The sequence below is a fragment of the Lethenteron reissneri genome, chromosome 60, assembly GCF_015708825.2.
Source record: "Lethenteron reissneri isolate LAM-NWPU_2019-01 chromosome 60, ASM1570882v1, whole genome shotgun sequence".
Classification (NCBI taxonomy): Eukaryota; Metazoa; Chordata; class Hyperoartia; order Petromyzontiformes; family Petromyzontidae; genus Lethenteron; species Lethenteron reissneri.
In genome coordinates this window covers 6046346-6116890 of record NC_083838.1, presented here as the reverse complement: position 1 = coordinate 6116890, position 70545 = coordinate 6046346, and the positions used below count along the sequence as shown (strand labels likewise).

The 70545-nt window shown below is 52.1% G+C and overlaps 2 protein-coding genes across 2 annotated transcripts; one reads left to right on the top strand and one right to left on the bottom strand.

The window, feature by feature from the left end:
• The first annotated feature begins 2463 nt into the window (after positions 1-2463).
• SUPT16H (SPT16 homolog, facilitates chromatin remodeling subunit) lies at positions 2464-31142 on the top strand. The gene is made up of 26 exons (XM_061576041.1): positions 2464-2623; positions 5908-6000; positions 6586-6756; positions 7241-7390; positions 8438-8584; positions 9276-9427; positions 10251-10423; positions 11560-11650; positions 12320-12393; positions 13109-13221; positions 13553-13618; positions 14494-14592; positions 18578-18693; positions 20550-20703; positions 21250-21377; positions 22035-22170; positions 22326-22452; positions 24322-24440; positions 25265-25390; positions 25527-25639; positions 25825-25900; positions 26554-26723; positions 26904-27033; positions 28115-28250; positions 28833-28907; positions 29373-31142. Exons 1-26 carry the CDS (start codon positions 2558-2560, stop codon positions 29489-29491), a joined length of 3120 nt encoding a protein of 1039 aa, XP_061432025.1. The 5' UTR covers positions 2464-2557; the 3' UTR covers positions 29492-31142.
• A 10105-nt stretch (positions 31143-41247) lies between these two features.
• On the bottom strand, positions 41248-69748 carry LOC133357936 (NEDD8-activating enzyme E1 regulatory subunit-like). The gene is made up of 18 exons (XM_061576128.1): positions 69643-69748; positions 69356-69417; positions 69210-69240; positions 66335-66406; positions 64958-65037; positions 62501-62720; positions 60919-60981; positions 60387-60450; positions 57089-57180; positions 55718-55777; positions 51319-51455; positions 50274-50349; positions 50102-50141; positions 48891-48977; positions 47649-47741; positions 46805-46919; positions 46161-46210; positions 41248-44746 (listed from the first exon to the last, which is right to left on the bottom strand). The coding sequence occupies exons 2-18, from the start codon at positions 69391-69393 to the stop codon at positions 44637-44639; spliced, it is 1428 nt and encodes a 475-aa protein (XP_061432112.1). The 5' UTR covers positions 69394-69417; positions 69643-69748; the 3' UTR covers positions 41248-44636.
• Positions 69749-70545: the final 797 nt, after the last annotated feature.

Below are 70545 nucleotides of genomic sequence, written 5' to 3'. Positions count from 1 at the left end.
TAGCTTGGAAAAAAACTGGAACATTTTTAAAATATATTTTGTGTGAGATTTTGAATTGACACCCAGGCAAGTTTTAAATTCGTGGAGATTGGGTGGGAAAACGATCTCGAATAAGCTGTACTTCCACGTGCCCCCCATAGACTCCCACTAACCAACAGCAGTTGAAACCGGTGGGCCTGCAAGTGTGAGGCTTGGGACCGTTCGCATGCCAAGGCCAAGTCTGGTGGAAACGATCGTGGGGCAGAGATGAAGGGAGAGTAAGCGCACATCCACACAAATTCACTACCTCGCCTGGTAAGTTGTGGGTTTGACCCTGACTCCTGCTGTATATTGGGAGTTTGCATGACTTTTCGTGGTCGCACGGATTTTTCACTGGGTGCTCTGGTTTTTAAATCCTTTATATTAAGTTTGCTTGCTTGCGTGCTTGCTTGCTTACGACCGTGCAAATCTTTCGGTCGTTTTTTTAACACACTTCCCGTGATCCAATCGAGCTGACGTTTTCCACACAGACTCGTTGTGCGCGACAATTAATTTTCGTAATTTTTTTCCAAAAATTTTACACTGTTTAGGGAAATTTTTTAAAATATTGAATTTCCAATTGCTTAATGCTGGCAGACAATCATCTGACCCATAGGTGGCAGCCATCTCAAGCCAGAGGACGAGAGGACTCTCGCCGCCACGCATATAAAGGATTTAGAGTGAAAAACTTTGTTTTTACGGGTTTATTTTTTCCCCCTCCACATTTAGGAAACGTGCTTTGAGAGAGAACCTATTAGGCTGCTATAGATGTCCACGTGATACGCAACTTCGTTGACCTGCCAGTTTGTGGCCAACCCGTTTCTGAAAACGAATGTCGTGAGAATTATTTTATTATGTTTATTTTAATTTTATTATTTACATTCTACGTGACTTTACCGAAAGAACCAAGTGAAATAAAAAGTTATTTGAATTTCACGATTCAAATCCAGTGGCCACAACTGCAGGAGGTTATAGCCATGATAATTATACAACCCACCCGTGGCGTCATCCTCGAGTGGGCAATTAATTTGTCGGCATCTGGGTCCACATTTTTCAAAGTTCGAAAATCACACCGCACAAATTGCTCAATTGGGATGATGGACAAAGCAGCAATCATCGCCCACTCATACTGGCAGATTGATTCATATTCTTAGGTTTTTTCGGTAAAGTCACGGAAAAAACCTAAGAATATGAATCATTGCAGTCACGAAAGCTTCAAATCTGGCAGATTGATGTCCCAGATCATTCTTGCAAATGCGACTCCGTATCCTGTTGTCTTGAGTTCTCATCTACTTCGCACTGAAAGTTGCTCGGTGCTGTGCCCGACGACCCCTGCCTGACCACAGCAAAGCGTTTGAACCCTGGGCATGAGTAACCATGGTAACCAGGTTGGCTCAACGTTGAGTAACCATGGTAACCAGGTTGGCTCACGTTGAGTAACCATGGTGACCAGGTTGGCTCACGTTATGAGTAACCATGGTGACCAGGTTGGCTCACGTTATGAGTAACCATGGTAACCAGGTTGGCTCACGTTGAGTAACCAAGGTAACCAGGTTGGCTCACGTTATGAGTAACCATGGTAACCAGATTGGCCCACGTCATGAGTAACCAAGGTAACTACGGCTTTGTAGCCCTCTAGTGACGTCATCCCGCCGGTCGACAGGTTTGCAGTGTGACGTCACAGCGTTGGGCGCGAACCCTCCAATCCGCTGTCGGTGTTGATTTCCTGCCAGCTCGCGTTCCCGCCAATCCAATTGGATGATGTCATCTCGACAGTTTGCCTGCTCGCTCGTGACGCCTTCACGCAGGTAACATTTCCCCCAGTCATGTCGTGACGTCATCGCGCCGGTCGCCAACACCAATCCGTTCTCGTGACGTCATCGCGCCGATCGCGAGTATTTAAATCACCGCCAGTGACGTCATAGCGCGGGAAGCGGGCTCCTTACCAGTCCTTTTTGCGTGACGTCGCCGCTCCGGTCGGGAGAGCCTTACAAAAAAGTATGTGACGTCATCGCATCGGAAGCGCGCGCGCACTTCTCGCCGTGTTCCACTTTTGCGTGACGTCATCACACCGCTCGCGAGCCTTCATCATCGCCCCGCCCCCCGGCGCGGTGACGTCACCTCGCCCCCGGCGGTGACGTCACCTCGCACCCGGCGTGGTGACGTCACTCCGTTCCCGGCGTGGTGACGTCACTCCGTTCCCGGCGTGGTGACGTCACCCCGCCCCCCGGCGTGGTGACGTCACCCTGCCCCCCGGCGTGATGACGCCCCTCCGTTCCCGGCGTGATGACGTGTCCCCGCCCCCCGGCGTGATGACGTCACCCCGTCCTTGGCGTGATGACGTCACCCCGCCCCCCCCGGCGTGGTGACGTCACCCCGCCCCCCCCCACCGTCAGCGCGAATTCTCCCGCCAACCACCTTCCGAGTTGCACTTGGATTTTGGCGCGCGCCGTAGTGACATCACGTCCGCCATTAAAAGTGGCGCCATTTCGTCGTTGCACGCACACACACACGGGGGTGGTGGTGGTGCCTCTACGCCATGGCCGTGCAGCTGGACAAGGAGGCCTACTACCGTCGCGTCAAGCGACTCTACAACACATGGCGGGCGAGTAAACGCCGCCGACTAAACCACCACCACCGCCGCTTTCAAGCGTCAGGGAGAAGGGGTGGTGGTGGGGAGGGCGAGAGGCGCGCCCCGGGGCCTGCTCGCCTCACCGCCCGCACTCGTGTGTGGGGCCGAGCCGGGCACGCAAGCCCTCAGGCTCCTTCTTCCTTCCCTCCCTCGCTCGCTCCCTTCCTTCCTCGCGGGCTCGCGGGGGGCTGCACAACGCTGAGGGGCCTCGGGAGTGGTGGTGTGGGTGGGGGGGCTGGGAAGTCCACACGGCTAACTTAGGCCGCACTCGTGGTGGTCGTGGTGGTGGTGACAGTGGTAGGGTTAGTGGTGGTGGTGGTGGGGGCAGTGGTAGGGTTAGTGGTGGTGGTGGGGGCAGTGGTAGGGTTAGTGGTGGTGGTGGGGGCAGTGGTAGGGTTAGTGGTGGTGGTGTTGGTGGTATCGTGCTTGTATTTGTGTTGGTAATGAGGCTAAGTGATGGGCCCGTGGTGGTGGGGGCAGTGGTAGGGTTAGTGGTGGTGGTGGTGGTGACAGTGGTAGGGTTAGTGGTGGTGGTGTTGGTGGTATCGTGCTCGTATTTGTGTTGGTAATGAGGCTAAGTGATGGGCCCGTGGTGGTGGTGGTGGGGGCAGTGGTAGGGTTAGTGGTGGTGGTGGCAGTGGTAGGGTTAGTGGTGGGGGCAGTGGTAGGGTTAGTGGTGGTGGTGGTGGTGACAGTGGTAGGGTTAGTGGTGGGGGCAGTGGTAGGGTTAGTGGTGGTGGTGGTGGTGACAGTGGTAGGGTTAGTGGTGGTGGTGGTGGTGACAGTGGTAGGGTTAGTGGTGGTGGTGTTGGTATCGTGCTCGTATTTGTGTTGGTAATGAGGCTAAGTGATGGGCCCGTGGTGGTGGTGGTGGTGGGGGCAGTGGTAGGGTTAGTGGTGGTGGGGGCAGTGGTAGGGTTAGTGGTGGTGGTGTTGGTGGTATCGTGCTTGTATTTGTGTTGGTAATGAGGCTAAGTGATGGGCCCGTGGTGGTGGGGGCAGTGGTAGGGTTAGTGGTGGTGGTGGTGGTGACAGTGGTAGGGTTAGTGGTGGTGGTGTTGGTGGTATCGTGCTCGTATTTGTGTTGGTAATGAGGCTAAGTGATGGGCCCGTGGTGGTGGTGGTGGTGGTGAGGAGAATGACGGACTGAAGGGTTGACGGTGCTGATGGGGGGTGTGAGATGAAGCGATAGTGAGGATCGATAGTGCAGCGGTTAACGCGCTACGAACCCAGCTAACACAGTTCGATTCCCTCTTCACGACCACCAGCAGAGATGATTATCTGAACCGGTCCTAGGCCTCTCCTAGGACGACTCGGCCTCAAATGAGTTCCTGGTACGGCGTGTTCAACATCGCCACCGCGGAGACAAAGGCGGCCACCCACCCACCCCCTCGTGTGTCGCTGCGGCCTTGATAGAGGCGCTCGCAAACATCGCTTGCCCCCTACAATCTGCTCTGTTTATACTTGGGAAGGGGGCGACACGAAGGAATTTACGAGACGTTACCATCCCTCTTGTTTACAGAATGCCGCAATCGCGCACGCAATTGCAGATCGTTGCGTCTCGATGGTGAATGTAATCTTTCGGTGTGTTCCCTCCTTGAGCTGCTACTCCCTCATTAGTCTCTGATGCCTTCGAGGGACGGCACCCTCACAACAGGCCACTCCTTTCAGTGAAGATGTGTCAACCTGCCCGACAAATCGTCTCCTCTCCACGTGTTCGTCTTCCCGTCCCGGTGTAATTCTAAGTAATCCCACCGCTCCCACCGCTTCATTTCTCAACGTCCAATATTTTAGGTTGCATTTGGTTAAAGCTGCTAATACGTTAAATTAAAAAAAAATCGTGTATGGTGAGAACGAGTGTGATATTAATGCATTCATCCTTACGCCCCTGGTGGAGAGAGGGAGAGAGAGATCCGCTCCAAATGATTTCGGAATCATTAACAAAGCCACAGTATTCTTGGTTCTTTCGGTAAAGTGACGTAGACGGGAAATAATGAAATAAAAAAATATACAACACTAAACAATGACTTTATATTGTTTGATATTTTTATTATTTCATTATTTCCCTTCTACGTGACTTTACCGAAAGAACCAAGAATATGAATCCCTGCAGTCATGAAAGCTTTAAATCAAAATTTAAATGTGCCGTGCCAATGGAAAGTGTAAGCTTATTGTCTGGATCTTTGTCAATCCACTGCTAGATTCAGGACCCCCCACTCCCCTCGTGACCTGGTGGGGAATAATTGCCATTGTCTATACTTTTGAGGCATAAGCTATTAGAAAATAACACTACCCAAAAACAACAATCGTGTTAAGTGTAATTATTATAAGCCCTTGCCAGGAATCAAACTTGGGTGTCTGTAAGTGTGTTGTAGTGAACGGTCGTGCCGCACTTCGAATCCGGCGACCCAAGTTCGATTCTCGCTCACGGCCAACCGGTGACGATTATCTGAACCGGTACTGGGCCTCCTCTAGGTCGACTCAGCCTCCAACGAGTATCTGGTGCGGTGTGTAAACCTCACCACTGGGGAGACAAAGGCGGTCGGGCGTGATGTTGGCTATTCACCCCCTCGTGTGCCGTTCCGGCCTTCATAGGTGCTCGCTAACAGCACTTGCCCCTCCAGTCTGTTAAGGCTATACGGGGGATTTTTTTGTAGTAAGAAAAGCACGATCTCTTAACTCTGCCCCGTACCACTTGAATAAAAAAACAATTGTGCACGATTTTGTTCAACATAAAAATCTTTCTTAATCGACCCATCATCGTGAGGTCAATTATAGTAATCGTAATTTACATATATATCCATGCATTGGGTTTCAGTTTTAACATGTTATCGGGCGAGCTTAATGAGTGCGCTACATATGGGAGGAAACCGGAGCACCCAGAGGATGCTCCCACGTGCGCAGATGGCGACTGGTCCGTTCGCTGTACAGCCGTCTACTGACGAGCGAGCCACGGTATGGGCTCCTTGATGCCCGCTGTAAAGGCGTTTAAGAAGGTTTGTGTTAGAATAAGCCCATAGTAACGGAGCATCTACAAGTTAGCAGGGTTTTGTGGGAATTGTATTACCCTGCGTACATTTCGTGGTTTTCCAGAAAAAGCATCTTTGGCCCAATTTCAGGCTTTCCCGGGCGCTTTACTTGAGGCTGTGTGGAGCCGCTGAGGAGAGGCTGACTTGGAGCAGTGGATCTATCGTCGCTGTGATTTAACGGCGCTTTGATGTGACCATTCCTCTCTTGTGTCACGCTTCTCTCCACAGAAAGGGGAGGATGAGTTTGGCAAGGTGGACGCCATCGTGGTGTCAGTCGGGGTTGACGAGGAGACGGTCTACTCTAAGTCCACCGCGTTACAGGTACCTGTCCTCTGCGTCGGGGCTGTGCGTGTCTCTTGCAAGTCGAAGCCGCGCTGTTCTCAACACAAGCGTGAAGGATCCTCGGGAAGATGCAGCTCGGTGGCTAAACAACCTCGGTTTGAACATCTAATTGTTGGTAAAAATCATCAGTATGGAAGAAGTGTCTCTCCAGTTCAGTGTGGCAGTGTATCATTACACTTCTAACAATCCCTGCAACATGCTATGTGTGCGTGCGTGTCTGTGTGAGTGTGCTTGTCTGTGCTCTTGTTTGTGAGCCGATGCAATGTGGGGAGAGCGGTATTGTGGTTAGCGTGCTGCGCTTCGAACCCAGCAACCTGAGTTTTGTTTAGCGCTCACGGCCAACACCGCTGATGGTCATCTAAACCAGTCCTGGGCTTCCCCTAGATTGACTCACCCTTAAATGAGTACCTGGTGGAATGTGTAAATATCGCCACTTGGGAGTCAAAAGGCAGCCAAACGTGTTGTGCTGGCCATACATCCCCTTGGGTGCCGTGCCGGCTTTCATAGGTGCTTACGAAGAGCACTTTTAATTCGATACGGCGGATCTTTGTCTTTGTTACCCAGACATGGCTGTTTGGCTACGAGCTGACGGACACAGTCATGGTGCTGTGCGACGAGAAGATTGTGCTGATGGCGAGCAAGAAGAAGGTGGACTTCTTGCGCCAGCTCGCCAGCGGCAAAGGCAGCGAGAACTCGAGCGGTGCGCCACCCGTCACGCTGCTCGTGCGGGACAAGGTGGGTGGTGGCACCATCGCGGCCCTGGCAGCCACGGTTATCGCGCTTGAGAGTTGAGACTGAAATGTTCGCTTGGTGAGGTCACCGAGTGGCTCGCAAGTGTGAGGACATTGAGCCTGCACCACTGAGAAACCCGGGTTTCAGCCAGCTGGGAATTTTGACCGAGTTCTCAAGCGCAGTGAGTTAATGGTCTCTGCCTGGTCTCCATTAAATACACAACAACCATCGTGTTAAATTTCCTTTTTTTTACTTAATTGATTAAATTCCTGCTTTATAAAATGTGCTTTGCATTGACAAGCCACGGGCAATTGTTGCAGGCCATTGTAAAGGTGTGTCACCAGTGTAAATAGAAGAGCCTGCTCTCTGTGAGAGTGCAGTTAAAATGTCTCCACCTCGTGAGATGACATGATGCCAAAATATATATTTATTTTTAAACAATTGTAACGATTGTGACGATTTTGACCATGATGGTCATGCTTTCCAGAGTGAGAACAAGGAGAACTTTGACAAGCTGCTGGAGGAGATCAGGTCCAGCAAGGAGGGCAAGACGATCGGCGTGTTCTCCAAGGACGGCTACCCCGGCAGCTTCATGACAAGCTGGCACGACTCGCTCTCCAAGGGCGGCTTCGACAAGGTGCGTGCGTGTGGCGCGATGGCTCGGCTCGCTTCGTGCACAGCGACGCTGTCGGGCCCGCGTGGCACAGCGCGTCATCGTGAATCCCGGCGTCGCAAACCCACTGCGTCAGCGTTGCGACTGGCGGCCTTCTCGGTCTCGAGATGCCCGCGGGGAGCGCCGACCCAGCACCAGTCGTAACCGTTGATGTGAACTGTTCAGAATTGGGGGTTGTTTCTGGAAAAAAGTTGATAACCCCATTGTATATGTACATATATGAAGGTTAAACCCTGCCAGCTTAATTGGACTTATTCGCAATCGACTTTTGATCGTGTCATCTCCACGCTTATGACCGCAAAATTAACCTAATCCCTGTTTTCATCCACTGAATCCACCTCCAAGCAACCTTTTTATGCACGGCGAGAGATGAAATTGTAGCGTGTCAAAACTTTCCAGGACACCCCTAAAATGTTAATTAACCACGGTCCTAGTTGATGGGGCTATTCCACTTTCTATCGTGTTGAATTTTTATACTCGATGGGAGATCGGATGAAGATGTTTTTAGGTGTGTAACAATTCCTTAGTTTGATTAACTGTCACAATCAGTTTCCACGATTATTGATGGAATTCTTCTGTGGATTCAATCCATCTCTGTAACATGGGAATAATTTCCGTTAAAGTCCTTTGTAAATTAAATGTTTAATATGCAGTTGTGTTACTCTATGTATGTTGAACTTATTTCGCACCCTACGCAACCAACAATGATAGACTTAATCAGTAGAATACATGCATAATCGATCAAAGGGCTACCAAAAAAAAACAGTATTGGAACTCGATAAAGCTATTCAGCCAAGGCGATGACATCACACACCATGCCCTACACCTCGCCTCCCTAGGACGTCGCGCGCCGTGTGACGTCGCGCGCCATGTGACGTCGCCTCCTCGTGCGGCATGGAAGATGACATGATTACCGCCAATTAAACACTTCTGAGGACAAAAACATGTTGGAAAGAGCCGTTCATTAAAGAATCCGCACACGTGCGTGATTGTTCTCCGTTGTCGTTACAGGTGGACGTGAGCAGCGTGGTGGCGCTGATGATCGCCGTGAAGGAGGAGGGGGAGCTCGCTCTGATCAAGAAAGCGGCGCTGATCACTTCGGAGGTTTACAGCAAGTACCTCAAGGAGAAGGTGATGGAGGTGGTGGACATGGACCAGGTACGGGCAGCATGCGTGTTAACACAGACGAGCATGTATGAACAAAGACGTGCGCGCGTGAGAACACGCGGTTGTGGGCGCACTCGTGAACACGGACATGCTTCACAGCACTGGCGTGAATTGGCGAAGCTAGGGGTTGATCATGAGAGACGGTGACCGCTTGGGGGAGGTCCTCGTTCAAAAGTTTATAGGTCATTGATAATTATCACAATCATTGCGAGGGTTGTCCGGGAAAGCACCAGCAGCAGAGAGCCACTTTTTATAAAAACACACAAAGATGTCCATTGCACGTACAAAACCTCTCGGCTTTACGCATTCTGCGAAACCACCGGTTCAGAAGAACTGCATTTTTATCGTTTTGGCTTAGCCCACTCTCAATACATTGATATAATGTGGACAACTGACAGGCAATGGTGAGACAAATACACACTCTAGACCGGCTTCACCCTTATTATGACTAGGTGCAGTGGTCATCAGCCTCATATGGATAGGGTTTTATGTTGTGGGGGACCTCATTGGCGCTTGCGTAGTGGCAACTATAATAAAGTTCTTGAAATTATGTGAAAAACCCATCACAAGAGACGTCCACGTGTCTGCTCGTTATCGTGGTGCCGCATTCTCAATCCGTGCTGGCTTGCGGCATGTGTGTGCGTGTGTGCGTGCGCCCGTGCCTTGCGTCACTGGCGAGCAGAAGGTGCGTCACAGCAAGCTGGCGGAGGGCGTGGAGAAAGCCATCGAAGACAAGAAGTACCTGGCGGGAGCTGACCCCTCCTCCGTGGAGATGTGCTACCCGCCTATCATCCAGAGCGGCGCCAGCTGCAACTTCAAGTACAGCGCCGTCAGGTGAGGGCCATGCCTGGCTGGGAGCGCCACCGACAGCAGTGGCTGTACCCTCCTCCCCACCCCAAATCCCCGTGATCCAGTGGCTCGCACAAGGGATAGAGAGCCCGTCGTGTATACGAGGAGGCACCAGAGAGTCACCGAGGTCATGCGTGTAGTCGGGAGCTTCCGTGAAATAATTATTAATCCCATGCGCCAGTGTGTGCGGTGTGGCTGTGTGTGCATGGTGGTGGGACTGTGCATGTATGTGTGTGGCACTTATGTGGCTATGTATTTGCGTGGCTGGATGTGGTGGCGTGGCTGTGTTCGCAGTGGTAGGACTGTGTTTGGGTGTGTGCACTTCTGTGTGTGGCCATAAACCCGGTGACCCAAGTTCGATTCCTGCTCATGGCCAACACTGGTGACAAATTATCTGAACCAGTCCTAGTTAGACTCGGCCTCAAATGAGTACCTGGTGTAGTGTGCGAGTATCGCCACTGGGGAGACAGGCGGTGGGGCGTGGTGCTGGCCACCCACCTCGTGTGCCGTGCCGGCCTTCATAGGTGCCCGCTCACAGCACTTGCCCCAACAGTCTGCTAAGGCTATATGGGGGATCCTTTGTCTTTGTGGCACCTGTTAATGGCTTCTTGTGTGTGGCACTGTGTGTGTGCGCGTGGTAGCATCGGCCGTGGGTTTGTCCGCTCACCCATGACCCCTTCGTCCCTGTGACCTCCCCGATCTGCCCCATACTCGACACCTGTGAAAAAAGAGCTTCACAGCCCATCGGATTCCTCCAGTCTAAACAAACATTACCGATTCTAACCCCCCCCTCCTTGCCCCTCCGCAGCGACAAGAACCACATGCACTTTGGCGCCATCGTGTGCGCGCTGGGCGTGCGCTACAAGTCGTACTGCGCCAACGTGGTGCGCACCCTCATGGTGGACCCCACGCAGGCCATGCAGGACACCTACACCTTCCTGCTCGGCGTGCAGGAGCACATGCTGGCGCAACTCAAGCAAGGTGCGTGCAGCTGGGGGTGGGGACAGCGGCGACGGTGCGCTTGTCATCCGTGCGTGTCTGGGTTTGTTGTGGTGTGGTGGGATTTGTGGTGGAGGTATGTGTTGGGGTATGGGCGTGTGGTGGTGTGTTGTGTGTGTGGGGGGGTTTGTTGTGGTGTAGCTGTGTAGGGTGGTGGAATTGTGGTGTAGGTGTGTGTTGGGGTATGGTCGTGTGGTGGTGTGTTGTGTGTGTGTGTGTGGGGGTTTGTTGTGGTGTGTAGCTGTGTACCGTGTAGGGTGGTGGGATTGTGGTGTAGGTGTGTGTTGGGGTATGGGCGTGTGGTGGTGTGTTGTGTGTGTGGGGGTTTGTTGTGGTGTAGCTGTGTGCCATGTAGGGTGGTGGGATTGTGGTTATGAGCGTGTGTTGTGTGGTGGTGTGTTGTGTGGGTGTGTTCTGGCCGTGTAGCAGAGTGTTGGGGTGTGGTATGTGTGAGTGTGTGTTGCGGTGTGTGGGTGTTGTGCGGAGCTTTGGTGCAGTGGTGAACGCACTGTGGTGCAAACCCGTTGACCCAAGTTCGGTTCTCGCTCGCAGCCAGCACCAGTGACGATTATCCGAACCAATCCTGGTTCTCCCTTAGTTAGACTCGTACCGAACTAAGGGAGAATCGGGGAAACAAAAGGCGATCGGGTGTGGTTTTGGCCACCCACCCTCTTGTGTGCCGTACTGGCCTTCATAGGTGGCTACTCGCTAACAGCACTTGTCTGGACAGTCTGTTTAGGCTATGTGGGGGATTTCGATTTAAAGCTTTCGTGACTGCAGGGATTCATCTTCTTGGTTCTTTCGGTAAAGTCACGTAGAAGGGAAGTAATAAAATAATAAAAATAAAACACAAAATAATTCTCACGACGTTTCGGCTACAACGCAAGCAGCCGTCTTAAGGTGAAGAATGAGACACTGCCAAGCTAGGAGCTTATATATAAGCTGAGTTGGAGGTGGAAGAAGAGCACCTTAACAAAATAATGTGCATATCAAGAGGAATTTAGCATATTCATTGTATTTTATTTTTATTATGTTATTACTTCCCTTCTACGTGACTTTACCGAAAGAACCAAGAAGATATGTGGGGATCTTTGTCTTTTTTATTTGGGCGGGAGCAGGTGCGGCACTGTGCGAAGTCTACCAGGCCACGCTGGACTACGTCAAGAAGGAGCGCTCCGACCTGACCAACGCCTTTTCCAAAAACCTCGGGTGAGTGTGACCTTGGGGAGGGGCCCTGGGTGTTGCATACAGCTGAACCCACTGAACCCACAGCGTCTCCACGAGCCTGAGCTTTGAGGTCTCTGTGTGCAGAAGAGAGGAGATTATTTTGTTTGGATGTAACTTTTAAACAGTCAGGTTTATTTGGCTTAACCAGGTGAGGACTCAAGACACCAGGATGTGAATTTCATCTGCTAAGAGTTACCTTGGGTTACCAAAATGGCAGAAACAAACATAAATAAAAATAAATTACAGCAATAAAGCAAATAGGAATCGGAGCAAAAAACTGCTTGTGTGACATTAGGTGTCATTGAAATTAGCTTAGACGTGGTGTCATTGGAGATGCTTTTGAGTGTGTGTGGATGTTGTTGGCACACTAGGGGGGCACAGGTGGTGCATCTGCTAGTCATCTCAGTCCAACCCATGCCACCTGGGTCCGTCCTGTGACCTGCCAGCGGCCGTTCGACACTTCACGTTGCCTTAAAGTGCACCTAGCCTGGCACAAGTGCCGTGGTGACGTCACCACCACCACCACTTAGTGGCGAATGGCGGTTGTTGTTGTTGGAGTGATGCAAGCAATGTGGGTTTCAAAAAGGTGTCTGTGGGCACGTCACGTGTTCTGCGAGTGATCTGCTGTTTGCGTCCGTGCGTGCCCCGCAGGTTCGGCATGGGGATAGAGTTCCGGGAGGGGTCTCTGGTCATCAACGGCAAGAACCAGACGAAACTCAGAAAAGGTTCGTGACCGATGTGCTCTGCTCGCCGAGCGGTTACGAGCAAACGCTGCTCTCACCCCTGGCGAACTTCGCCCAGCGGAGCGGACGCTTTACCCATTGTGACCCTCGCTCACCTCGCTCACGACCGGCTCCCCCCTGCTCGGTCACAATCGTCGGCGCGATGCAACTAACCCTGTTGCACCTCGCAGTGATAGTGTCAAATGTGTTCTGTACACGTGTAAGCCTTTTGTCAATGCACCGCTGGATGAGGGCCTTCCGACCGCCGCTTGTGTTTCCGGGGTGCTGTTTGACCATGTTTCACCATGCTGGGTCAGTGCAGGCTGGTGACGGCGGGTAGCATAGTTGATGAACGTTTTTAAAAAATGCACAGATCCGTGAGGATTGGGAGGCATGGGAAAGCCTAGACAGGGGAGGAAGGCAGCCTGAACCGGTGGCAACAATCGCCCAAGCTTTAACCCCAGAAGCTTATAGACATTTGCCGTAGAAGCTTAAAAGCATGAGGGCTATGGAGATGCCACTGGTGCAGGGCAGGAGTCGAGGTTGAGCGGTATAGAAGCATGCAGAGAATGAAAATCCGAGCAGCCGACCTCGTGCAATAGGAAAATGTGACTTTTCATGTAGCCTGCCTGCCCCGTCGTTTGTTCACCGGCGGCGGTGGTGGAGGCGAGCGTGGCCGTGCCGGTGATTGAGCTGTGCCGCCCGTGTCGTCGTGCAGGGATGGTGTTTAACATCAACCTGGGCTTGTGCAACGTGCCCAACAAGGAGACCAAATCGGACAGGGACAAGGCCTACTCGCTGTTCATCGCCGACACCGTGCAGATCAACGAGGTGGGCGCGGCGCATGCCACGCGGCCCCCCGGCCCATGCTGCAGTTTCGTCGCAATCGCGTGGCGAGCGTCCTCGGCCTGATGGGGGTCTCGGTCGAACGGCGCGTCTTCGCTATGACGCGGGCGTGGGGGATGGCATGTTTTGCGGTGGAACGGGCCCGCCTGGAACGTTCGCCGAATGTTCGCTTGCCCCTATGGTGCTCGTGCGGCGTCCCGAGGTTGCTCATCCCCCGATGTAAGACGTTTGTCGCGTGTGTCGCCGTTTATTGCCGTCTGTCTCAACCTAACGCTTTGCTCCCTGCTCCTCCTCACCTCCACTTGACGGCACGCAGGAGGGCCCGGCCACGGTGCTAACGCCCGTGAAGAAGAAGGTGAAGAACGTGGGCGTCTTCCTTAAGGTGAGGTTCTTCCGGCCGCCCACACGAGCGGCCGAGTGACCGAGCGAACGCTCCCTCAGGTTTCCGGCCAACAACCTTGGCTGCCATGCTATCGACAGCGATTCATTTTTGACATTTTTGGACCATCTTATCTGACAGGCACTATTTTACTTTACCGAGTGTTAACATCCCTAGCGTTTAACAGTATTCTCTTTATTGTCAGCCAACACTGGTATAAACATGGGCATTTTCGTTCCTTTTCTATTATGTACATCCAGAGTGACTTGCGCACAAACACGTCCACGAGTACCCCGTCCCTCTTTTAGCCCCGCCCCCCCCTCCCGATACGTTCCGTTCATTGGCTACCACATTCTGATAAGCCGCTCCCCCCCTCCCCTCCCCCCTTAACTGGTACTTAAGAGCTTGCATCTTGAATCCCTCCCTCACTTGATGCAGCAAATCTGGCTGTGATGGTCCCACCTGATGACGAAGACTTGTGTTGCCTCCAAAACGTCGTGATTTTATTGTTTTATTTTTATTAATTTTAATTTCATTTTTTTACCTACGTGACTTTACCGAAAGAACTAAGAGTATAATGCGCCCTCCTTTACGCCGGCGAGTCTCGTAGCAGTTACACGCGACAAATGACTTGCAACATATTTGAAAGGCCATCCCCACCCACAGTGGCAGCTGTCTCTTCGGCAGTTGGCCAAATTGAACACTTTGCCAGCCAGTAGCTGGAGGGGCGTTGGGGGTGGGGGGCACGATGATTGCTACGTGTAATCCCGATTGAGAAGATGACGGTGATGACGCCGCTGATGACAATGATGTTGACCGATGACGCTGCTTCTGATGATGACCCGAGCGTGTGACCATGTGTTTGTGGGTCACTCCAGAATGAGGACGAGGTGGATGACGACGATGATAAGAACGAGGCCAAGGACCTGCTGGGGCGAGGCGTGCGGACTTCAAATCTTCTGCAGGAGCGCACGCGGGTACAGGCGTCATCACCATCACACTTGTACACACACCACGCGGGTACAGGCGTCATCGCCATCACGCCTGTACACACACCACGCGGGTACAGGCGTCATCGCCATCACGCCTGTACACACACCACGTGGGTACAGGCGTCATCGCCATCACGCCTGTACACACACCACGCGGGTACAGGCGTCATCGCCATCACGCCTGTACACACACCACGCGGGTACAGGCGTCATCGCCATCACGCCTGTACACACACCACGCGGGTAACAGGCGTCATCGCCATCACACCTGTACACACACCACGTGGGTACAGGCGTCATCGCCATCACGCCTGTACACACACCACGCGGGTACAGGCGTCATCGCCATCACGCCTGTACACACACCACGCGGGTACAGGCGTCATCGCCATCACGCCTGTACACACACCACGCGGGTAACAGGCGTCATCGCCATCACACCTGTACACACACCACGTGGGTACAGGCGTCATCACCATCACACCTGTACACACACCACGCGGGTACAGGCGTCATCACCATCACACCTGTACACACACCACGCGGGTACAGGCGTCATCGCCATCACACCTGTACACACACCACGCGGGTACAGGCGTCATCGCCATCACACCTGTACACACACCACGCGGGTACAGGCGTCATCACCATCACACCTGTACACACACCACGCGGGTACAGGCGTCATCGCCATCACACCTGTACACACACCACGCGGGTACAGGCGTCATCGCCATCACACCTGTACACACACCATGCGGGTACAGGCGTCATCGCCATCACACCTGCACACACACCACGCGGGTACAGGCGTCATCGCCATCACACCTGTACACACACCACCCGGGTACAGGCGTCATCGCCATCACACCTGTACACACACCACGCGGGTACAGGCGTCATCGCCATCACGCCTGTACACACACCACGCGGGTACAGGCGTCATCGCCATCACACCTGTACACACACCACGCGGGTACAGGCGTCATCGCCATCACACCTGTACACACACCACCCGGGTACAGGCGTCATCGCCATCACACCTGTACACACACCACGCGGGTACAGGCGTCATCGCCATCACGCCTGTACACACACCACGCGGGTACAGGCGTCATCGCCATCACGCCTGTACACATACCACGCTGGTACAGGCGTCATCGCCATCACGCCTGTACACATACCACGCTGGTACAGGCGTCATCGCCATCACACCTGTACACACACCACGCGGGTACAGGCGTCATCGCCATCACGCCTGTACACACACCACGCGGGTACAGGCGTCATCGCCATCACACCTGTACACACACCACGCGGGTACAGGCGTCATCGCCATCACACTTGTACACACACCACGCGGGTACAGGCGTCATCGCCATCACGCCTGTACACACACCACGCGGGTACAGGCGTCATCGCCATCACACTTGTACACACACCACGCGGGTACAGGCGTCATCGCCATCACGCCTGTACACACACCACGCGGGTACAGGCGTCATCGCCATCACACTTGTACACACACCACGCGGGTACAGGCGTCATCGCCATCACACTTGTACACACACCATGCGGGTACAGGCGTCATCGCCATCACACCTGTACACACACCACGCGGGTACAGGCGTCATCGCCATCACACTTGTACACACACCACGCGGGTACAGGCGTCATCGCCATCACACCTGTACACACACCACGCGGGTACAGGCGTCATCGCCATCACACTTGTACACACACCACGCGGGTACAGGCGTCATCGCCATCACACTTGTACACACACCACGCGGGTACAGGCGTCATCGCCATCACACCTGTACACACACCACGCGGGTACAGGCGTCATCGCCATCACACCTGCACACACACCACGCGGGTACAGGCGTCATCGCTATCACACCTGCACACACACCACGCGGGCACAGGCGTCATCGCCATCACACCTGCACGCACACCACGCGGGTACAGGCGTCATCGCCATCACACTTGTACACACACCACGCGGGTACAGGCGTCATCGCCATCACGCCTGCACACACACCATGCGGGTACAGGCGTCATCGCCATCACACCTGCACACACACCACGCGGGCACAGGCGTCATCGCCATCACACCTGTACACACACCACGCGGGTACAGGCGTCATCGCCATCACACCTGTACACACACCACGCGGGCACAGGCGTCATCGCCATCACACCTGTACACACACCACGCGGGTACAGGCGTCATCGCCATCACACCTGTACACACACCACGCGGGCACAGGCGTCATCGCCATCACACCTGTACACACACCACGCGGGTACAGGCGTCATCGCCATCACACCTGTACACACGCCACGCGGGTACAGGCGTCATCGCCATCACGCCTGTACACACACCACGCGGGTACAGGTGTCATCGCCATCACGCCTGTACACACACCACGCGGGTACAGGCGTCATGGCCATCACACCTGTACACACACCACGCGGGTACAGGCGTCATCGCCATCACGCCTGTACACACACCACGCGGGTACAGGCGTCATCGCCATCACGCCTGTACACACACCACGCGGGTACAGGCGTCATCGCCATCACGCCTGTACACACACCACGCGGGTACAGGCGTCATCGCCATCACACCTCTACACACACCACGCGGGTACAGGCGTCATCGCCATCACACCTGTACACACACCACGCGGGTACAGGCGTCATCGCCATCACACCTGCACGCACACCACGCGGGTACAGGCGTCATCGCCATCACACTTGTACACACACCACGCGGGTACAGGCGTCATCGCCATCACACCTGTACACACACCACGCGGGTACAGGCGTCATCGCCATCACACCTGCACGCACACCACGCGGGTACAGGCGTCATCGCCATCACACCTGTACACACACCACGCGGGTACAGGCGTCATCGCCATCACGCCTGTACACACACCACGCGGGTACAGGTGTCATCGCCATCACACCTGTACACACACCACGCGGGTACAGGCGTCATCGCCATCACACCTCTACACACACCACGCGGGTACAGGCGTCATCGCCATCACACCTGTACACACACCACGCGGGTACAGGCGTCATCGCCATCACACCTCTACACACACCACGCGGGTACAGGCGTCATCGCCATCACACCTCTACACACACCACGCGGGTACAGGCGTCATCGCCATCACGCCTGTACACACACCACGCGGGTACAGGCGTCATCGCCATCACGCCTGTACACACACCACCCGCACCTGTACACATCTTGATCTCTACAAATGCGCACACCTGTATATACCACACCCGCACCTGTACGCATCCGTACCTGTCACGACCTCGGTGGTTAAAACCGACTGAGCAAAGTAAATTGCAACTACGCTCAAAATAAAGTGCAACCTTGTTGAAGGCTAAAAGGGGGAGCTCCGCTGTTGAGACTGCGTGGGTGCTGCCGGCACGGAGTGAAGTGTCTTTCCTATAGCCGTGGTGAATAGTGGTGATGTTAACTACCTTGCCTAATATACAGGAGGTCGTGGGTTCGATCCTGACCCTGACACCTGCTGTATATTTGTAGTTTGTGCGTCTCTCTCTCTCATTATCATCACGATGCCTAGGAGATGTTAACTACCTCGCCTGGTGTACAGGAGGTCGTGGGTTCGATCCCGAACCTGACGCCTGCTGCTGTATATTTGGAGTTTGTGTGTGTCTCCCTCCACATTTAGAATTAACATCACGCGTTTCTAGCATTTGGCTGCTCCACATTTCTGCACGATGATAAGCCACTTCGTTGCGCTATCGTTTGTGGCCAGGTTGCATCTGAAAAAGAGCTACATAGCTCAGTGGGCCTTACCTGGGAAAAGAAAAAATACTTTACAGTTTAGAATGTTGACGCTGTCTCTGATTAGTGTGCACGTGTGTGTGTCTTTGTGCACGTGTGTGTGTGTGTGCGCGCGCACGTGTGTGTGTACAGAATGAGATGACGGCTGAGGAGAAGCGGCGAGCCCACCAGAAGGAGCTGGCAGCGCAGGTCAACGAGGAGGCGAAACGCCGGCTCACGGAACAGAAGGGTGGCACGCACACTCAGAAGTGAGTACACACGCACACGCAGAAGTGAGTACACACGCACACTCAGAAGTGAGTACACACACGCACACTCAGAAGTGAGTACACACGCACACTCAGAAGTGAGTACACACACGCACACTCAGAAGTGAGTACACACGCACACTCAGAAGTGAGTACACACGCACACTCAGAAGTGAGTACACACGCACACTCAGAAGTGAGTACACGCGCACACGCAGAAGTGAGTACACGCGCACAATCAGAAGTGAGTACACACGCACACTCAGAAGTGAGTACACACGCACACTCAGAAGTGAGTACACACGCACACTCAGAAGTGAGTACACACGCACACTCAGAAGTGAGTACACACGCACACTCAGAAGTGAGTACACACGCACACTCAGAAGTGAGTACACGCGCACACTCAGAAGTGAGTACACGCGCACACTCAGAAGTGAGTACACGCGCACACGCAGAAGTGAGTACACGCGCACACTCAGACGTGAGTACACGCGCACACTCAGAAGTGAGTACACGCGCACACTCAGAAGTGAGTACACGCGCACACTCAGAAGTGAGTACACACGCACACTCAGAAGTGAGTACACACGCACACGCAGAAGTGAGTATACACGCACACTCAGACGTGAGTACACGCGCACACTCAGAAGTGAGTACACACGCACACTCAGAAGTGAGTACACGCGCACACGCAGAAGTGAGTACACACACGCACTCAGAAGTCAGTACACACACTCACAAGTGAGTTCACGAACACACTCAGAAGTGAGAACACGCGCAGAAGTGAGTACACGCGCAAACTCAGAAGTGAGCACACGCGCACACTCAGAAGTCAGTACACCCACGCACACGCAGAAGTCAGTACACGCGCACATGTATGTGTGGTACGCACGCGTTCACCGAGTGTGTGGGGGCACGCGTTGCGCTAACAAAAACTATATTGTGAATAGTGAAAAGGGCCTGTAATGACTTTTTTTTCAGTGTGCCTGTATTTTTTCTCAAATTTACTGATTGATAGATTGTTTATTCCCGGCTGTGCAATCGTTGTCACTCGCCAAATAATCTCTGCACAACTCAGGCAGAGCAGGACACCGTCAAACTCGATGGTCCTTTATTGTCATCGCTTTAATGAACCGTAGAGCTCGTCGGGAGTGATAGATTGCCGTATCGTTCGCCTTCAACAGACGTGAAAATGACGTCGCAACGCAGTTTATGCGAGATCCGGGGGCTTTTATGGCACCCCGGGGGCCCGCCATAAGGTTCGAATATCGATCTCAAACTAAACTATAAAGTAATCAATTTTCTTTTACCAGGAAATGTCCACTGAGCTGTGTATAGCTTTTGTTCAGAAGCGACCTGTCAATCGCACATGATAGTTCAAAGATGTGGCTCCAAATATACAGCAGGCGTCAGGATTGAGCCCACGACCTCCTGCATACCAGGTGAGGTAGTTAACATCTCCTAGCCACCGTGATGATGATGATGAGAGACACACAAACTCCAAATATACAGCAGGCGTCAGGATTGAACCCACGACTTCCTGCATACCAGGCGAGGTAGTTAACATCTCCTAGCTACTGTGATGATGATGATGAGAGACACGCAAACTCCAAATATACAGGCGTCGGGATTGAACCCACGACCTCCTGCATACCAGGCGAGGTAGTTAACATCTTTTAGCCACCATGGTGATGATGATGAGAGACACGCAAACTCGAAATATACAGCAGGCGTCAGGATTGAACCCACGACCTCCTGCATACCAGGCGAGGTAGTTAACATCTCCTAGCCAGCGTGGCGACCTCTCCCTGAATGTCCCGCCGAGCCTGGTACGCACACTCCGCTTCCCGCAGGGCTCGCAAGTCGAACGTGTCGTACAAGAACGCGTCCCTGGTGCCCAAGGAGCCCGAGATCCGGGAAAACAAAATCTACATCGACAAGAAGTACGAGACGGTCATCCTGCCGGTGTTCGGCATCGCGACGCCCTTCCACATCTCTACCGTCAAGGTGCGGGGCTACGGGGCGCGGCCCTACACTCGCGCACGCGCCTGCGCGGCTAGGTGGTGCAGTGGTAACACTTGTGCCTCGCGGCAATGACAGCCTGGCTTCGATCCCCGATTCGAAAGCACTAACACACACACGCACGGCTGCCATGCTGTTCGCGTGCGCTTGTTAAGGCTGGTATGGCACACGAGTGTGTGGTGAAAACACCATGTCCGGCTGCATTTGTCTCCCGAGTGCTGATGTTTACACACCACACTCGGTATTCCTTTAATTACGAGCCGACCTATGGGGGGGGAGGCCCAGGACTGGTTCAGATATTCGCGACGGTTCTTGGCTGTGAGTGGGGGTTGCACTCGGGTTGACAAGTTTGTTGGGCAGCACGCTAACCACTGCCTTACCGTTACCCCGTCCCCCCCACCCCCCACTGCTCACACGCACCCCTCTCGCCAACATTATTTACAAACGCAACTCGACAACACTGCTCACCCACACTACCCACACAAACACACATCGCCCGCCCCGCTTGCGCACACCGCACGCCACCAACAGAACATCAGCACATCGGTGGAGGGCGACTACACCTACCTGAGGATCAACTTCTTCTGCCCGGGCAGCGCCCTGGGTCGCAACGAGGGCAGCGTCTTCCTGAACCCCGACGCCACCTTCCTCAAGGAGATGTGAGAGAGCGAGCGAGGGACTTGAGTGTGCGAACGACGGGCGCCTTACCCCTGCAGGGCTGCTACAGCTGCGTAGCATTCGCGCACCGCGTGTGGTGTGTTGACGTCGGGGTTATGCGTGTGGTTTGTTAGCCACGGGGATTCTGTTTGTGGTTTGTTGGCGTGCTGTCTGTTGTGTGTTAGCGTGTATGCATAGTACAACTTGCCCTTAATGCAATGTGTTGTTCGCTTGCATGCACAGAGCAACGCTTTTGTGTAACGCGTCAACTTGCACGCATGGTGTGCTCTGTAATGTGTTAGTGTGTAATGCTTTGGCTTGTACACGCGGCATCACGCGGGCGTGTGTGTGCGTTCCTGGGAGCGGTAGCGTAGCGGTTAGCGTGCCGTGCTACAAGCCCAGCGACCCGAGTTCGATTCACGCTCACGGCCAACACCAGTGACGATTATCTGTATTGGTCCTAGGCCTCCCCTAGATCGACTCGGCCTCAAATGAGTACTTGGTGCGGTGTGTTAACATCGCCACCGGGGAGACAAAGGCGGCCGGGCGTGATGCCGGCCACCCACCCCTTCGTGTGCCGTTCTGGCCTCCGTAGGTGCTCGCTAACAGCACTTGCCCCAACAGTCCAAGGCTACATGGGAGGTCTTTGTTCCTGGCAGCACGTATCGGGCGTCAAACCTGAAGAACCCCGGCGAGGTGGTGGTGCCCGCTATGAACCTGCAGAACGCCTTCCGCATCATCAAGGAGGTCCAGAAGCGCTACAAGACTCGCGAGGCCGAGGAGAAGGAGATGGAGGTAGGGTGTCGCTGTCGGGGCGGCGTCGCGTTGCACATTGCGTCACAGCGCGTCGCTTAGTTTGCGTCGTCGTGTGCCTCGTGCGATCGTGACCCCCTGACCCCGTGCGCGCCCGTTGTGCTTGTTGCGGCTGCCCCTGCCTTCGTGGTCACCAGGGCATAGTGAAGCAAGACACGCTGGTCATCAACCCCAACCGCAGCAACCCCAAGCTCAAGGACCTCTACATCCGGCCCAACATCGCGCAGAAACGCATGCAGGGATTCCTGGAGGCGCACGTCAACGGTGAGAGGGGGTGGGAGTTGGTGAGGGTATGGATGTTATCTCTCTCACGTGGTATGCAGGGGGTCGTGGGTCCGATCCCGACCCTGACGCCTGTATATTTGGAGTTTGCATGTGTCTCCCTCCCCATGGTCGCTTGGATTTTTCTCCGAGTCCTCTGGTTTTTCCCTCCACATTTAGAAACGTACTTTTAGAGTATTTGGCTGCGAAACATCTCCAAGCAATAAGCCGCTTCATTGAGCCATCATATTTAACCAGGTTGCTTCTGAAAAAGACCTGTACAGGCAGTCCCCGGGTTACGGAAGACCTCACTTAGGGAAATACCACTTTAAATGCCCCATAAATCATGTAAAAAAAAAAATCTATACAGTACCGTACACGTAAATGTTTGCGTCAGTTACGTAAACGCAAGTAATGCAGCGTGGCGAGGTTGCGGATGAATACAGCGGAGCGAGGCGTAAAGCGGGAGCCGCATATTCCTCAAGGCAGTGGTGTCCTGCATAGCAGAGTCACACTGCTGCATTGTTACCATGAGTATACTCTAATCGCCACATCGTCTCTTTCTTTTGTAGCATGATGTAATTGTCTATTTTCTATGCTTCGCTGTACAGTAAAACTTTGGATTGCGAGTAACTTGGTCTGTGAGTGTTTTGCAAGATGAGCAAAATTTTTAAATAAATATTAATTTGATAAACGAGCGAGGTCTTGCAATACGAGTGGTACGTGCATACGCTTTGTCTGCCGAGCGTCACGTGATCACAACTGATATACGAGTGCTTTGGATTATAAACACGTTTCCTGAACGAATTTAGCTCGCAATCCAAGGTTTTATTGTATTTATAAACAATTGTACAGTACAGTATATGTTCCATTAGTTTAATTATGGGTAGCGTTAGGGTAGATATTCGATCAAATTAAAGAATCGGAGCAAGTGCAGAGCGTATGCACAGCGACACGGTACAGGAAGCGATAAAAAAACGGATGAAAGCGCGATACAGTACTGAGAGAAAATGGTAGGGGAGTCACAACTATGATCCGATGGTATTTTATCGTTGATTTTGTGGGGGAAATTGTTCAGTTTCCGACATACGGAAAATGAGGGTTACGGATATTTCTCAGGAACCTAACCCATCCATAAACCCTGGACTGCCTCTATAGCTCAGTGGGCCTTACCTTGTAAGATGAAAAAAAATACTTCCCATCATGCGGTGCGAGATGGGAAATATGTCTCTCTTAATCTCTTTGTTTTCTCTCATTGTGCCGCGAGCCGGCGTGTGTTACTTTTGTACAAACGTACGGCCGCCTTGTCAGCCCACCGCTGGATGAGCACCTCCCGGACACTGCGCGGAAAGTAGTTATGTTACCATACTTCGCCACGCTGGTCAGCGAGGGTTGGCGAACACGGGGAGCGCAAACGTAGGAGTATATAAGTACGGTTCAACAATGCCCTTTACTGCACTGCCTAGATACACCTCGGTTGTGCGTCGCGATCGCCCATTGCAAGCAATCATTCAGGTGCGGGCCATCCGAGATGCGATCAGGCAGATTGTTGATGATTTGCTGAGTAGACAATCATTTGCAATTCCGAATTTTCGTGCTAATGGGCTGCGGGACCCATGTGCATGCGAGTGAGCGTCGCAGCTAATGTTGGTGACCAATTTCTGAACCGTTTAGGCCTCCCCTAGGTTACCTCAGCCTTAAATGAGGATTTTATTTGGTGTGTAATCACCATTGGGGAGAGCCAAAGGTCTGTGCTAATCACACCACCATCCCCCTCGTGTACCGTGCCGACCTTGAAAGGTGCTCGTTAAAGGCACTTGCCCCAACAATATGTTAAAGGACGTGTGGGGGGGGGGATCTTTGTGTGAGCAGGGTTCCGGTACACGTCTGTGCGCGGTGACAAGGTGGACATCCTCTACAACAACATCAAGCACGCGCTCTTCCAGCCGTGCGACGGCGAGATGATCATTGTGCTGCACTTCCACCTCAAGGTGCTGACCCCCCCCCGCACCCCCCACGACCCACTCGGAGCACCGAGGCCTCGGTCTCCCCCCCCCCCCCCCCATATCACAAGCGTTGCCACACTCGCCACACAACACTCACTGCCGCCTCCCTTGCCGCACCATACCACGTGGCACCGATCTCTCTCTGTCCCCTATATCACGAGCGTTGCCACTCGCCACACAACACTTACTGCTGCCTCCCTTGTCACATCATACCACGCGGCACCGATCTCTCGCTGTCCCCTATATCACAAGCGTTGCCACACTCGCCACACAACACTCACTGCCGCCTCCCTTGCCACACCATACCACGTGGCACCGATCTCTCGCTGTCCCCTATATCACGAGCGTTGCCACTTGCCATACTCTCCACACTACACTACCACTCACGGTACGCGTTACCACCGCATTTACTGTTCACCGCCCTCACCACCACCTCCTCTACACTCGCCACTTTCACCACCACTACACTCGCTACCACTTCCTTCACTGCATCACGCGCTTTCAGATGCGAGTCTACAGCCATCTGAAACGCTCTTGCCTTCTGATATTAGGAAGCCACTGGAGCTATGGACTTTGAAATCATACAGATTTAAAATTGATTTATTCCATATTTAATTTCTTGTCTTTTCCCCGCAACTCCGATTGACACGGTTGGCTATGCATGGTGTGAAAGAAGTTCTACACATACATACTTTCCACCGTCATTACCACCTCACCCCCCCCACCCCAACGTAGCGGGTAGTCATGATCGTCTTCGCGTTATTGTCGCGCGTTGCTCGAGTCTACCGTCACCCCTCATGTTTGCGCAGAACGCCATCATGTTCGGCAAGAAGCGGCACACGGATGTGCAGTTCTACACGGAGGTGGGAGAGGTCACCACGGATCTGGGCAAGCACCACCACATGCACGACCGCGACGACCTCTACGCCGAGCAGGTGAGACCGTCGCACGCTCTCCTCCTCCTCGCCTTGCGCTCTGACGGCCGCCACGGTGGAGCTTGCTGGCTCCCTCGCCCCCTCGCCGTCGCGCTTGCGCTAACGCGGGCGCCGCGGCGGTGTGTCCGCCGCTCAGATGGAGCGCGAGCTGCGCCACAAGCTCAAGACGGCGTTCAAGAGCTTCATCGAGAAGGTGGAGAACATCACCAAAGAGAGCCTGGAATTTGAGGTGCCCTTCCGGGAACTCGGGTCAGTGGATGGCACACCCCCTCCCATCATCTGGTCGCTGTGGTGTCTGTATGGTAGCTGTGGCTTTGTGGTTGCTATGCAAGTGAGTGTAGGTAGCTGTGTGTGTGTTGTTGGTGGCGGTAGCCGTGAACGTGTGTTGTTGTCGCTATCCGCAATGGAGGATTATGTGCCCTGTCCACGTGCAGGTTCCAAGGCGCCCCCTACCGCAGCACCACCCTGCTGCAGCCGACGAGCAGCTCCCTGGTGAACGTCACCGAATGGGTAAGCCCCTGCACCGCACCCGTCGCGCCGCGCGCAACGTGCCGTACCCTCGGATCGCGCCGGTCGGCTACGTACGGTGCGAAAGATGTTCGGCATACATGCACACGCGTACCGTGCTGCGCATCTTATCATTGACCCTGTTCCCCGTTCCGCGACTTCTGCAAGTTGCAGTGTGGGTGTCCCGTTCACTGCAGGGCGGGTGGTCCCGTTCTCCGTTGAATCTCGAAACGCGGGAGTGGTTTGCGTTAATGTTATTTAGCGAGGCGCAGCGCCACTGTTTTTAAAGACTTTGTTACTCGTGATGCGACACGACTGCCGCAGTCTACGATAGCTGGTGCCACACTGTGCCACACGCCCCTCCCGCACGGCTTGTTAAATCCCGATTCCGGAAGAAAAACTGATGACGTACACGTATGTCTTCGGAACCGGTTAGAGTTTGTGTTTAACGCGCTGATTATAGCTTTGCGAATCCTAGTAGCTTGATCGATCGTTCTAATTATCCGTCTGTGTTTTGGCTGTTGCTGAAGCTTCTGTCTATCTGACGGACATTGTTGTACTCCCTCCCTCTCTCCCTCCCTCTCTCCCGCCCCCTCCCTCTTTCCCTCCCTCTCGCCCCCCCTCCCTCTCGCCTGCTTGGCGGTGGCGGCGCTCAGCCCCCGTTTGTGGTGACGCTGGACGAGCTGGAGCTCGTGCACTTTGAGCGCGTGCAGTTCCACCTCAAGAACTTCGACATGGTCATCGTGTACAAGGACTACAGCCACAAGGTCACCATGGTCAACGCCATCCCCACCAACTCGCTCGACCCCATCAAGGAGTGGCTCAAGTGCGTAAAGCCGTTGGCCAGCTCGCCCAACAGCGGTCTGTTAACGGCGATACGGAGAAAGTGGTGGTAGGGGGTGTGGGGGGGTAACGATTTTGTTTGCGTGGCAGTGGCCGGCACGTGAAGGTTTATTTTTTGACCGGTGTGGGGGGGCGGTCGTATTGCCCGCGTGTGTGTCAACAGTTCGTGCGACATCAAGTACACGGAGGGTGTGCAGTCGCTCAACTGGACCAAGATCATGAAGACCATCACGGATGACCCCGAGGGATTCTTTGACCAGGGCGGCTGGTCCTTCCTGGACCCCGAGAGCGATGTGAGTGGCCGTGTCAGCCGCACACTGTGGGGTGGATGGTGGGGGCATCCCCCTCGCTCGCCCCCCACCCCACAACCCCTCCCCTTCCATCCACCAACCCTCTTTCTCTCTCCTGGTGGCCAGGTGGTGCAGTGGTCAGAGCGTGCGATTTTTCACGTTAGTTTTTGTTTCGCTTTGTGCGTGATGTTGACGTGTAAAGGGGGTTTCCTTTTGCAGTACGCCGAGATGGTCCCGTGATTATATGCTTTGCAGATCCTAAGTAGCTTGATCGTTTGATATAATCATCCATCTGCGTTTTTGGTTGCTGCTGAAGCTTTTGTCTTCACATTGAGCCGCTCTGTAGGATGTTGGTGCGGTTGTGACCCCCCCCCCCCCCCCCGGTTGTACCTGTGTGGAGTTTGAACCGCAAAAGTTTTGTTTGCGGATCTCGGAAAAAATTGTAAGGAACACGTGAGCCCAAGACTATTTTCGTTCCAGCTGATGGCAAAAATAAAAATCCCCAACCTAATAATTCGTACTTAAAAAATAACATCGAGATGGCACGTATACTTGCTATTGTCTATCCAGGTGGTTGTTGGTCAGTGCTGTGTTTAACACGTAGGCTTTTCGCGACCAATATTATTCATAATCAACGTTTTTGGGTTTAGATCGCGTTATTTATAAATGTGTCGTAACCCTCCACCACCCGACACGGCCAATCAGCAAAAAAGTGTCACGTTGACAAAAGACAAATAGTTCAATTCTGGCGAATTGCCCGATGATGCTGGATGCAATTACCAGCGAAACGTCGTGCTATTAAAAATTGTAAATGTCGTGGTTTCACGCTTCAACACACCGGTGGGCTAAAGCAGTGAACTATTTGTCTTTTGTCAACGTGACACTTTTTTACTGATTGGCCGTGTCGGGCGGTGGAGGGTTACGACACATTTATAAATAACGCGATCTAAACCCAACAACGTTGATCATTGCTGTGTTGATGAATCCACTCTGCTGGAGCCTGTTGAGTTCCTGCAGAGTGGATCGCAGTGATGGTGGATTGGCTAGCGCTGTTGTAACGCGAGGAGGGCGGATACATCTGCAGGGCAGCGGCGGTGGCTCGGACCAGGATTCTGACGAGATTGAGGACGAGGACTTCAACCCCTCGGAGAACGAAGATGAAGAGGAAGAGGAGGTAGACGACAGTGACGAAGACTACTCGTCGGAGATCGAGGAATCTGGTCAGACGCTGTTGCGCATTCCCCTCCCCCGACTCTTCCCCCCGCCCCCCCGTCCGCGCCCCCCATCCCTCTGCGCACGGCTCGGCCCTTGTTCACGCAAGCGCCCGGCCGCGGTTTATTTGAGCGAATGCTTTTACACGTGACTTTTACACCAGATCCACGAGGGAAATAACGAATTGACTGAATGCATGTGGACGTCGATGTTATGCGTGAGTGGACGTCGGCCCACGCAGCCACACCTCCGATTGGCACGGTTGGCTACGTACTGTGGCGAAAGAAGTTCTACATAATGATAATTGGTTTTTTTACCCTTTTATCTAGCAACAAAACTGACACCTTGTTTACGAGGAGTCATGTTTGCATAGACCACAATACCTGCAGTTATAATGCAAACACAAAACATAACTCTGATAATGTATGCACTGTCTACATACTTACATGGCAACAAGTCCGCCCAGGCTTGCCCTGACGGACTTCACAGATGGAGACGATGTGCGCCACGTTCTCCCAGTTACACCTGCTGGCCGCTGTGAGCGGTTTGCGCTAACGCCGTTACCCTGTCCGGCTGGTTTCTTGGCTCAGGCTCGGAGTTCTCGATTGGCAGCGAGGAGGAGAGCGGCAAGGACTGGGATGAGCTGGAGGAGGAGGCGCGGCGAGGTGAGTGGCGGTGGTAACGCGCGTGTATGCGTGTGCGCGTGTGTGCGTGTGCGCGTGTGACCTTGTAGTCTCGTGTTCTCTCTTCTTGTTTCCTCATGTCTCGGTGTGCTCGGGGGGCACGTGTCCCTGTGTTCTCACATTCCCTTCTCCTGTCTCCCTACCTCTGTGTCCCGTTGTCTCCATGTCCTCGTGTCTACGTCCCTCTGTCTCTTGTCTCTCCATATCCCTATTTCCCCACGATCCCCCGTGTTCTCGTTCCTATGTCTATAAGTCCCAGGGTTTGGCGCCGTGTCCTCCTCTGTCCCCATATCGATGTGTCCTCCTGCTCCTGTTTCCTGCCTCTGTGTGTCCTGTACTTCCCGTGTCTCTGTGTATTCCCTTGTGCCCGTGGTTCTGTCCCTTTGCCAATGGGCGAGCGACCCTGTGACCCCCCTCGCCCTGCTGCGCCGACGCGTCTCTCCACAGCCGACAAGCAGATCCTGGAGAAGGAGGAGGAGGACCAGCGGACGGCGCCAGTTTCTCGCAAGCGCAAGAGCTCCGGCGGCCGCGACTCGAGAAGCAAGAACAAGCGGCGCCGCAAGTGAGACGGGGACAATAGCCCTCCCGCCCGGCTCCAAGAGCCAGCTCGCCAATTGCAGCCATCCACATCTACCTACTACCCCTTGCCTCGCCCAGTTTCCGCGAATATCACAGCCACAGAATGGCAGCAATGGCGGCGACGCGGAAATGAACGTGCGGAGCGCTTGGGCCCCGTGCCCAGCCGCATCGTGTCGCGGCCCAAGGGGGTGCCAGCCTCGACACCAGCTCAACACGCTCCTCCCCAGCACGGCGCCACCAGGCGACTCCACACGACTCGTTACCGCAGGACAACGTGATCGGGCCCGACCGCTCGTGCCAGCCTCTGGCATGGAACCGGTTCCTAGCGGGGCTCGCTGTGGGCAGTGGGTTCCTTGATGGAGGGCAGCAGAAGCACTGCCCATGGGCCCCCCCCCCCCCCCCCTTTGGTCACCGTGATGGACGCCCCTCCCGAGAGCATCGTGCCCAGCATAGTCCCCCCCGCCCCACCTCACCACCAGTCCGTGCGTTAGGTCAGCAGTGCTGGCTTGTGCAATCGCTCCCAGGGTCGACCCAGGAGTTGTGGCCTCTGCACCGTTGCAGAGTCGCAGAGTTGAGCACCGCGCAGCAATTGCTGGTGAATTGGCTGTGCCGCTAAAGTCAGCCCACACGAGCTCTCCTTTTCAAGAAGATCGGAGCCCAGGAGCGTCTTTGGCAATTGCCAGGCCAGAGGGCGTTTGGCAGGGTGATGGCCGATGCCGAGGTTGAGAGCGTGACGGTGGGGAGCTTTTCCCTTGTGCCCTCCACTTCACGCTCTTCGACTGCTTTTGTAGGTTGTCGCGGTTTGTTTTTTACTTAAGAATTGGCGTCCATGCTGGTGTTTAGTGGAGGCTCTCTCTCCTTCACGATGTCGCCGCGGACGTGACCCAGAGTTTTGAGTCGAACGTTAAATAAACCCCTCCACTTTGACTCGTTTTGCGCGCGCGCGCGCGTGTGTAGGCTTTGCCATAGTTGGTCAGTCGCAGTAGTTGCCGGCGTTTGTTGATAAGTTCCTTGTTGGTCATTTTGTCCGGTCGCCTGGATCTATGCGTGGGGGGGGAGGGGGGTGGGGTAGATGGAGGGAATGGGGAAGGTGTCCACCAGGGGTCGGGTTCTCACCGGAACGTGGCGGTGGGGGTTCTTGTAGTTCAGAAAGCAATCTTGGCAGCCCGTGGCAATTCCACTGAATCCTTAGCCCCAACAGCTTCAACCCTGCTGCTTTGTCCACCACCGTCACCGTTGATATGGCGGTCGTCGCTGTCGGTCGCAAGTTGACAAACGGAGGTTAAGTGTTGGCGGAAACACTTATGGCGTGGGCCGAAGGAGCCGTGGGCCAAATGCCCCGCGGGGGGTTGGGGGGGGGGCCCGACTCAAGAGGTCAGTGCCGGCGCTGCCGTGCCACGTTTGACCCCGGTGGTTGTGGGAACCCCCCCCGACCAATCTCAGGTTGTTTGTGTGCCACGTGGTCCCCCTCCTCCATGGTTGTCTGGGCCATGGCCTTCCTCCATTCCTATCGATTTTTTAAGTCGGGGAGGTCGTGAGATGCCACCTTTCTCTCTTTTTTACGCATTGAATTGTGGTTCATGTCGTGCTGCAGTGTATTGTAGTTATTGTGGGGGAAATAAAGCTTCGTCGTTTGTTTTTGCTGTCGGGTGTCTGTGTATGTGGGGAGCTGAGGCGGAGTGGTTAGCGCGCTGCGCTATGAACCCGACGGCCCGAGTCCGATTCCCGCTCATGGCCAACACCGGTGACGATTATTTGAACCGATCCTGGGCCTCCCCTAGGTCGACTCAATCTCATTAGTGTACCTGGTGCGATGTGTATCAGCATTGGGGAGCCAAGGGCGTGGTGCTGGCCACCCACCCCCCTCGTGTGCCGTGCCAGCCTTCTGCCTTCATAGGTGCTGCTCGCTAACAGCACTTGCCCGTCTGTTGCGAATATTTGTGTACGGGGAGCATTGATGCAGTGGTTTGTTGCTGTGAAGAAACCTGATTACCCAAGTTTTCCGGGCCAACATCATTGGCGAGCGAAACAAGAGTGTGTTCTGGGCCTCCCCTAGGTCGATTCGGCCTTAAATTCGTACTGAGTGTCAATGTCGGCAAGGGGAGATGGGCAGCTGACCACACAGTAACCTTGCGTGCTGTGGCAGGGCTTAATAACGTCACTTGTATTAAATAGTCTGCTCTGAATGTCACTTGTATTAAATAGTCTGCTCAGAATGTAACCTGGAGCCGGTGTGAGCACACCCGTGATTACACTAACTCAATTTTTGTTCCTGGGTAGTGTTATTTCCTAATTGCTTATGCCTAAAAAGTATAGAAAGTGGCTATTATTCCCCACAAACTTTACTTTTGTGGCCAGGACAGTGATATTTAGAAATTTACCTATTTTCAGTGGGAAAATGGGAGAAATTGTGTCTTTTTGTTCACAAAGTCAGAAAAAAACATGAATCAAAATTTACATGTATTTATCCTAAAGTCATACAAAAATTACTACAGAAGATTTAGATGTGAGTAGTTTTTAGAGATTTACGATTATACTGTAAATCACTCACGAATCAGCCCCCAAATGTAGTCTCCCTTCATGTTCTCGTTATACTGTCCTTGGTAGCTGAATTTAAAGTCCAGTCTATCCTGGTGGAAGCTCTCTCCTTGCTGCTCCGAGTACGCTCCCATGTTCTCCTTGAATTTATCAAGATGAGCATCAAGGATATGGACTTTGAGGGACATCCTACAGCCCATTGTTTCCGTAGCTCTTCACCAGTCTCAACCAGCTCCACAGTTTTCGACCTTGTGATTGCCCAGGAAGCCACGAATCACTGCGACAACGCTGTTCCAAGCAGCATTATCCTTACTAGTGAACTAATTCTAATTCTTAGGTTTTTTCGGCAAAGTCACGTAGGTAAAACATCAAAATTAATGAAAATAAAATAATTAATTTTTATGTTTTACCTACGTGACTTTACCGAAAAAACCTAAGAATATGAATCCTTGCAGTCACGAAAGCTTCGAATCTAGAATGAACTATATCTGTCTAGATCTTACGTTTTCGTGACTGCAATGATCCATACTCGTTAGTTCTTTGGGTAAAGTCACGTAGGTAAAAAATAAAATAAATTAAAAGTAAAACAAAAGAAGAATACTCTTTGGTTTTTTCGGTAAAGTCACGTAGGTAAAAAATTAACCCGTAAAAACTAAGTTTTTCACTATAAATCCTTTATATGCGTGGCATCGGTTTTATTTTATTATTCATTTCTGTTTTTCTTGAGTAAGAGTTTCATTTTTCTCACATTGGTATTTTAAATTAAATATGAAATTTTTTTTTCCTAAAAACGAGTCTGTGCAAAATGTCAGCTCGATTGGATCACGGGAAGTGGGTTAAAAAACGACCGAAAGATTTGCACGGTCGTAAGCGCGCAAGCAAGCAAGTGAACTTAATATAAAGGATTTAAAAAATAGTATAAATTAAAAATGAAAACTAAATTAAATCACGACGTTTTGGGCGCAACACAAGCGTCCATTTTCAGGTGGGGACAACGCAGCGAAAGCCCAAACCGCTTCAGTGTGTCGGAAGCGACACAAGCTTCCGTCATGGCTGTCCCACCTGATGATGGAAGCTGGTGTTGCTTCCGAAAGTCGTGATTTTATTTATGTTATACCTACGTGACTTTGCCGAAAGAACTAAAGAGTATACGGCTAATTCTGCTCTTCGGCAAGTCCACTCAGCTCCACATCCTCCTGCACCGCATCAGCTCTATCTCTTCTCCAGCCCGTGCCGCGTCCGTTTAAGACCCCTCTGTCCGGCCGGCCATGCGGTTATGTGGCGCAACGGTGGCGAGATGTTATCTCTCTCTCCTGGTATACAGGAGGGGGTAGTGGGTTAGAACTCTTGACGCCTGCTGTATACGTTACAGCAAAAACGTGGTCTGCATCTGCTGCATCGAGATGGGATAGTGTGTTTCCCCTCGCCCACGCGCGGGTTTCCTCACACAGAGACACTCATTCTTTGGCTGACACTTGAATGTACAGGGTGGCCCAAAAGTCAGGACACACAGGGTTATTCTATTGATTTTAAACAAATGTTTAAACGGACTTCCATGAACAATAATGCACGCATGAAAATTTTCTGTTGAAATTAGTGTCGAATTTTTTTTTTCAAAGATTACGGGTGTAACCTTTGAACATCCATCAATGCGACTTTGTCGTTTCAATACATTCCGAGCTCTTGGTCGCGTTTTGTTAAACGGTGGATTTGATACAATGTGAATTTAAAGAATATACGATCAACATGTTTTAATGCCTGGGGCAGCGAGTTCGTTCAACAATCTTTCTCTCTTCCCCACGTTTTAAAAACCGGTTTAGTTTGTGGTGACGACTTGTTGCCTCAATGAAATATAAAAAAAATTAAAATTCCAGAGTGGTCAAGACCGAGACGATAGATGGAGTCCTATAACAGGTCGCAAACGGGTTTTGATTCCTTACCCGTACCCGGCCGCACCAGGGTCGCAAACGGGTACCCGTACCCGACTGTACCCTACCCGTACCCGGCCGGGTAGGGTACGGGTATCGGGTACCTGATTGCGACCTCTGGGATGAAGCCATGTTGCAGGCGCGGGTGGGTTGATTCTAGGAATTTGAATTGTGAGAAGAGACAAGACGTTGGGAAATGAGTGACAAACGGTGACTCACCAGTGACTCACGGCCTACCCGTATCCGGCCGCACCAGGGTCGCAAACGGGTACCAGTACCCGGCCGGGTGCGGGTAGCCGGGTATCGGGTACCCGGTTGCGACCTCTGTCCTATAACAAATGCCTCGGGAGAATATGCTGCTGCTGCGCGCACAGCCGCGTCGTCCAGAGCCTGAGCCAACGCAGCCCTGAAGTGAGGGCGGGTGTCCGTGTGAAGCTGGCAGCTGCACGATCAAGGAGAGAGAACGGAGCGGTGGAAAGAGCCTGATCGGCCGCCCGCGAGGAAGAGGAGAGCGCCATGGAATGCGCCGTGTGTTTAATACAACAACAACCGCCATTTGCCACTAAGTGGCGGTGACGTCACCACGATGCTTGTGCCAGGCCAAGTGCACCTTGAGGCCACGTGAAGTGTCGAAAGCCCGCTGGCAGGAGGTCACGGGGCAGACCCAGGTGCCACGGGTCGACTGACCGAGATGACCGAGATGGCTGGCTGATGCACCACCTGTGCCCCCTACTGTGCCAACTTGCTGTGCTTTAGCCACCCGGCGCTCCGCTCGTTGTTGTGAGCGTCGCTCCTCCGCCCTCCGTTGTTGTTGGAGGGCGACTGCCTCCAACTGCCCAGTAGCGTCCTTCACGAGCCTCCTCCACTGAGGCCGATCTTGACACCGCTGGTACCAGTCATCGGCAAGTCCACTCAGCTCCACGTCCTCCTGTACCACATCACTCCATCTCTTCTCCAGCCCGTGCCGCGCCCGTCTAGCCCCCTCGATCCGGCTGCTGTTTAATACACACACACATCGACCAGCACCTGCTGAGAACCGACTCGTCATCCAGCAGTGGAGGAGCTGCGCGCTATCCGACGACGGAATCGTCACTATGAGATCTCTTTTACCCGTGGCAAAATATAGTAGTAGGTTGCCACTGGTAAAGGAGATGTCTCATAGTGTAAATGCTTACCCCGAGCTCTCAATACTCTGATAGTGCGCTGTCTTTGAGTTGTACGCCTTCTGGTGTCATCTGGTCCAACACCAATGGGGACTAGGCTCTAAAGAAAGCCGTCTCGGGTGTGGACCAATCAACTTCAAGGACAGTGCATATTATTATCATTATCAGAGTTGCTTCTTTTTGTTTGCTTTTTTGACTACTTGTGTTGTGGTTATTGCAAACATGATGCCTTGAATAAAGGTGTCAGTTTTGTACCAGTTTAAAAGGGTAAAAACCTACTACTACGACGGAATCATCGCGCGCCACGACGGCGAGCGTCGTGCCGACTCGTCATCCAGCTGTGGACAAAGCAGTTGCAACGGCCATAGAGCACGAACAGCACCAAGCCCCAGGTGCCATCAAGCGCCAAGCGACCAAGCCTCTTCAAGGACCGCATCGTGCCGCCGCCACTCATCTAGCAGTGGAGAGAGTGAGCCAGAGGCTGCTGACACGCCCGCGCGAGCAAGCAGGGAGCGAAGCCGCTGTGTGTATGGCCTCTCCCCCACCACAAGCTCACCACACAACTCCCGGCTCTAAAAATAATAATGATCTTCTTGGTTCTTTCGGTAAAGTCACGTAGAAGGAAAATAATAAAAATAAAACATAATAAAATAATTCTCACGACGTTTCGGCCACAACGCAAGCAGCCGTCTTCAGGTGAAGAACAAGGTCTGTCAGACGCTGTCTTTCCGACAGACCTGTTCTTCACCTGACGGCTGCTTGCGTTGTGGCCGAAACGTGCGAATTATTGTTTTATTTTTATTATTTTATTATTTCCCTTCTACGTGACTTTACCGAAATAACCAAGAAGATGAATCCCTGCAGTCACGAAAGCTTTAAATCGAAATTTAATATTAATTAATTCACCAAGGGGACAACGCACACACAACACGCGCATCGAATAAGACTATTTCAAAGAGTGATCTTTGTGTTTCGAAAAGGGTTGCCATTTCAAGGTGGTGCGTTCAATATCAAGTGATCGTGCAAAGCAGTTGCTGCCGTCGAGTGACATGAATAAGAAGTGTTTTAGTCATTTATTTTTGTTAATTACATAATCTTGCCAATTAATCTATTGACGTATACTTTTGCCCGCGGGATATAATAATTTGCTTATTGCCTTTCGTATGAATTTCATATTAGAGTGTCATGTTTATTTATAATTAAAATTGCTTAACATAGAAGTGTTTGAGTGTTTCCAAGTCCATGCAAAACTCTTATTTATAAGAACTGTATCCTGCGTTGAGATATGAATTTGAAGACCTAACATAACATAAACACTAAGATAATCAATAAATGTTTAATCCAAGGTAATTGTTTTATCCCGATTGATACAACTCTGGATAACGAAGCTAAGCCTAATTATCATAACTGCCCACAATAACATAATCGCAAGCATTTGCATAAATTAATACGATTATCTCCGTGATTATCATAACTTATGCATAACATCACACACATTAGCATAATTTCCATGATTTACGCAATTTTTTCAATTTTTATTAATTTTTATTATTATTATCAAAATTTCATAATCCGACGTATACAACACCTCTTAGCCCTCTCTCCACTCTGAAGAAGGACCAATGCTCGGAACGTCATCAGCCGACTGTAGATTCGCCTGCTGCGATGGCTGCCGTTCGTGACAAATGTGAGACTTTTGGAGTTGTGACAGTCGGCCACTGCCAAGGGAAGCCCCCGTTCTTTAAATCTCGCGATGCCGAAAGTCACCCTGCCCTAGTGAACGTCTTACTCGCCAAAAACAAATAAGGCTATGTTGTTGCCGTGCAACATTCATGCCTCCGGCCAACCCCCTTATATGTGTTCAGGATTAAAGTCTTCTATACTGCCAATCCCGAGCTTAAAGACGAAAATCCAAATCTGTGGATCTTAGCACAGGGATTTTTGCGGCTCTTGGAAGCATACAGGAACGCCGCTACTTACGCACATTCGACTTAACGAGAGATACGAACAAACCTGTCCCGAAGTCCAGTTACCTGCTCCGACCGGGAGTCGTAAGTTAAATTGCCGCGCAATAGATGGCGGTGGTGGCATCTACATCTGCAGAACGTGAAGAACCAGTGGCATCTACATCTGCAGCACATGAAGAACCAGTGGCATCTACAGAATATGAAGAACCAGTGGCATCTACAAAATATGAAGAACCAGTGGCATCTACATCTGCAGAACGTGAAGAACCAGTGGCATCTACATCTGCAGCACATGAAGAACCAGTGGCATCTACAGAATATGAAGAACCAGTGGCATCTACAGAATATGAAGAACCAGTGGCATCTACATCTGCAGAACGTGAAGAACCAGTGGCATCTACATCTGCAGCACATGAAGAACCAGTGGCATCTACAGAATATGAAGAACCAGTGGCATCTACAGAATATGAAGAACCAGTGGCATCTATATCTGCAGAAAATGAAGAACCAGTGGCATCTACATCTACAGAACATAAAGAACCAGTGGCATCTACATCTGCAGAAGTGAAGAACCAGTGGAATTTACATCTGCAGAACGTGAAGAACCAGTGGCATCTACATCTGCAGAACATGAAGAACCAGTGGCATCTACATCTACAGAACGTGAAGAACCAGTGGCATCTACATCTGCAGAACATGAAGAACCAGTGGCATCTACATATGCAGAACATGAAGAACCAGTGGCATCGACATCTGCAGAACGTGAAGAACTAGTGGCATCTACATCTGCAGAACGTGAAGAACCAGTGGCATCTACATCTGCAGAACGTGAAGAACCAGTGGCATCTACATCTGCAGAACGTGAAGAACCAGTGGCATCTACATCTGCAGAACGTGAAGAACCAGTGGCATCTACAGAACATGAAGAACCAGTGGCAGCTACATCTGCAGAACATGAAGAAGCAGTGGCATCTCCATCTACAGAACGTCAAGAACCAGTGGCATCTACATCTGCAGAACGTGAAGAACCAGTGGCATCTACATCTGCAGCACATGAAGAACCAGTGGCATCTGCATCTACAGAGCATGAACCAGTGGCATCTACATCTGCAGAACATGAAGAAGCAGTGGCATCTCCATCTACAGAACGTCAAGAACCAGTGGCATCTACATCTGCAGAACGTGAAGAACCAGTGGCATCTACATCTGCAGCACATGAAGAACCAGTGGCATCTGCATCTACAGAACATTAACCAGTGGCATTTACATCTGCAAAACATGAATAAGCAGTGGCATCTACATCTACAGAACGTGAAGAACCAGTGGCATTTACATCTGCAGAACGTGAAGAACCAGTGGCATCTCTGCTTTTTTTTCTGCTTTTCTGCTTTTCGTCACCTCCTTGCAAACTCGCTTTCAATGTTATCCCCATCATCGGATCCAACCGTCTGCGCTCTCCAACTAGAAGCTGACATGAGGGCGGCGCTGGACAAACTAGCTCCACTAAAATCACGAACCGCTAGGCAGTCTTCTCACGACACTCACTGGCTCTCAAGAGATGCCATCATTGCTAAGCGAACCAGGAGGCGTCTTGAACGTATCGCATCCCGCAGTGGTCTACCTGCTGATCGACTTGCTTACAGAGTCGCCTGCAGGAAAACTAACAAACTGATCCTTGTCTCACGTTCCTCCCACATTGAGGAACGCATCAAAAAAGCAACCGGAAACCCGCGCATTCTATGGAAAACTCTCAAAGATCTTCTCCATCCTGGTAGCACCATGGTCCCTCACCTTAGCGATCCCCTTGCCTCACTGAAACTTGCCACCTCTTTTAATACTTACTTCAACAACAAGCTAATCGCCGTCGCAAACTCGTGCACGTCTACTGACACATTGCACCATTGTACCCCGCTCATGGTACCTAAAATTGTAAGCACTAACCCAGACACTCTTCTAACTATGCTAAAGCCTGTGTCTACAAAAGACGTTTTCGCTTTAATTGAATCACTTCCTTTGAAGTCATCTCCACTCGACGTGCTCCCAGGTTCCTTGTTCAAGCAATGTGCTCCGGAACTCGCCATCATGATCAGGAACATCGCAAATGCCTCCTTCTCTTCGGGGTGTTTTCCGTCCAACCTCAAATCTGGCCTGGTTTCTCCCTTGTTAAAGAAACCAAATCTAGATCCGGATGACCCATCTAGTTATCGTCCCATCACTAACCTCTCGAACCTCTCTAAACTCCTTGAACGACTAGCCCTCGCCCAGCTACAACCACACGTCACCTCCTCCGCAAACTACTGCAACTTCCAGTCAGCTTACCGTCAAAACTATTCCACAGAAACAGCACTCACTAGGGTGCTCGATGACATTTTAACGATCGTTGATTCCGGCTCAACTGTTGCACTTGTTAGTCTGGACATTTCGTCAGCCTTCGACACCATCAACCATTCGCTCCTTACTTCCCTCCTGAAATCCGACTTCGGTATATGCGGCTCAGCACTCAAGTGGATAGCTTCGTACCTTTCTGACCGGCAATCCTCAGTCAGGGTGGGCATGCCCACATCGCCTGAAACAAGAGCATTATGCGGGGTTCCCCAGGGCTCTGTTCTAGGTCCCCTGCTCTTCACAGCCTACACTTCCCCGATCGGCCGACTCATTGCAAGCTTCGGTGTTAAGCATCACTCATACGCGGATGACACGATTCTATTCACCGCCATCGATTCTAGCAATGCATCTGGATTCGAGAGGCTCTCGGAATGTACCACCGCCGTGCAACAATGGTTCACTGCACACAACCTAGCCCTTAATCCGAAAAAGTCAGTGGCCATCATGTTAGGTACCAAGCAACGTCTCAATTCAGCAGCACTCCCCACACACATACACATCTTCGGTCATAGCATCAAGTTCACCAACCACTTCAGCTACCTCGGTGTCATCCTAGATTCAACTTTATCCTTCGACCGTCAAACCAACTATATCATCAGCTCATGTAACTTTCACCTGAAGGCTCTTAGACACATACGTCCTCTCATCTCTACTGAAATTGCCAACACTTTGGCATGTTGCATAGTTGGGTCTCGCCTTGACTATTGTAACTCCGTCCTTGTCCGGACCTCCGCTGGCAACCTAAGGAAGCTTCAAAGACTACAAAATAACCTAGCACGCGTCGTCATTGCCCACACTCATCCCCGCCTCGACTCACTAGCTCGTCTCCGCGCTCTCAACTGGCTCCCCATTGCCAGTAGGGTCACATACAAGACCGCCTGCCTCTGCCACAATGCCTTCATATCCGCCTGCCCGCCGTATCTTTCTTCATTACTGACAACTTGCAGCTCAGCACACGGCAGATGCCTGCGCAGCGCGACTCACGACCTCCTCTCAATACCAAGATCCAGGATGGTCATGTCTACGCGCCGCTTCTCGGTGGCAGCCCCAACAGTCTGGAACGATATCCCTCTGCACATTCGCAGCATCACCTCAATCGCCTCCTTCAAGAGACACTTAAAAACTCACCTCTACAATCATGCTTTTGAGCGACTCTGAGCTTGGCTCCGCGCCTCTGAGTTGCGGCCACTACGTCTGCAAATTTGCGCGCGTTACAAATTGTACTATTATTATTATTATCTACATCTGCAGAACGTGAAGAACTAGTGGCATCTCCATCTACAGAACGTGAAGAACCAGTGGCATCTACATCTGCAGAACGTGAAGAACCAGTGGCATCTACATCTGCAGAACGTGAAGAACCAGCGGCATCTACATCTGCAGAACGTGAAGAACCAGTGGCATCTACATCTGCAGCACATGAAGAACCAGTGGCATCTACAGAACGTGAAGAACCAGTGGCATCTACATATGCAGAACGTGAAGAACCAGTGGCATCTACATCTGCAGAACGTGAAGAACCAGCGGCATCTACATCTGCAGAACGTGAAGAGCTAGTGGCATCTCCATCTACAGAACGTGAAGAACCAGTAGCATCTACATCTGCAGAACGTGAAGAACCAGTGGCATCTGCATCTACAGAACATGAACCAGTGGTATTTACATCTGCAGAACATGAATAAGCAGTGGCATCTACATCTGCAGAACGTGAAGAACCAGTGGCATCTACATCTGCAGAATGAAGAACCAGTGGCATCTCCAGAAGATTGTGCAACTTTTAATTCCATTCCTCGTGTTTAGTATACACGCCGTACATGATTGCAATCGACAGAAGTTGGACTTACGAACAGACCTCTAACTCGTTCGCAAGTCGAGGCGTCCCTGTATTTGGTTTGCTATCACCGGTGTCTGATCCCAGGCATCGCAGTGGGTACACTGTGGACACAGTGGCTGGCGTTCCAAGGGCAAGAGGCTCTCTGTCATTGTTGAACCTAGTTTATCTGCCCAGAGACGATGATGGTTTCACATCGCACTTCCAGTGTGCTTGGGTCTTGCCTCGGAATTCCAAGTTCCCTCCACAAGTTACCAACATGCTCAAGAAACGTCAGGTTAAATATGCCACGCAGAATTGTACGAAAGAAAGCCAAGTGGTGGGGTTTCGTGATGTTGATTTAGAAGAAATATACATTTGTGTTTTATTAAGTCAATTCTGCTTAAGAGGGATTAAACATAATTTTAAAAAGAGAAATGTACATTTGAATCCCAAACACTGCTTGACATTGTGGCGGACAGGCCTGTTAAAAGATGCATCACCGGGCCACTGTGTTTGGGAGACACAGATGCATTTTCTTTGTTCTTTCAGTAAAGTCACGTTGAAGGGAAATAATAAAAGAATAAAAATAAAACATAATAAAATTCTCACGTTTCGGCCACAACGCAAGCAGCCGTCCTCGAAACGTGAGAATAATTTTATGTTGTATTTTTATTATTTTATTATTTCCATTCTACGTGACTTTACCGAAAGAACCAAGAAGATGAATCCCTGCAGTCACGAAAGCTTTAAATCGAGACACAGATGCAGTTCACTCTTTACCGAGGGCTCATCGGTGAGCCAAAGTCAGCTGCAGACTGCCACAGAATATGCAAAATGTACAGCCTTGTTGTCAACCTACCACTGAACCACTGCTCTCCTGATGCCTGCGCGAGGTTGTGCACATTTACACTTTACGTACCGTTGAAGTAAACTGCGAGCAGCTGGACATTTGCGAAAAAGAGCTTCATAGCTCATTGGATTCCTCCAGTACAAATAAATATTCCGAGTGTGATGATTGGGGAGTGAACAAGACGGGGGGGGGGGGGGGGGGTGAAAAGCAAACAACGCAAAGTTTACGGCAACCCACGAAACCTAAAAACCAGCGCCTTTCGGTAAAGTCACGTAGAAGGGAAATAAAAAAATAAAAAAAATAAAAATAATCAAATAATTCTCACGACGTTTTGGCCACAATGCAAGCAGCCGCCCTCAGGTTTTATTTTTATTATTTTATTATTTCCCTTCTACGTGACTTTACCGAAAGAAACAAGAAGATGAATCCCTGCAGTCACGAAAGCTTTAAATCGAAATTTAACCCACGCCTTTGTTGAAGTGAACAATCGCGCGAGCACGCTTCACCGCCCTGGTCACCGACAGTTGCTGCTGATGGTGGTGGGGGGGGGAGCGCAGAGTTGGGGACGTGGCGGAACAGGACAAGGGATTTGTCTGCACTGCCCCGGGCAACCCCCGCAACAATCCGTGGTCAACTCCGTGGTCTGTGGAAGAAGACAGCCATTCAGACTTGCCTTCCTTTTCATTGATGACATCTTTATTTACCGATTACCTTTAGGCTATCCATTGCGCAACGGTTGCACTTTATTTTGTGCTCGGTTGCCAAGTTACTTTACTCGGTCGGAGTCAGCCGTCGAGGTCGTGACGGGTTTCCATTTCTCGATTGAAAGCTTTCGTGACTGCAGGGATTCATCTTCTTGGTTCTTACGTGACTTTACCGAAAGAACCAAGAAGAGGGTTTCCATTTCATTTCTCTGGCTCCATCGCCCCCTGTACCGTTCCCGTTCTGCTGCAATGTGCGCCGACGATGCCCACTTGATCGACGGCGCTACTGGCACGTAAAATTAGAGGGTTGAATATACTCGTGGTTCTTTCGGTAAAGAAACTAGAACCGTGAATGGGCTCGGGGTTGATAATGTTGTTTTTGTTGTTGTATTTTTGATAATTGCATTGCGAAAAAAAGAACGTGAAAAGCATCATAGGTTTCGATTCCCGCTCATGGCCAACATGAGTGACCATTAACTGAACTGGTCCTGGTCTTCCCCCTAGCTCGCAGTCACGAAAACTTCAAATCTAGAGGGTTGAATGAACGCGGGCCCGCGAGCCCTGCGACAAACCCCTGTTTGTGCCGCGTCGGTCACCGTCACCCAAGCAAAAACCTCGGGGGCTCAACTCCCGCTTGGGACCGAGCCGTGACGAGGTCGGGCGCTGGGGACTCGTAGTTGAGGCCCACGAAGCGACTGCGCCCTGCCGGGTCTGGGTGTGCTCCCACGCATGCCCCGTGGCTGTTCTCCGGACACTTTCCCAAGTTCCTTGCGCGTGCCGTGAGAACGCTCTCAAATGAACGCGCAGGTCAAACACCCCCCCCCCCCCCCCTCCTCGAAGTTGGTAGCCGTCTGGGAAGGGAAAACAATAATCGCGACGCTCAGGCGAAGTTTTCCTTGGCGAAACAAATTCAATTTAGTGACCGCTCAAGACGCGCGCGCACGTCACGGCGCGTGACGCCCTTCGCACGGCGAGCCCCAAGCTGCAGCGGCAACGTCGAGCGACGTTGGAGGGGAAATCTTTCCCGAGGGCCAAATAGGATTTACGCGTTGACACACGCGCAGCCTGGCGCTATCCAATAACGCAACGTGCACGTCAACCGGGCGTAAAGGAGACATAGATAGGCAGTGACCGAGCGTGATGTGGCCAGGTCAAAGATTCATCTTCTTGGTTCTTTCGGTAAAGTCACGTAGAATGGAAATAATTAAATAATAAAAACAAAACAAAATACAATTATTTTCACGACGTTTCGGCCACAACGCAAGCAGCCGTCCTCGAAACGTCGTGAGAATTATTTAATGTTTTATTTTTATTATTTTATTATTTCCCTTCTAAGTGACTTTACCGAAAGAACCAAGAAGATGAATCCCTGCAGTCACGAAAGCTTTAAATCGACAGGTCAAAAGATATTTTCCCCTCGAGTACCCCATTTATTAGTGCGCCTAAACTGCTTGCAGCGACGGATGACTATCGTCCGTGCGGGCTGTACGTGACCACGAGTCTCGTGAATCTAAGTTGTGGGTCACATCAGGCCCGTGGGCCAATGGTTCCTCAGCCCTGAGCTAGACCAACAGCTGGTGGGCAGAGAGACGAGGGAGGGGGGGGGGGGGGTTGCCGTGTGGGGGGCCGCTGTTGGCTTGTTTCATGGTCCACCGAGCGAGGGTCGGTGTGGGTCGCGACAAAGGGATGCAGGCCGGCGTTTTGAAGGGAAAAGTGAAGACGGGGGGGGGGGCTCTGGCGAGCGACGTCAAGGCCCCCCCCCCTCCCGCCATCCCCGGAGAGGTTCAGAGGCGCAGTGTGAGCGAAGTCTGCGCCATCGCGTTGTAGATGAACGTGTCGTTGAACGGCACGAACTGGTGCGTGATCACTTTGATGGCCTCCTGCGCGGCCGTTCCTGCGAGGATGGGGGGGGGGGGACAAGGGTGGGGGGGGGGGGACAAGGGTGGGGGACGAGCGAGACGGTCACATTGGTTGCTCTGCACACGGAAGCCGCTCACGAGGACTACGCATAAATTTCGATTTAAAAGCTTTCGTGACTGCAGGGATTCATCTTCTTGGTTCTTTCAGTAAAGTCACGTAGAATGGAAATAATAGACTAAAACATAATAAAATAATTCTCACGACGTTTCGGCCACAACGCAAGCAGGTGAAGACCAGGTCTGCCGGGGAGACGCTGAAAGAACCAAGAAGAAGGACTACGCAGTTGAGGACTCGGCAGTTTTCCACCGCGCAGCCGACCCGTGCCGCGACCGCGTCTAGCCGTGCCCGGCGCGGGTCCGGAGTCGCCAGTGTTTACTCTACATTCTGCTAAAATCTGAAAATGATTAACCCTGACCCCTGACCTTGCTTGGCCCTTAGTCACAAACGGCTGAGTCCAGATTTAGATTTCAGTCGGGTATGTTTTGGTAAGAGAAACGAGAAGCATTTTTGCATCCGGCACCGCACATCCATTACACTGGTCAACACACTTTTTCTGGCATAGGCCATTCCAAATCTGGCATCAGTTTTTGTCTATCACATCAGGTTTTTGAGATATCAAATATTGCATTTTCAATAAAAAATGCAGAAGAAAAATATTAAATGTGGATATCTACATAAACACTATCCTGAAAATACAGCACCATATTTTAACACTAAAGCAGTCACTGACTCGCAACAACTTGCAATCATAAGTGACAGAGTTAATTTCGGGTAAAATCTATGAAAATGGGGTATGCCGATAGCATAAAAATGAGATGTGATAGAGCAAATCTGAGATCAGATTTGGAATCGGCACCCTGAAATTAGTCTAAAACAGCTGCAAAAGTCCAGGCCAGAATTTTTTTTTTGTTGACCAGTGTTATCCACCTCTTGTGTTGAAAGTACCGTTAGCGTCCGCCGCTTACTCCCGTCTACCAGCGACTGAATGAAACATTTTCAGTCACCATCTGTCACACGCTCCTGCGACTTACACTCCAACTAGCACCTGCACGTCAGCGACTCTCATTGCTCCATAACCACGGCACATTTCCCTTTCAGGCCGCTCCCTCCTTTGCCTGCAACTCTGTCGTCAGTCTCGACCACCGACTATCATCCCTGCTCGCGACCGGTCCCTGGGCCAAGCCCACTAACTTTTCATTACAATCAACACGATTCCTCTAACTTGCGTGGTCTCTCTCTCTCTCTAATAAGAGCGTTGCTCTCCCTCGTCTGTCAGTGTAATTCCCCGGGCTGAAGTGCATTGGTGGTTCAAGCTGCGATGAAGTCTCGGCTGCCGCGTGCGCAGCACACACGAGTTGAAATCGTCCGTTCGTCTCAATCGCTCGCACCTCCGATGAAGGAGGCGACAGTGTGAGGCTCCGCCGCTCCGTACCGACAGCTGCAAGACAACAGCAAAGACACACGTGGCAGCTTGCTCAGACACACGTGGTTAAACAGGTGGTTAAACACGTGGTTAAACACGTGGTTAAACACGTGGTTAAACACGTGGTTAAACACGTGGTTAAACACGTGGTTAAAGACGTGGTTAAACACGTGGTTAAAGACGTGGTTAAACACGTGGTTAAACAGGTGGTTAAACAGGTGGTTAAACATATGGTGAAACATGTAACCCGGGGGACAGGGGAGGGGGGGCAAATGGGCAGTTGACCCCCCACCCCCTGCAATGTCACAGAGGATGTTTGAGATTTATCATGAATGTAAAATTGTTGCACATAACGTAAAAGGAGAGTGTGCGTGGAGGGGAGTGGAGTGAGATGAGAGGTAGGACGGTGCGTGGAAGGGAGTAAAGTGAAATAAGAGGGGAGAGGGAAGAGAGTGCGTAGAGGGGAGCGGAGTGAGCTGAGCGGGGCGAGGCAGGCAGGGGCGAGTCTATGGAGCATCTAGAAGGTGATGAGCGGGAACCCCGGAGCTCGGCTCGTGCGACCATAGAATGGGAACCGAGGGACGTCTGGCAGCGGGACGCTGCACGTACAACTCATGCAGGTACTCGTCCTTGACGGAACATCGGAGCCCCCACTCCTGCAGCAGGCCGGCCACGCACGCCCGCAGCTCGGCCACATCCCGGTCCACGTCCTCGGCACGCACACCTAGCCAGGAACAGCGGTAGTGAGCGTTGCAGGTGGGTGACATGTTAACTACCTCGCCTGGTATGCAGGAGGTAGTGGGTTCGATCCCGACCCTGACCCCTGTATATTTGAAGTTTGCGTGTCTCTCTGCCCGTGGATTTTTCTCCGGGTCCTCCGGTTTTTACCCTCCAGGTTTAGGAATATGCGTTTAGAGTATTTGTCTTGCGATAAATTTCCACGTGATGAGCCACGCAGTTGAGCTACCATTTGTGGCCAGGTCACTTCTGAAAAAGAGCTACGTAGCTCAGTAAGCCTTAACTTGGTAAAACAAAAATAATTTATATATTTTTTATAGTATATTAGTTTCAAATGAGTACCTGGTGCGGTGTGTAAACATCGCCACCGGGGTGACAAATGGGTGGTGCTGGCCACTCACCCCCTGGTGTGCCATGCCGGCCTTCATAGGTGCACATTAACAGCACTTGCCTAAACAGTCTGGCTATACGGGGGTCTTTGTACACATGAGGCACGTTGGCATAGTAGGGGGCACAGCTGATGCATCTGCCAGTCACATCAGTCAGTCAACCCCATAGCACTTGGGTCTGCCCCGTGACCTCCTGCCAGCGGGCGTTCGACACTTTACGTGGCCTCAAAGTGCACATAGCCTGGCACAGGCGCCGTGGTGACGGCACGGCCACTTAGTGGCGAACGGCTGTTGTTTGTGCGGACACGCGGTACGCGCGCTCATACCTGGGTAGCGGCCGTACTGCTGGTAAAAGCGGTCCACTGCCCGCAGCATGACGTACAGCACCGCCTCGCCTTCCGCCGACTCCAGCTGACTGCCTGCACAAACGCGCACAGCAAAGATCCCCCCCCCCCCCCGTCCCGTATAGCCTTAACAGAATGTTGTGGCGAGTGCTGTTTGCGACATGCCACCTATGAAGGCCGGAACAGCACACGAGGGGGGTGGGTGGCCAGCACCACGCCCGGCCGACTTTGTCTACCAAGTGGCGATGCTTACACATCCCACCAGGTATAGTTCTCGTTTGAGGCCGAGTCGACCTGGGGGAGGCCCAGGATTAGCTTAGATATCATCACTGGTGTTGGCCCAGGAGCGGGAATCCAACTCGGATCGCCGGGTTCGTAGCGCAGTGACGCGCGCACACACACACAGCAACAAACATGGGTAAGATCAGCTTGGCCAGGGGTAACGATATGACAACACCGTGCCCTCCCTCCCTCCAACTAAAGTTGAAAGCATTATCACGTAAACTCTGTCGCGCTACGCTCAAGCATCGTCCAATATGAACGATATTTGACTGAAAATCTGCGTTGCTATGAGGAACTTCCCCTATAGAAAACCGGTCACGTTGATCAAAGCGCTTTAATCAACACTTCGTGATAAAACGGCCAGCACCAAGAAGGATAAGCCTTCTTGGTTCTTTCGGTAAAGTCACGTAGAAGGGAAATAATAAAATTATAAAAATAAAACATTATAAAATAATTCTCACGACGTTTCGGCCACAATGCAAGCAGCCGTCCTCAGGCGAAGAACAGGTCTGTCGGAAAGACAGCGTCTGAATGAAACGTCGTGAGAATTATATTTTTAAAAAGTTTAATTTTTATTATTTTATTACTTCCCTTCTACGTGACTTTACCGAAAGAACCAAGAAGATGAATCCCTGCAAGTCACGAAAGAAGCTTTAAATCGAAATTTAAAGGATAAGCCTTGTCGGCCAGTGCGATGACATCACACGCCGTGCGACTCCCTCCCTCCCTCCCTCCCTCCCTCCCTCCCTCCCTCCCTCCCTCCCTCCCTCCCTCCCTCCCTCCCTCCCTCCCTCCCTCTCTCTCTCTCCCACCCTTCCACTCCACTGCACTCCCTCCCCGCGCGCACTGCAGATGAACAGTCAACCCGTGGCGCTGCAGACGAAACAACCGCGTGAACACGGAGAATGTCCAGTCGTGGGTTAGCAACTGGCGGCAGGTCACCTATGTCGGCGGTGAGGGCGGTCTCAGCGTCGTACTCCTCGGCCAGCGAGCGACACCTCACGACGCGCAGGAAGGCCGCGTGCTTGCCTGCGAGAGGAGCAACACGACAACAATCTCCACGTTAAACGGGGTGGGTGGGGGGGGCGGTGGGGCCTCCACATCTCACTGAATATTTGTTGAGGTCACTGCTATCACTCGCTGGACCGAGGTAGCAGGTGACACGTGGCTAGTAGCCACAGCCGTAGTAGCGAGAGTTACGTTGGATGTGGAAATAAGGAGTTAAGACGTGGATATAACGCTTTGTACCCTGTGTAGGGTTAGCACAAATTGTGGAAGATTGCATATGAACAATAATAATAATTATATTTATTACAACAGTGTAATGGAATCAAGATGCTTTTCCGGGAGTGTGCTGCCAAGTTTCTGCAGTGAGGGTGATGTTGCTGCTGTGTCGAGTAAGATGCAGGGTACTTATTTATCAGCATTGGCATAAACTTAATTTGGAACTTTCGTGACTGCAAGAATTACTCTTTGGTTCTTTCGGTAAAGGCACGTTTCGATTGCCTATGTTTGTCTCTCTCTATGTATCTCTGTGATATCTGTCTGCTTATATGTTTGTCTATATGTCTCTGGTTCTGTGTTTAATCTCTATCTCAAATTTAGCATTCTCAGGAAGAATGTAATCAACCAGGTAGGGTGTTGACTGTTATGTTATCCGACTCTCGGTTGTATTACATTACATTTCTAAGTATACTAGATTTGTGTTTCTATTTCATTTATACCTGATGATGATTGCTTGTGTTGCAATCGAAACGTCGTATACTAGTATTTAATTTATTATTTTATCTTTATACGTCACTTTACCGAAAGAACCAAAGAGCATTTGGCATATTTTGCGTGAATGTACGTCGCCCTTCCTTGGCACCGTACGTAGCCAAGCGTGCAAATCGGATGTTGGGTTTTTATTTCTTTTTAGCCCGAGGAAGAAACCGGAGCACTTGGGAGGAAACCGATGCAGAACAGGGTGTGTGTGTGAGAGAGAGAGAGAGAACGCACCAACTACACACGCAGAAAGGCACCCTAGTCGGGATTCTAACCCGGGCCCCCCTCCCTTCTTCGCCGTGTTATCCATTAGATAAAGGGTCGGCTTCAGCGCACCCGAGCGGTGGCTGAGCACGGCTACGGATGCTGTGCCAAGTGACGTTACTCACAAAACAGCCTCACGTCTCCCTCCGATATGCCGTCCGCCGGCTGCGAAACACACAAGCGGCGGCCGCGTTAGTCCTCCGTGCTCGGCAATGCGAACCTCAAGACATGTTCACCGTCCATTAATAACAACTCATCACAACTGAGTAAGTTCGGTATCTGTGCCACGCGCCTCACCCGTCCCAGAGATTGCAGCAGCGAGGCAGTGAGCTTCCCAACAGCATCAGCGTCTTGCTTCGCTTTTTCCCGGTACCTGCAACAGCGAAATGTTGTCACACTGAGCCCCTATTCACACTGATGGAGTACAGGAGGTGTCGGTGTGGCCCAAAAATGCTGATGTTTTAAACACCGCACCACCTACTTGAGCTTGGGGAGACACATTTCTGAAGGCTTTACAATTAAATTTGAAAGCATTATCAACGTACGCTCTGTCGCTCTACGCTCAAGCGTCGTCCACTATGAGCGATACTCGATGTAAATCTACGTTGCTATTGAGGACCTACCCTGCAGAAAAATGGGTCACGTTGATCAAAGGGCTTTCCCAACACTTGGCGATAAAACGTCCAGCACCAGGCGATAAAAGGTGCAGGACTAAGAGGGTAAAAGCCTTCATAATAAAGGTTTTTTGGGCTAGATCGCGTTATTTATAAATGTGTCGTAACCCTCCACCACCCGACACGGCCAAACAGTAAAAAAAAGTGTTACGTTGACAAAAGACAAATAGTTCACTACTTTAGCCCACCGGTGTGTTGAATCAACATCATTTAAAATTCAACACACCGGTGGGGCTAAAGTAGTGAACTATTTGTCCTTTGTAAACGTGACACATTTTTTACTGTTTGGCCGTGTCGAGCGGTGGAGGGTTACGACACATTTATAAATAACGCGATCTAACCCAAAAAACCTTAATTATTAATAATATTGGTCGCGAAAGCCTACGTGTTAAACAAGGCAAGCCTTGTCGGCCAATTCGATGACATCGCGCGCGACGTGGTCTCTCTCCGTGCGGCTCGGAACGTAACGTCGCCGCTAAATAACCGCTTGGACGGATTCCGGAGTGTTCCGGAATCCGTCCAAACGCATGACTCCTTCTTCCTAGCTTACGTCGATCCCGAGGCGGCTCGGTGAAAAGACAAACCAGGACACGGCACGTCAGTCTAAGGGGCGGGGGTCAAAGGTCAGCGACGGGCGCCCCAGGGCGGAGGGGCTCGGGGTCACGCACACGTTCTGGAGGCGCACGAACTTGTCCGAGTCGGCGATCATGTCCGGGATGGAACCACGCAGCGGCAACACGCCCTCCGCCCCCTCGGCCTCCACGAAGTCTCGCAGCGCTCGCACGAGCACCCAGAAGTCGGCGCTCTGGCGGCGGGAACGTCAGAGCGGGAAGAGACCGTTACATGGCGGTGGCCGGGGGAGCTGTGGTGCGCGAGAGAGTTTGGGTGTGGGCGAGCGGGAGGTTGGGTGTGGGCGAGCGGGAGGTTGGGTGTGGGTGAGTGGGAGGTTGAGTGTGGGTGAACGGGAGGTTGGGTTTGGGTGAGCGGGAGGTTGAGTGTGGGTGAGTGGGAGGTTGAGTGTGGGTGAGTGGGAGGTTGGGTGTGGGTGAGTGGGAGGTTGAGTGTGGGTGAGCGGGAGGTTGGGTGTGGGTGAGCGGGAGGTTGAGTGTGGGTGAGCGGGAGGTTGGGTTTGGGTGAGCGGGAGGTTGGGTGTGGGTGAGTGGGAGGTTGGGTGTGGGTGAGTGGGAGGTTGGGTGTGGGTGAGTGGGAGGTTGAGTGTGGGTGAGCGGGAGGTTGGGTGTGGGTGAGCGGGAGGTTGGGTGTGGGTGAGTGGGAGGTTGGGTGTGGGTGAGTGGGAGGTTGGGTGTGGGTGAGTGGGAGGTTGGGTGTGGGTGAGTGGGAGGTTGGGTGTGGGTGGGTGGGAGGTTGGGTGTGGGTGAGTGGGAGGTTGAGTGTGGGTGAGCGGGAGGTTGGGTGTGAGTGAGTGGGAGGTTGGGTGTGGGTGAGTGGGAGGTTGGGTGTGGGTGAGTGGGAGGTTGGGTGTGGGTGAGTGGGAGGTTGAGTGTGGGTGAGTGGGAGGTTGGGTGTGGGTGGGTGGGAGGTTGGGTGTGGGTGGGTGGGAGGTTGAGTGTGGGTGAGCGGGAGGTTGGGTGTGGGTGAGCGGGAGGTTGGGTGTGGGTGAGTGGGAGGTTGGGTGTGGGTGAGTGGGAGGTTGGGTGTGGGTGAGTGGGAGGTTGAGTGTGGGTGAGTGGGAGGTTGGGTGTGGGTGGGTGGGAGGTTGGGTGTGGGTGGGTGGGAGGTTGGGTGTGGGTGAGCGGGAGGTTGGGTGTGGTGGGTGGGAGGTTGGGTGTGGGTGAGCGGGAGGTTGGGTGTGGGTGAGTGGGAGGTTGGGTGTGGGTGAGTGGGAGGTTGGGTGTGGGTGAGTGGGAGGTTGAGTGTGGGTGAGTGGGAGGTTGGGTGTGGGTGGGTGGGAGGTTGGGTGTGGGTGGGTGGGAGGTTGGGTGTGGGTGGGTGGGAGGTTGGGTGTGGGCGAGTGGGAGGTTGAGTGTGGGTGAGTGGGAGGTTGGGTGTGGGTGAGCGGGAGGTTGGGTGTGGGTGAGTGGGAGGTTGGGGTGTGGGTGAGTGGGAGGTTGGGTGTGGGTGGGTGGGAGGTTGGGTGTGGGTGAGTGGGAGGTTGAGTGTGGGTGAGTGGGAGGTTGGGTGTGGGTGAGTGGGAGGTTGGGTGTGGGTGAGTGGGAGGTTGGGTGTGGGTGAGTGGGAGGTTGGGTGTGGGTGAGTGGGAGGTTGAGTGTGAGTGAGTGGGAGGTTGGGTGTGGGTGAGTGGGAGGTTGGGTGTGGGTGAGTGGGAGGTTGAGTGTGGGTGAGTGGGAGGTTGGGTGTGGGTGGGTGGGAGGTTGGGTGTGGGTGGGTGGGAGGTTGGGTGTGGGTGAGTGGGTGGTTGAGTGTGGGTGAGTGGGAGGTTGGGTGTGGGCGAGTGGGAGGTTGAGTGTGGGTGAGCGGGAGGTTGGGTGTGGGTGAGTGGGAGGTTGGGTGCGTGATCAGGAACTGAAGTGCAAGTGAGCAGGTTGAGTGTGAGTGAGTATGAGGTTGAGTGAGTGAGCAGGAGGTTGAGTGTGGGTGAGTATGAGGTTGAGTTAATGAGCAGGAGGTGAGTGTGGGTGAGTGGGAGGTTGAGTTAATGAGCAGGAGGGTGAGTGTGGGTGAGTATGAGGTTGAGTGAGCAGGAGGTTGAGTGTGGGTGAGTATGAGGTTGAGTTAATGAACAGGAGGTGAGTGTGGGTGAGTAGGAGGTTGAGTGAGTGAGCAGGAGGGTGAGTGTGGGTGAGTATGAGGTTGAGTTAATGAACAGGAGGTGAGTGTGGGTGAGTAGGAGGTTGAGTGGGTGAGCAGGAGGTTGAGTGTGGGTGAGTATGAGGTTGAGTGAGTGAACAGGAGGTGAGTGTGGGTGAGTGGGAGGTTGAGTTAATGAGCAGGAGGTGAGTGTGGGTGAGTAGGAGGTTGAGTGAGCAGGAGGTTGAGTGTGGGTGAGTATGAGGTTGAGTTAATGAACAGGAGGTGAGTGTGGGTGAGTGGGAGGTTGAGTTAATGAGCAGGAGGGTGAGTGTGGGTGAGTATGAGGTTGAGTGAGCAGGAGGTTGAGTGTGGGTGAGTATGAGGTTGAGTTAATGAACAGGAGGTGAGTGTGGGTGAGTAGGAGGTTGAGTGAGTGAGCAGGAGGGTGAGTGTGGGTGAGTATGAGGTTGAGTTAATGAACAGGAGGTGAGTGTGGGTGAGTAGGAGGTTGAGTGGGTGAGCAGGAGGTTGAGTGTGGGTGAGTATGAGGTTGAGTGAGTGAGCAGGAGGTTGAGTGTGGGTGAGTATGAGGTTGAGTTAATGAGCAGGAGGTGAGTGTGGGTGAGTAGGAGGTTGAGTGAGTGAACAGGAGGTTGAGTGTGGGTGAGTATGAGGTTGAGTGAGTGAACAGGAGGTTGAGTGTGGGTGAGTATGAGGTTGAGTGGGTGAGCAGAAGGTGAGTGTGGGTGAGTGGGAGGTTGAGTTAATGAGCAGGAGGTGAGTGTGGGTGAGTAGGAGGTTGAGTGAGTGAACAGGAGGTTGAGTGTGGGTGAGTATGAGGTTGAGTGAGTGAACAGGAGGTTGAGTGTGGGTGAGTATGAGGTTGAGTGGGTGAGCAGAAGGTGAGTGTGGGTGAGTGGGAGGTTGAGTTAATGAGCAGGAGGTGAGTGTGGGTGAGTAGGAGGTTGAGTGAGTGAACAGGAGGTTGAGTGTGGGTGAGTAGGAGGTTGAGTGTGGGTGAGTGGGAGGTTGAGTGTGGGTGAGTGGGAGGTTGAGTGAGTGAACAGGAGGTTGAGTGTGGGTGAGTATGAGGTTGAGTGAGTGAACAGGAGGTTGAGTGTGGGTGAGTATGAGGTTGAGTGAGTGAGCAGGAGGGTGAGTGTGGGTGAGTATGAGGTTGAGTGAGTGAACAGGAGGTTGAGTGTGGGTGAGTAGGAGGTTGAGTGAGTGAACAGGAGGTTGAGTGTGGGTGAGTAGGAGGTTGAGTGAATGAACAGGAGGTTGAGTGTGGGTGAGTAGGAGGTTGAGTGTGGGTGAGTGGGAGGTTGAGTGTGGGTGAGTGGGAGGTTGAGTGAGTGAACAGGAGGTTGAGTGTGGGTGAGTATGAGGTTGAGTGAGTGAACAGGAGGTTGAGTGTGGGTGAGTATGAGGTTGAGTGAGTGAGCAGGAGGGTGAGTGTGGGTGAGTATGAGGTTGAGTGAGTGAACAGGAGGTTGAGTGTGGGTGAGTAGGAGGTTGAGTGAGTGAACAGGAGGTTGAGTGTGGGTGAGTAGGAGGTTGAGTGAGTGAGCAGGAGGGTGAGTGTGGGTGAGTATGAGGTTGAGTGTGGGTGAGTATGAGGTTGAGTGAGTGAGCAGGAGGGTGAGTGTGGGTGAGTATGAGGTTGAGTGAGTGAGCAGGAGGGTGAGTGTGGGTGAGTATGAGGTTGAGTGAGTGAACAGGAGGTTGAGTGTGGGTGAGTAGGAGGTTGAGTGAGTGAGCAGGAGGGTGAGTGTGGGTGAGTAGGAGGTTGAGTGAGTGAGCAGGAGGGTGAGTGTGGGTGAGTATGAGGTTGAGTGTGGGTGAGTATGAGGTTGAGTGAGTGAGCAGGAGGTGAGTGTGGGTGAGTGGGAGGTTGAGTGAGTGAGCAGGAGGTTGAGTGTGGGTGAGTATGAGGTTGAGTGAGTGAGCAGGAGGTTGAGTGTGGGTGAGTATGTAGTTGAGTGAGTGAGTATGAGGTTGAGTGAGTGAGCAGGAGGTTGAGTGTGGGTGAGTATGAAGTTGAGTGAGTGAGCAGGAGGTTGAGTGTGGGTGAGTGGGAGGTTGAGTGTGGGTGAGTATGAGGTTGAGTGAGTGAACAGGAAGTTGAGTGTGGGTGAGTGGGAGGTTGAGTGTGGGTGAGTATGTAGTTGAGTGAGTATGAGGTTGAGTGAGTGAACAGGAGGTTGAGTGTGGGTGAGTATGAGGTTGAGTGAGTGAACAGGAAGTTGAGTGTGAGTGAGTGGGAGGTTGAGTGTGGGTGAGTATGTAGTTGAGTGAGTATGAGGTTGAGTGAGCAGGAAGTTGAGTGAGTACTCGGCTGACATTTCCGCTCACCTTGGCCGAGAGGCTTTGACAGCTGGGGTCACTGAAGAGTTGCCGAATACCATCAGGAATCTGGACAAAGCGCAGTCGAAAAAAGAAAAAAAATGTGATTGTGCGTGCGATTTAAACGCCACACGCGCAATCCATATTTTTATTGCGGAAGGCACCCGGATACGGAGCTCACGGTGGGCTAAGTTGCGCGCTGGCCGCAGGAAGGGGATAGCCCCTCACCAACTACCGTCGACGCCTGCGATGAGCACGGTTGGCTACGTATGGGGCGAAAGAAGTTCAACATACATATGTAGTGACACAGCGCCGACTGCTGTCCAGCAGCGGAAACTGCGGTGGACAGTAAGCGCACAGGCCGTGGAGCGTGTCCACGGTGTGTGTGTGTCTCAACAATAAACCCGGTGTGTGTGCCGGCAGGGCGGAGGTACTAGGGCAAGGGTCACGGAAGACCTCATCGGGAGGCACCTGGAGCCCGCTAGTGGGTTCGAGAAGGGAGCGGAGAACGGGGAATAAAAGCAGCGGAGAGCGGGAGCTCCGGGCTGCCGGTTTGGGGAGTGGACTCGTCTCGTCTCGTCGTCTTCGCCCGATAATTGTGTGGTCGGAGAGTAGTTGGCTGTCTCGGTCGACGCCGTCGGCGCAACGCGGTCAGGGTTGTGTCTAGGCCGGGCTGTAAGGCAACGTGGTCGAGAGAGGAGGCGATCCACGCGAGTGTGAACGGCCGCAGTGGTGTAACGGAAATAAAAGAGACGGTACCTCCTGCAACTACTTCGTCTCCGACTGTGTGCTACACACACACACACACTGAGGAGGACACTACACATATGTAATAAAAGACTTTGTCACGCACTGCTGGTCTCCGTTGCTCTTTTTATTTAGCTTCTTGCTCGCACCCCGCTGGTCCTGACAGCGGACCAGCGTCTCCTCGCGCGCGTCCCGCACGCGCTTCCTCGTCAGCTCCTCCGCTCCCCCAATCCGCACACCGCTGGCCGACGGTGTGCTGAGGTCCTCCAGCCACGTGGCTGCTGGCGCGGATCCCCTCCGGCCACCCAACGTGGCTCAGCTTCCTCACTCCAACAACCGACCCGGAGCCCTTCCAGGCTCCCCCCTATATCCCCTTTCCCACGTGATCCTGTCTCCTCCCCTTCCGACACCGTCAGATCCGGCCTTCCCATAGCGCCCTGCTGGCTCCACCCCCGTTCACCTCGCTTCCGATTGGACCCGAGGTGAACGGCGGGCCCTCCCATATACCCCCATACTGGGCTCCGCCCCCCAATACCCCGGGCCGTATGATTGGGCCAGAGCCCAGCAGCGAACCCCGTTTACGCTCGCGTTACACATACATACACGCAGACGCAGGCAGCAGCCCTCGCTCACCCGTGTTGGGTTGAGAGCGGTCGTTGTGTTCTTGATGGCCTCCTCAAAGTTCTCCTCGACAGACGACGCTCCGTGCTCGTTCTTGATCATCCCTGCAAGAACGAACGCTCCGCACAATCAGCCGCTAGCAGGGGGCGTCTATCCATATTTAATGTGAGGATATATCCGGGTTGCCGATGGGTCACACCTCGTTACGATGATTGGCTCTGCTGGTCCTGGCCCATAGCCAATGGGGTGAAGTCTAGGGGCGTGGCCCTGACGTGATGGGAAGGGGACATCTGTAAGTAGAGGATTGGATCTGCTGGCTGTAGCCACAGCCAATGGGGGGACGAGTCAGGGGCGCGGTCCTGGGAACGTACGATGAAGTCTAGAAGATTCCATAGAGGTCAACCAGGATTGGTGGAAAGGTACCACGTGACCCGGGTATTAAAAGGGGTGGAGACGGACAACACGTGGTGAGATCTGGAACGAACGGAGGGTGAGGCCACGCTGGAGTGGGGTCCAGGCTACCACGTGGCCACGCGTGTCTCTCACTCCCTCTCACGCTGTCTGTCAGCAGCGTGAAGGAGTAAGACGGGAGTGTTGTGAACGAAAGACAAATAAAGACCGGATTCCAGAAGTCGCTTCCACGACCTTTATTACACATACATAACAAAAACTCACAGCTCACTGCATTCGGGATGTAAACTTACGGATAACACAAAAGGGGATTTGCCCAGAACAGCTGCACCGAACCTCAAGGCAGCAGGATCCTGTCCGGAGATGTCTATCCAATGGGGTGCTGCGGTGGCGAGATGTTAACTGCCTTGCCTGGTATACCGGTCATGGATTTGATCCTAACCCTGACACCAATACTCCTAGGTTTTTTCGGTAAAGGCACGTAGGTAAAAAATAAATAATAAAAATGAATAATAATAAATAATATAAACATTTTTTAAAATAAAAATGTTCTATTTTTTTATTTCTATTATTTTCTATTATTTTTATTACTTCTTTTTATTATTATTTATTTTTTACCTACGTGACTTTACCGAAAAAACCTAAGAGTATGAATCATTGCAGTCACGAAAGCTTCAAATCTAGAACCGACTCCAATATACATGGAGTTTGCATGTGTGATCGTGTGGATTTTTCTCCGCGTCTTCCCTGTTTTTCTCTCCAAGGTTACAAACGTGCATTTAGAGTATATGGCTGCTTATACATTTCCACATGATGATAAGCCACCTCTTTGAGCTATCATTTGCGATAGCCAGGTCACTCCCTGAAAAAACTAACCCGTAAAAACAAAGTTTTTCACTATAAATCCATTATATGCGTGGCATCGGTTTTATTTTATTATGTTTTTCTTGAGTAAGAGTTTCATTTTTATCACATTGGTATTTTAAATTAAATATGACATTTTTTTTTTCCTAAAAAGTGAAAAATTTTTGCATTTTTTTTCTCACGAAAATGCATTGTCACGCACAACGAGTCTGTGTGCAAAATGTCAGCTCGATTGGATCACGGGAAGTGGGTTAAAAAACGACCGAAATATTTGCACGGTCGTAAGCAAGCAAGTGAACTTAATATAAAAGATTTAAAAATAGCTACGTAGCTCAGTGGCCTTAGCCTGGTGAAATAAAATAAATAGTTCACTCTGCGGTAGCGGGAGGAAACCCGGAGCTAAACCAACTCTTATAAGAGTGGACACCACATGGAGGTCTGCAAGGACCGGTAATTACAGGTAGTCCTCTGCTTACGATGGAGATGCGTTACGACGACCCCATCGTAAGTCGAAAATATCGTAAGTCGAAGATGGTCTAGCCTGCCCAGGAGTCTTAAAGAATGGTGACAATTTAGCAAAACAGAGCAATTTAGAGTACTGTACTCTATAAACTATATACTGTATGTATTTATTAATTACAATACTGTATTGCACAGTAAAATTGAAAGTAAAAAAAGCAAGGTAAATTCTTAGCCTACCTATGTGAACTGCAATTTAATAGAAAGTTTTTTTTCAGGAAACAATCCTATCTGCTATAAAAACTTTTAACATGCATTGAACGTATCGTATAGTGGTAACCCTAAAATGAAATCGCTAAAGCTACGTATCATAGCGTAGTGTATAGTAATCATGTAGTGTGTAGTGTAGTGTATAGTAGTGTATAGTGTAGTGTATAGTAATAATGTAGTGTATAGTGTAGTGTATAGTGTAGTGTATAGTAATCATGTAGTGTATAGTGTAGATTATAGTGTAGTGTATAGTAGTGTATAGTGTAGTGTATAGTAATCATGTAGTGTATAGTGTAGTGTATAGTGTAGTGTATAGTAGTGTATAGTGTAGTGTATAGTAATCATGTAGTGTATAGTGTAGTGTATAGTGTAGTGTATAGTAGTGTATAGTGTAGTGTATAGTGTAGTGTATAGTAGTGTATAGTGTAGTGTATAGTAATCATGTAGTGTATAGTGTAGTGTATAGTGTAGTGTATAGTAGTGTATAGTGTAGTGTATAGTAATCATGTAGTGTATAGTGTAGTGTATAGTGTAGTGTATAGTAGTGTATAGTGTAGTGTATAGTAATCATGTAGTGTATAGTGTAGTGTATAGTGTAGTGTATAGTGTAGTGTATAGTAGTGTATAGTGTAGTGTATAGTGTAGTGTATAGTAGTGTATAGTGTAGTGTATACATGCATTGAACGTATCGTTACGTATCACATTGTGCCGTACTCGCCAAGATTCTGTCCGTCGTCTGCATACTTGAACGATGTTAGGTTGTCGGTGGCAATTTTGTCGAATCGCTATCGCCATCGTAAGATCGAAATATCGTAAGTCGGACCCCATCGTAACTCGGGGACTACCTGTATTATAAAATCCGCGTGATGCGTTGCCATGCTCTCTAAGTTTGGGAGTGTCGTAGCGGGGTCACCAGCCGTACTGGGAACGAAGCCCCCCCCCCACCCCTCCCCACCCCCAAGGCATCACAATCTAATTCTAGATTTGAAGCTTTCGTGACTGCAAGGATTCATACTCTTAGGTTTTTTCGGTAAAGTCACGTTATTGTACAGTATTATACAGTAAATTCAGCTGCGACGGTCCCACCTGATGACGGAGACTTGTGTTGCCTCCGAAACGTCGCGATTAATTATTTTATTTCTATTATTAGTACTATTTATTATTTATTATTTATTTTTTACCTACGTGACTTTATCGAAAAAACCTAAGAGTGTACATCACAATCTGTGATGGTGCCAACCCCACCAGGAACCTACACACGGGGCTGGCACGGGGTCGAGGGGAAGCGCTCAAGCGATTGCCATACCTTGCCTGATCAGCTCCTTAAACTGGTCCTTCTCCTTGTAGTTCTTGGGCAGACTGCCATCGTGCTGCAAGCACACGCACAGCGTCACAGTGTAAGAGAACGACACGGGCCCAGGAGAAAGAGAGAGCAAGAGAGTGACGGGGTAACGTTTATTCTTTGGTTCTTTCGGTTAAGTCACGTCTAAAGATAAAATAGTAAATTAAATAATAGCATATTACGACGTTTCGATTGCAACACAAGCAATCATCATCAGGCATAAAAGAAATAGCAACAAAAATCTGTCTGTAGTTTTCTAGTTAGATTTTTGTTGCTATTTCTTTTATGCCTGATGATGATTGCTTGTGTTGCAATCGAAACGTCGTAATATGCTATTATTTAATTTATTATTTTATCTTTAGACGTGACTTAACCGAAAGAACCAAAGAATAATTCCTGCAGTCACGAAAGCTCCAAAATTAAGACGGGGTAACGTTTAAGAAACAAGCCGCGAGCACGGTGACGGGAGGGAACCGGGCGAAGGGACGACCGTCACCTGTGACCTCCACACGTCCAAATACTTGGCTACCACCACCAGCCATGGCGTATGACTGTGCTCCTGTTGATCACACACACACAGAAAGACAAACATCACGAACGTATTCTAAACAGGCTATTGGTGGAAAATGCAAGTGACAGCATACTGAGATCAGAAGTATAATTTTTTTCAAGAGACCTGCGTACTCATTTAGCGAATTACTCATTTAAGGCTGAATCAACCTAGGGGCGGACCAGGATACGGTTCAAATGCCACAAGCTACTGATACTATCCATGATTGCTGAACAAACTCCGGCCATCGGGAGCGTAACACGGTGCCACAAGCCATCAATGCTTGCGTACACGTACAAACACACGCGCACGCAAACAATAACAACCGCTTAACACGAAGGCTTTCGCGACCAATATTATTCATAATCAACGTTTTTGGGTTAGATCGCGTTATTTATAAATGATTTCACGCTTCAACACACCGGTGGGCTAAAGCAGTGAACTATTTTGTCTTTTGTCAACGTGACACTTTTTTGCTGATTGGCCGTGTCGGGTGGTGGAGGGTTAGGACACATTTATAAATAACGCGATCTAAACCAAAAACGCACACACATTCACACGTAATTCTGCCACGTGGGATAAGATGAAGAAGACGGTCGTGAAGCTCTTATAGAGGGAAATGGGGTGCCGCGGTGGTCAGATGTTAACTCCCTGGCCTGGTGTGCAGGAGGACGTGGGTTCCAGTTTGCATCCTTCCACAATGAGAATCAACATCACGTGTTTAAGAGTATTTGGCTGAATTTTTTTTTTGTCAAGGCTCCCTCCTCCTCTAACCCAGCTTAAATATACGCTGCCAAGCTTGGTGGTGTTTCATTCAGACGCTGTCTTTCCGACAGACCTGTTCTTCACCTGAGGATGGCTGCTTGCGTTGTGGCCGAAACGTCGTGAGAATTGTATTTTATTATGTTTTATTTTTATTATTTCCCTTCTACGTGACTTTACCGAAAGAACCAAGAAGAGGAGTATTTGGCTGCTAGAAATATCCACGTGATGATAAGCCACCTCGTTGAGCTATCATTTGTGGCCAAGTCGCTTCCGAAAAAGAGCTAGACAGCTCAGTGCTAAAATTAGTCAAGAGTTTACACCATTGGAACCTCATTTGCCAGTAAAAAATATGATAATTGGTTTTTTACCCTTCTATCTGGCAACAAAACTGACACCTTTTTTTTTTACAAGGAGTCATGTTTGCATAGACCACAATATCTGCAGTTATAATGCATTATGACTGCAGGTATTGTGGTCTATGCAAACATGACTCCTTGTAAAAAAAGGTGTCAGTTTTGTTGCCAGATAGAAGGGTAAAAAAACAATTATCTTAGTCAAGAGTTCTTATTTTAGTTTTGGCCATAATCTAGCCTCTGCTGGGATGAAGGCCTCCCCAAAGCCCACTCCATCTCGCACAGCAAGGCAGCCCCATCCATCCATCCACCTCCTGCGCACGACGTCCAATTGTGTGACACGGAGTTCACCGGGAGTGTGTGTGTGTGTGTGGGGGGTGAGGTGAGGGTGGCGGGCAGGTGTGAAGCACCTTCTTGTCGAGGAGGGCCAGGTCGCAGGAAGCCAGGTGTTTGACGAGCGCCGGGAAGGGACGGTCGAGGCGCAGGTCTTCGAGCGCGTTGTCCGGGTGCGACTCGACGACCGTGTGCTCGCGAAGTGCCACGCGCATGTAGCCCGCCATGCCGTAGGCTCGGCACGCCAGCAACGGCACGCCCGCCTGCCACAGCACCGCCGCCAGCCGCAGCAGCGTGCTGTCGGGCGGAGGGGTGCGGACGCGGCGGAACGTGCGTGCGTTGAACTGCTTCTTTCGCGCCGTGCGGAGCCGACCGTGTGACGACGCGAGGGGTCGCCGTGTGACGTCGCGAGGGGTCGCCGTGTGACGACGCGAGGGGTCGCCGTGTGACGTCGCGAGGGGTCGCCGTGTGACGTCGCGAGGGGTCGCCGCGTGACGACGCGAGGGGTCGCCGCGTGACGACGCGAGGGGTCGCCGCGTGACGTCGCGAGGGGTCGCCGCGTGACGACGCGAGGGGTCGCCGCGTGACGACGCGAGGGGTCGCCGCGTGACGGCGCGAGGGGTCGCCGCGTGACGACGCGAGGGGTCGCCGCGTGACGTCGCGAGGGGTCGCCGCGTGACGACGCGAGGGGTCGCCGCGTGACGACGCGAGGGGTCGCCGTGTGACGTCGCGAGGGGTCGCGGTGTGACGACGCGAGGGGTCGCGGCGTGACGACGCGAGGGGGTCGCCGCGCGACGTCGCGAGGGGTGCCGCGCGACGACGCGAGGGGTCGCCGCGCGACGACGCGAGGGGTCGCCGCGCGACGACGCGAGGGGTCGCCGCGCGACGACGCGAGGGGTCGCCGCGCGACGACGCGAGGGGTCGCCGCGCGGTGTCGCGAGGGGTCGCCGCGCGGCGTCGCGAGGGGTCGCGGTGTGACGACGCGAGGGGTCGCCGTGTGACGACGCGAGGGGTCGCCGTGTGACGACGCGAGGGGTCGCCGTGCGACGTCGCGAGGGGTCGCCGCGCGACGACGCGAGGGGTCGCCGCGCGACGTCGCGAGGGGTCGCCGCGCGACGTCGCGAGGGGTCGCGGCGCGACGACGCGAGGGGTCGCCGTGTGACGACGCGAGGGGTCGCCGTGTGACGGCGCGAGGGGTCGCCGTGTGACGGCGCGAGGGGTCGCCGTGTGACGAGGCGAGGGGTCGCCGTGTGACGACGCGAGGGGTCGCCGTGTGACGACGCGAGGGGTCGCCGTGTGACGACGCGAGGGGTCGCCGTGTGACGACGCGAGGGGTCGCCGTGTGACATCGCGAGGGGTCGCCGTGCGACGTCGCGAGGGGTCGCCGTGCGACGGCGCGAGGGGTCGCCGTGCGACGACGCGAGGGGTCGCCGTGCGACGACGCGAGGGGTCGCCGCGCGACGACGCGAGGGGTCGCCGCGCGACGTCGCGAGGGGTCGCCGCGCGACGACGCGAGGGGTCGCCGCGCGACGACGCGAGGGGTCGCCGCGCGACGACGCGAGGGGTCGCCGCGTGACGACGCGAGGGGTCGCCGTGTGACGACGCGAGGGGTCGCCGTGTGACGACGCGAGGGGTCGCCGTGACGACGCGAGGGGTCGCCGTGTGACGACGCGAGGGGTCGCCGTGTGACGACGCGAGGGGTCGCCGTGTGACGACGCGAGGGGTCGCCGTATGACGTCGCGAGGGGTCGCCGTTTGACGACGCGAGGGGTCGCCGTGTGACGACGCGAGGGGTCGCGGTGTGACGTCGCGAGGGGTCGCCGTGTGACGTCGCGAGGGGTCGCCGTGTGACGTCGCGAGGGGTTGTCGCGAGGGGTCGCCGTGTGACGTCGCGAGGGGTCGCCGTGTGACGTCGCGAGGGGTCGCGGTGTGACGACGCGAGGGGTCGCCGTGTGACGACGCGAGGGGTCGCCGTGACAACGCGAGGGGTCGCCGTGACGACGCGAGGGGTCGCCGTGTGACGACGCGAGGGGTCGCCGTGTGACGACGCGAGGGGTCGCGGTGTGACGTCGCGAGGGGTCGCCGTGTGACGTCGCGAGGGGTCGCCGTGTGACGTCGCGAGGGGTCGCCGTGTGACGTCGCGAGGGGTCGCCATGTGACGTCGCGAGGGGTTGTCGCGAGGGGTCGCCGTGTGACGACGCGAGAGGTCGCGGTGTGACGTCGCGAGGGGTCGCGGTGTGACGTCGCGAGGGGTCGCCGTGTGACGTCGCGAGGGGTCGCCGTGTGACGTCGCGAGAGGTCGTCGCGAGGGGTCGCCGTGTGACGTCGCGAGGGGTCGCCGTGTGACGTCGCGAGGGGTCGCCGTTTGACGTCGCGAGGGGTCACGGTGTGACGACGCGAGGGGTCGCCGTGTGACGTCGCGAGGGGTCACGGTGTGACGACGCGAGGGGTCGCCGTGTGACGACGCGAGGGTCGGAGGGGGAACGGCGAGGAGAGCGTGGCGTGAGGCGAGGTTCCGGGCGGCTGGTGCATTACCTTTCCGGCAGCTGTGTGGTGATGACCACGGTGAACTTGTGAAAGAACGTGGGCTCCTTTTCTAAGACTTTCTCCACAGCCTGTTGCATTAAAAGAAACAAATTCACGTCGGAAAATTGCCGCGTGAATGTTAAAATCTGTAAACGTTTCATCATTATTTTTCCCACACCGATCTTTCTGCATGTAAAATGTTTCCTTCTCATAAGTATCCGAGGTATCAATGGAAATAAATAAAAAATTAAAAAATACTTTTTTAAAAACTCGCTTTAATGAAATGTACTGTCCGAGCTGCCCCTCCCCCTGCCCCCTTCCCCCATCGCCCCTCCCCTCCTTCCACATCCCCCGCCCCTCGGCGTGGCTCCCCGAGGCTTTCCGTGACGTAAGGGACCGTGGTGATTTACAGGCAACGCGAGTTGAGCGTCGACAATTAGAGCCGTAAAAAAGATTGTTAAAAAATATTTATTTTTAATTTTCAATGATAGAATATAGTATTGTCATCAGTATGAAATACCGATACCAAGTTTGCAGTCGATACGACATTGGGATTACGGTTGAAATTGAGTTACAAGATTTTTGGATACGACAACACATACAGTAAGTTAAATGAAAGTGTGTAAAAAGTTTTAAAATACATGTTTTGGATTTTCAATGATAGAATATCGTGTTGTCATCAGTATGACATAGCTATTTTAAGTTTGCAGTCGATAGCACATTGGTAAGTGGATAAAAATTCAGTTACAATATTTCTTTTTGAGGATACAACAGACGGAGTTAAATAAAAGCGTGTAAAAAAGAGCGGTCCCGATGATGCCCTATCGCCTGCTACTAAACAATAGCTTTCTTTTTCACACTTTTGTTATGCAGGCCAGGCGTAGTCACAAACCGAACCTCTCCATAAGTATAACCCGTAAAAACAAAGTTTTTCACTATAAATCCTTTATATGCGTGGCAGCGAACTTAATATAAAGGATTTAAAAATATATTCACCTGTGGAGGACGCGGGGATCGATCCCGCGACCTTTGGCATGGGAAGCGAGGGCGCTACCAACTGCGCTACTCCGCCACGGCCTGTGGAGGGGTTACGCTCTGGGCTCTTACACTCTGACGTTCAGCCAAAGCCATGAATGCGTTCTATTTGAATATATGTAAAATAATTTTTTTTTGTCACGCACAACGAGGCTGTGTGGAAAATGTCAGCTCGATTGGATCACGGGAAGTGGGTTAAAAAACGACCGAAAGATTTGCACGGTCCTAAGCAAGCAAGAAAGCACGCAAGCAAGCAAGCAAGCACGCAAGCAAGCAAGCATGCAAACTTAATATAAAGGATTTAATAAACTTCCTCAAACGAGCAACTTATAACTCCGTCTGTCGTCTTACCTCCTCAACAAAGTTTCCAGACACGTCGCTGTTCAGCTCCTGGATGAGATGCATCGCCGTCTTCGCTCGACTCTGTAACACAAGCACGGCCTAGAGCAGCGGTCGGGAACCTATGGCTCGCGAGCCATATATGGCTCTTCTGGTGACGGCATATGGCTCCCAGACATTTTGAGTTGAAAAAAAAATACAAAAATCAGTTTGGAACTGATTTTAAATTACTTGTGATATTGCTTAATAATACTGTGTCATTTTAAAGTAATCAGAAATTAGTTTTGAAGATAAATTTCTCGGGTCACGGGGCCTCAACGCCTGCATGAAGCTCAACCTCACCACGTACGAACCAGACTACAAGGCCATCAGCAAAACCATGCAGCACCAGAAGTCGCATTAAAAAGTGATGCATATTTAATTTATTATACGTTAAAAATACTATATGGCTCTCAATGCAATATATTAGAAATATTTGGCTTTTATGGCTCTCCCAGTCAAAAAGGTTCCCGACCCCTGGGCTAGAATGTCCTTCTCTCTACATGCATCGTAACCTACGACCTTGATCACAACCCTTGGTCATCACAAAACTCTGAGCCCTCGTAAGATTACCGATTATGTTACGAGAAGAAAACCCATTTTTTGAGCACTGAACTCATGAACGCACGGCCCGGCCCATCGTTGCGTGCCACGTGGTGGTCAATTTCTCAACATTTTTATAATATCCCTGAGCACAATGGCAGAAATATGTCCAGGAGATAGATGCCGATGTCGAGGCCTTCCAGCCACGACGGGAAGACTTCAGGAGTTCGTTCGTGTCGGTTTGCTGTTCCTCCTCCGTTGAAGGAGTGGATACCAGTCGCTTTGCTAGTTTGGGTCCCTAGTTTTGGTTGCTGCCACAAACACATTCCTGCGGAGGGAGCTGGTAGGAACGTTGGGTTGCTCGGTCAATGGCCTGCAGGGTCAACGGCGGCGGGGTGTATTCCGCAAATATGGCCAACTGTGAGGGCCGGGCACAAGCCGGCGTGAGTAGGTTAAACGTTGAGTTTTCTAAGGGCACCACGGGTGACCAGCCCCTCCCCACCCAGCCCCACCCTCCCCACCCCCCACCCAGCCCCACCCTCCCCAACCCCACCCAGCCCCACCTCCCCACCCAGCCCCTCCCCACCCAGCCCCTCCCCACTCTCTCCACCCAGCCCCTCCCCACCCAGCCCCTCCCCACTCTCTCCACCCAGCCCCACCCTCCCCACCCCCCACCCAGCCCCACCCTCCCCACCCAGCCCTCCCCACCCAGCCCCTCCCCACTCTCTCCACCCAGCCCCTCCCCACCCTCCCCCTCCCCACCCAGCCCCTCCCTCCCCACCCAGCCCCTCCCTGCACGACGGACGGACGGACACAATAATCCCCTGTGGGCTGGTGTAACCAGGAGGTTCCTACCAGTGTTAAACTGCTGTAGCTTGTCTTTATTGAATATCTCTATGGGTCTATGTATCTCTTTCATGAGTACAGACTGCAGTGGTGTACTTGGCTTGCATGGCCACAAATGCACTGTGGCTTGTTTTGCATTGGGGAAAACCGTTCAAACTCTGCCATGCGGCATCGGGAGGGGCCTGACTGAGTAAAGACGTGAAACCTAGAACTGTGAATGGGCTCGGGGTTGATAATGTTGTTTTTGTTGTTGTATTTTTGATAATTGCTTGCGAAAAAAAGAACCGTGAAAAGCATCATAGGTTTCGGATTCCCGCTCATGGCCAACATGAGTGACCATTAACTGAACTGGTCCGGTCTTTCCCCCTAGCTAGCTCGACTCAGCCTCAATTGAGTAACCGGTGCCGATGTGCAAACATCGCCACTCGGGAGACAAAGGTGGTTGGGCGTGGTGCTGGCCACCCACCCCCTCGTGTACTGTGCCGGCCTTCATAGGTGCTCGTTAACAGCACTTGCACCTATGGTCTGTTAAGGCTACACATGGAATCTTTGTCTTTGTGTGTCTGTTCAAATGAACCCACACCGTGGCCTGATGATCCCTGGCGCTGGTGCTTTTCTTTGGCTGCCACTGACCATACTCTTAGGTTTTTTCGGTAAAAGTCACGTAGGTAAAAATAATAAGAATAATAAAATAATAATAAAATGAAAATAACTAAATTAAATCACGACGTTTCGGAGGCAACACAAGTCTCCGTCTTCAGGTGGGACCGTCACAGCCAAATTTACTGTACAAGACAGAGACTTGTGTTGCCTCCGAAACGTCGTGATTTAATTATTATTTTATTTTTATTATTTTTTTACCTACGTGACTTTACCGAAAAAACCTAAGAGTATGAATCCTTGCAGTCACGAAAGCTTCAAATCTGCCACTGACCAAGTACATTGAGCATGCGACCTTGCACTTTGAATATTAGCCCGAGCCAATCGGTTCAATCGTTCCTAAAATCAAACTGGATTGGACTATCTAGTTTGTGAAATTTTCCTATCCGATTGCCAAAATAATAATAATTAAATGATGACGTCACCCTGATGCTGCTCTATTTAAGACCGGAAGCAACAGGAGAGCTTCACCATTCTTGCCCGATGAAGCTGATTGTAATTATCAGCGAAACGACGTGCTACTCCAATTTTCAAATGCTGTTGATTCTCTCTTCAACACACACCGGTGGGCTAAAAAAGTCAATTAATTTGTCCTTTGAAAAACGTGACACATTTTTTACTGTTTGGTCGTGTCGGGTGATGGAGGGTTACGACACTTTATAAATAACGCGATCTGACCCAAAAACCTTTATTATGAAATAATATTGGTCGCGAAAAGCCTTGTGTTAAAATAATAATCGAAAAATCTATAAATGATGAACGACCCTTACAAAGGACACCTCAACATGAATTTCATTACCTCGCCAATGCTGCTCTTGTCCAAAAAGAAACTGTTACAACAAAAACAGAAAATGTTTTAGGACCACACAAAGCTGCAATCGTCGTGTATTTAAATGAATAGCACGGCGATGAGAAGGCAGAGTCCACACGTGTAAGAAACCTTACTTGTTGCCAATATCTTCCCCCACTGACTTTGTTCCCATCCAAAATCGTAAAGGCGCCAATGCCTGAAACGGAAACAAGAAAATTAAAGTGTCAACGCACAACCTTCCATGCAAGTTTCACATTCCAACCACGCGGTGTTGTGAGCGCAATAGCTGGGTTTTAAACCCCCCACGAGTAGAGCTTTTTCCTTGTCAATGAAATTCATGAATTCGATAAGGGAAGCATTTATCACGGGGTCGAAGTGTCCCCCCGCCTCTATGCGAGAAGGAGTGGACGGAGGCACGCACCAGGCAGCACCAGGTTTTTCAGGATCTCGGTTCCCGTCGCGCTGGCGTTGATCAGACACACGTGGGCGTTCTCCAAGGCTTGCTGCCCATGGTCGCCCCACAGCCTGTCACACGCCCAATGTTGATGAAAAAAAACGGAGTGGTCAGTCTTCGGCTCGATGCAGAGGGACAACGATTGAAGGGGAGAAGCGTAAGACGTGCATTGAAATGCAGGCTCGCTGCCTCTCCCTCTCATCTCACTCCACTCCCCTCGATGCACTCTCCTACCTCTCATCTCACTCCATGCACTCTCCTACCTCTCATCTCTCATCTCACTCCATTCCCCTCCACGCACTCTCCTACCTCTCCCCTCTCATCTCACTCCACGCTCTCTCTTACCTCTCCCCTCTCATCTCACTCCAATTCCCTCCACGCACTCTCCTACCTCTCCCCTGTCATCTCAATCAACTCCCCTCCACGCACTCTCCTACCTCTCTCCTCTCATCTCACTCCACTCCCCTCCATGCACTCTCCTACCTCTCCCCTCTCATCTCACTCTACTCCCCTCCACACACTCTCCTGCCTCTGCCCCTCCTCATCTCACTCCACTCTCCCTCCACGCACTCTGCCTCTCCCCTGCCATCTCACTCAACTTCCCTCCACGCACTCTGAGCAGGTCAGTGAAGGAAACCCCCATTACTGCACAGTACCTCCATGTATCCACGTGTGTGCTACACGCATTCAACCCGCACTGACCGGCGTGGTGAAGTATGGTGAAACAAAAACCCAGCAAAACCCACCGGTGTGGTGAAGTATGGTGAAATAAAAAACCCAAAAACTCGCCGGCGTGGGGAGGCCCTCATCCAGCGGTGGATTGACAAAATACAAAAAACATTTATACACCACGGCAAGTGTGATGAGCCG

Bases quoted from the DNA above. Each gene is read 5' to 3' on its own strand.
- SUPT16H (XM_061576041.1), top strand. From the start codon at position 2,558: ATGGCCGTGCAGCTGGACAAGGAGGCCTACTACCGTCGCGTCAAGCGA. The intron at 7,391-8,437 runs GTGCGTGCGTGT...TTGTCGTTACAG, and splicing joins CCAAGGGCGGCTTCGACAAG to GTGGACGTGAGCAGCGTGGT. The intron at 24,441-25,264 runs GTGCTGACCCCC...ATGTTTGCGCAG, and splicing joins TGCTGCACTTCCACCTCAAG to AACGCCATCATGTTCGGCAA.
- LOC133357936 (XM_061576128.1), bottom strand. From the start codon at position 69,393: ATGGGAACAAAGTCAGTGGGGGAAGATATTGGCAACAA. The intron at 60,982-62,500 runs GTGCTTCACACC...TGTGATCAACAG, and splicing joins TGGCCCTCCTCGACAAGAAG to GAGCACAGTCATACGCCATG. The intron at 51,456-55,717 runs GTGAGCGGAAAT...TCCCGCCGCCAG, and splicing joins GTCAAAGCCTCTCGGCCAAG to AGCGCCGACTTCTGGGTGCT.